The sequence below is a fragment of the Populus nigra genome, chromosome 18, assembly GCF_951802175.1.
Source record: "Populus nigra chromosome 18, ddPopNigr1.1, whole genome shotgun sequence".
Taxonomy (NCBI): Eukaryota; Viridiplantae; Streptophyta; class Magnoliopsida; order Malpighiales; family Salicaceae; genus Populus; species Populus nigra.
The window spans coordinates 9536436-9597383 of NC_084869.1; the positions used below are offsets into that span (position 1 = coordinate 9536436).

General features: G+C 31.6%; 5 protein-coding genes and 1 pseudogene across 12 annotated transcripts in view; 3 read left to right on the plus strand and 3 right to left on the minus strand.

Moving 5' to 3' along the window:
• The window catches only part of LOC133678759 (phosphoenolpyruvate/phosphate translocator 1, chloroplastic-like), a 4152-nt gene extending 3536 nt beyond the window's left edge, over positions 1–616 (minus strand). The window contains exon 1 of the mRNA XM_062101250.1: positions 98–616. Coding sequence (XP_061957234.1) covers positions 98–508 — 411 coding nt within the window. The 5' untranslated portion in view covers positions 509–616. The remainder of the gene's footprint in view (positions 1–97) is intronic.
• Positions 617–3059: 2443 nt separating this feature from the next.
• Positions 3060–6684, minus strand: LOC133678082 (probable BOI-related E3 ubiquitin-protein ligase 2). Of its 4 annotated transcripts, none has more exons than XM_062100271.1 (5): positions 6192–6684; positions 5628–5737; positions 4727–5088; positions 3563–4129; positions 3060–3406 (listed from the first exon to the last, which is right to left on the minus strand). In XM_062100271.1, the coding sequence occupies exons 2-4, from the start codon at positions 5731–5733 to the stop codon at positions 3596–3598; spliced, it is 1002 nt and encodes a 333-aa protein (XP_061956255.1). In that variant the 5' UTR covers positions 5734–5737; positions 6192–6684; the 3' UTR covers positions 3060–3406; positions 3563–3595. The 4 variants fall into 4 exon arrangements, with proteins under 4 accessions (XP_061956255.1, XP_061956256.1, XP_061956254.1 ...); XM_062100272.1 differs by having other exon boundaries at positions 3060–3441; XM_062100270.1 differs by lacking the exon at positions 3060–3406 and having other exon boundaries at positions 3457–4129.
• Positions 6685–21366: 14682 nt separating this feature from the next.
• Positions 21367–25934, plus strand: LOC133678380 (uncharacterized). 2 transcript variants are annotated; one of them, XR_009835954.1, is made up of 7 exons: positions 21367–21793; positions 22179–22292; positions 23321–23401; positions 24157–24329; positions 24525–24621; positions 25106–25267; positions 25652–25934. XR_009835954.1 is itself a non-coding variant. In XM_062100668.1 (6 exons), the coding sequence occupies exons 1-6, from the start codon at positions 21518–21520 to the stop codon at positions 25214–25216; spliced, it is 852 nt and encodes a 283-aa protein (XP_061956652.1). In that variant the 5' UTR covers positions 21367–21517; the 3' UTR covers positions 25217–25469. The 2 variants fall into 2 exon arrangements, 1 of the variants encoding a protein (XP_061956652.1); XM_062100668.1 differs by lacking the exon at positions 25652–25934 and having other exon boundaries at positions 25106–25469.
• Positions 25935–32487: 6553 nt separating this feature from the next.
• On the plus strand, positions 32488–36038 carry LOC133678157 (uncharacterized). 2 transcript variants are annotated; one of them, XM_062100383.1, is made up of 9 exons: positions 32488–32645; positions 33453–33804; positions 33936–33969; positions 34058–34285; positions 34842–34931; positions 35113–35178; positions 35264–35355; positions 35443–35490; positions 35634–36038. In XM_062100383.1, exons 2-9 carry the CDS (start codon positions 33482–33484, stop codon positions 35743–35745), a joined length of 993 nt encoding a protein of 330 aa, XP_061956367.1. In that variant the 5' UTR covers positions 32488–32645; positions 33453–33481; the 3' UTR covers positions 35746–36038. The 2 variants fall into 2 exon arrangements, with proteins under 2 accessions (XP_061956367.1, XP_061956366.1); XM_062100382.1 differs by lacking the exon at positions 32488–32645 and having other exon boundaries at positions 32652–33804.
• Positions 36039–44255: 8217 nt separating this feature from the next.
• LOC133678624 (uncharacterized) lies at positions 44256–50417 on the minus strand. Of its 3 annotated transcripts, none has more exons than XR_009836005.1 (6): positions 48695–50417; positions 46952–47947; positions 46206–46431; positions 45369–45511; positions 44715–45142; positions 44256–44549 (listed from the first exon to the last, which is right to left on the minus strand). XR_009836005.1 is itself a non-coding variant. In XM_062101004.1 (5 exons), the coding sequence occupies exons 1-5, from the start codon at positions 50225–50227 to the stop codon at positions 44858–44860; spliced, it is 3183 nt and encodes a 1060-aa protein (XP_061956988.1). In that variant the 5' UTR covers positions 50228–50417; the 3' UTR covers positions 44644–44857. The 3 variants fall into 3 exon arrangements, 1 of the variants encoding a protein (XP_061956988.1); XR_009836004.1 differs by having other exon boundaries at positions 44256–44566; XM_062101004.1 differs by lacking the exon at positions 44256–44549 and having other exon boundaries at positions 44644–45142.
• A 904-nt stretch (positions 50418–51321) lies between these two features.
• Positions 51322–56455, plus strand: LOC133678937 (M phase phosphoprotein 10-like; annotated as a pseudogene).
• Positions 56456–60948: the final 4493 nt, after the last annotated feature.

A 60948-nucleotide genomic window follows, 5' to 3' on the forward strand; every position in this document is an offset into this window, starting at 1 on the left:
CTCCATTTCATAAGTTCTTCCAATTTTATCACAGAATTAATAGACTAAAATAAAAAGTAAAATAATTAAAAAGAGAAAAGAAAACGAAAAGGCAAACCTGCTTGTTATAAATATTGAAGTAGATATTGAAAAGATACCAAAGGCCAAACAATAAACCAAGCTCTAAAGTCTTGGTCAAACTACTCTTCTCTTTTCCCTCACCAGCACTCTCTGGAACCGCCGTTGCTTTCACCTCAAAACGCTCCATTTTACGCTCAGAGACCAAGGGATTCCACGGCCGCGAAAGAGAGGAGTTGGAAGCTGAAGACAAGGACCATGATCGGCGAGGGAAAACGACATTGTTGGAGTCGGGGTCGTGTCGCTTCGAAGAAGAAGAAGAAGAAGAAGAGAAAGCGCGAATCGGATCGAATCTGGAAGGGAGTGAATAAATAGGGTTAGCAACTAGGCGTCGTGGTTTGAGGGGGGAGAGAGATGAAGAAGAAGAAGGAGTGAAGGCTGTGCTCTGCATTTTCAAGATCCGAAAGGAGCCAGCAGAGACACGGAAGGGGAGAGAGAGTGAGAGAGAGTTCTGTGTTTTCAGAGTTGTGTTTGATTTTTTATAGGGTTGGAAAGGTAAAAAATATTAGGTGGGCTGCCTGGCGAATAGGAGAAGAGCAGGAGTGTTGTGTTTTTAAAAAATTGAATAAAAATAAAGTGGGAATCAGGGATATTCTGGGAGTTCTATGCTTTAGACGGTAGAGATTCTGAATTTTATTTTCTCATTAAAAGCGTGTTTGAAATTTTTGCCTTTTTCTTAAGAATTTTTTTTATAGATATATTAAAAAAAAATTTAAAACAAATTGATATCAGCACATAAAATATCTTAAAAAATAAAAAAATTATTTTAAAAATAAATCAAAATTTTTAAAAAATATATTCTATCTGCAAAAACAAATATTGCCTAAAACATATCTAGAAGTGTGTTTGAAAAAAAATTTAAAAAGTGTATTTGACATGAAAAAATATCAAATTTATAATTTTTTAATAATTTTTGATAATTTTAATGTTTTTACATTAAAATTAAAAAGAAATCATTTAAAAAACATCAAAATATCTAACACATAGTAAAAGTTCTTGGAAAGATACATTTAGGGGTGAGCTAAAAAACTGATAAATCAAGTAAACTGGAAAAAAATAACCAAAAAAACCGATTAAACCGATTATAATTTAAAAAAAACCGACTGGTTCGATTCGGTTTCAGTTTTATAAGCCTAAAACTGAAAAAACCGAACCGAACCAATTTTGAAAAAAAAACCAAACCAAACTAGAAAAAACAAAATCAAACCGAAAAACCGAGCCAAACCGAAAAAAACTGAGCCAAACTGAAAAAACCAAATCAAACCGAAACCAGTCGGTTTGAACCGGTTTTTGTTCTAAACTAACTGAACCGAACCGAAACCGGTTAGTTTGAACCGGTTTCGGTTTGGTTTTTAAAAACAAATTGGTTTTGTTATTTTTTTAATAAAAATCAAACTGAACAAAAAATAATCACCCCTGGATACATATTAATTCTCTAGTGAATTAAAAAAAAATCAATAATATTCTTTTTTATTTTAAATCCTCAATTGATTTTTTTTCTAAAATAATATAAAAAAATGCATCTTAAACAATAGTTTTTTTTCCTATAATAAATATATTCAATTTCATTGTTCATCTCTTATTCCTCAGATTTGGTGTGGTAGATTCTGAAGTGAGTTGAATTTGGGAGGATAATATGGTTTTTTTTTTATTTGGTCAAAACATTCAACTCTTTTGTTTTCATATACATGAAAGCTACTTTTTATTTTCTCTGGTTATGATGGCTTTTATTTAATCCTAACATATCAACAAAACCTAATTCGATTTCATTACCGCACAAACAAATTAACTTGGAAAATTTGTAACCTGATGCTGACACAATCCAGGTTTTAAATTTAATCTAAAATAATATTTATCTAATAAATAATGTTTGGAAACATGGTGCAAACACATTTCATAAAAAAATTTAAAAAAAAATTTTAATTTTTTTTATATTTTCATATCGTTTTGATATACTAATATTAAAAATAATTTTAAAAAAATAAAAATATATTATTTTGATTCATTTATAAACAAAAGTACTTTAAAAAAACAACCATTAATACATTTTCAAATACACATTAAAGCTATGTTTGGGAATTCCCAAAAGTTTTCAAAACAAATTTTACTTAAAATAAAAAAATTATATTTTTATATTAGTTTAATGTGTTGATATTAAAAATAATTTTTTAAAAATAAAAAATATTATTTTAATATATTTTTAAATAAAAAATATCTTAAACCATCATCATGCTACCCAACCAAGCTTGTAATATTTCAATTGATTTAAAGGTGTTACCTTTGAAAAGTATTTTAAAAAAATTTAAATTTTTTTTGTTTTAAATTAATATATTTTTGATATTTTTAAATTATTTTAATATGTTAATTTTAAAAATAATTTTTTATAAATAAAAAAATATTAATAAAAAATATTTAAAAAACAATTATAACTACCTATCAAACCCTTTCAAACACGTTAGTTTATTAATTTGACAAGCGTAGTTTTAATTGATTTAATTTGATTGATTTGACAAGCCTAATTCAAACATGGTGCAGTTAATGCCAACAGATATTTTTTAAAAAAAAACAAAACAATGTTAATTAAGTAAAATTAACCTTTTTCGAGTAAATTTTCGAATTGGTCGACAACGTGGATAGGTTGTCAGAAGCAAGGAGCTTTTTCTTCTCCCACAATCTTCACCCTCCAAGTGGGGTGGAGAGTATGGACAAAATATAAAATAATAATTGGCTAAGTGGGGGACTTTTCTTTGCTGCCAAAATGGAAAGTAAATTCCACCAACCGGCATTTTGGTTGGGAGAAAAAGGGCTGCTATGATGTTGAGCTGACTCTCTGTGAAAGGATTAACCTTCCTGTGTCCATTATTCTGGGAAGTGATGCATGTTCCTCCTGTAAGCTTGAAGATTCATGCTAATTTTTTCTTACCATCTAAAAACGAGTAACAGGCAGCAGAAACCTCAGCAGGTGCTCTCATGGCTATCTTTTAAAATTTCGACCGAACAAGGCAACAGCCATTTACAGAAAAACCATATGGTATGTGGTGTCGATATCAAGGAAAAACCATATCTAAATTACTAGGTATTTATTCATCAAACAGCTGGCTGCTTTCCAGTTTTGTAGCAGATGCAGCCTCAAGATACAAAGCACCAGAGCTCCATGTCCTTATGTGTAGTTGTTTACAAGGCAACTTGCTTCTGTTGCAAATTCAATGAAGTGAAAGAAGATGAAAAGCAATCCTTGGACTTGTCATCTTCCGATTATGTACGTGGAAGTTGTAATGACAAATCCTACCTACAAAGAATAATCAATGGATAAAAAGTATCCATCTGGTTCCCCAAAACTTCCATGTTAAAATGCTTGGGAACTTCATCGTATTTAGCACATCAATATCTTTGTAGCAAAATACAAATCGACTAAACATCAAAACATAGTAATTTTAACCCATACCTTTCATGTAGGGTTATTAAAGATTGCAGTTGCTTAGGACAGAAAAACTTCAACACTTGAAGACTTCGCTATACGGCACACAGGGCAAACATCTATGAGCCCTTCACAAACTTTGCAGAGGCACAAGTGTCTACATGGAAATAACAAGACGGAAGCTTCATTGATCTTGCAAGCTCTGCAAGTCATCTGCTTTTTCAAGGAGATTGAATTCGCAGAACCGTCCACAAGGCGCATATGGTTTTGGTTAGCATAAGAGGTTGCAGTGTCGACCTCACTGTCCCCATAACCTTCCTTGCCATGCATCGCACCTTGTGCCATTACCTGCTCCAGATTGCTTTTCAGAACATTAATTACAGACTCATTATATTTTGTTCTGCAGTGCCAGGAATGGACTTCCATGCTAACTTGCTTTATTCTCTCTACTAGATCCTTGTTCTTGCGGTTTATGTTTTGTATTTGAAGCTCCTTCTCATGTAGCTTGCTGCTAATTCCTTGTTCTATGGAACTCAGCAATGAAACTGTATGTCTTTGCCCCAATTCTCTCACACCTTTTATGAAATTTTCTTCCTGTTAAAAACAAACGAGGTAAGCACAAAGGATGAAAGCCAGCAGCAGCATTAAAGCATGTCACAAGCTAATTATTACTACTCGTATTCTTGTAAATGTAGAATGCAAAAGGTCTCAAGGTCTCATATCGGATACATTATGACTATTCTTTGAATTTTTCCTATCCTAACTCATTAGTTAGGCTACTACTGATGCAAGATTGCAGACATTAACAAGACAGTTGGACGTGTGCAGAAAAAGTCCAAGAGGGAAGATGTTTTGCATAAAAGATGGGATTTAAAAAAAAAAGTGGGGGGTTATTATTATGTCATTTCCCTCGATAAGAATTAAGAAAGGGGAACAACTTTTACCTTCATGGAAAATGATGCATGAATTGGATGTATTACAAAGGGCATCAGAAGGAAGGCAGAAGTTTCTGGTAAATTTGGCTGACGAAAAACAAAATTTCAGTAGTACACAAACAGAGAGAGAGTATGGAGTTGAATAGCTAAGGAGTAACTGGCACACTACTATACATGAAGTGTATGGGCCAAGTGGAAGTATGCTAGACATACGTGTATGATAGGAGGCATTAATATTTTGACATGAAATTATTACCTGCAGTCTAATATACTGATCTAAATCCCCTTTCTGCAAATTAATCTCTGCTTTAAGATCATCACCGAGAGACAACGTCACAGGGAGGGTGGCTGTATTACTTTCACTTGTACAAGTAACAGAAGAGTTGTGTTCATCTTCCTCACAAGATAGTTTCAATCCAATTGATACATGATTAGGATTCAGAATGATTCCCGATTTACAGGCATCATATTGGCTGAAGTTATTACTTGATGATAATCGATGCTTTTTCTGTCCGGAAATGGATTCTGTCTCATTGACTCTTTTAGCAGGCTGGCCAAAGATTGCTGTCTGCTGATTGCTGGTGTGATTTGTGGAGACCCCAAAGCACCCAACTGGATCTGTGACAGATTGAAACTTCACTAAGTGATCAGACCAGCCATATAACTCTCAAAAGAGAGGAGTAAACACAGTAAATTTGTAATTAGTAATTAGCGAAGTGCACATTAAGAAGGCAAAACTCAAGGAGTTTAATTGCAGTTTATTGATAGAACAATAGAACAATATTGTCATGGGAAAAAAGAAAGAAATCAATGACCTCTCTCTATTCCAATTTCTTAGATAAGTACCCCCATTAAATAAGCAACGGAGACTTAGAACTTATTGACTAACTTCAACTGAGAAGCATGCATCAAATCAAAACACGCAGACTTATTTTAGGAAGATCAGGAACCAGGAATCCATTAAGCACAAAACAATCTTCCATGTCCGCACAGTGGGACAAAAGAATAAAGAGGGAAAATGTAAGTAAGCTCTTCTCGATTAAAAACGCCATGAAATGTAATGACAACCTAGCATAACAATGTCAAAGTTTTGTGACCTTTAATGCAAAGCAGCACTATAAAAAAATAAGACGCGATTAGTCTGCAGAAAAACTCACAATCCCCAAGTAGCTGCAGCTGAGGCAATGCATTAACATCATCCAAGATGTGGTTTTCGCCAAAGGAAATTGGGACCAAAGGATTGCTGTTATTACCTCCAAACATGTTCCTGAATTGATCCGAGCAAAAAAACTGAAATTATTACCATGTGCATTAACCATAATAAATATGCGATCACAAATGGAATCCAATCTCAAGCACTTTCAAGCTATCAATAATAGACAAAGCCCTTTAAAATGTAATGCTTCTGGAGAAAGAGAACAATCAAATAAATTACATTAAACATTTTAAAAAGAGGAATAAATTCCCTATAAAAAGAATTATAATTTTATCTAAACAGAATAAGATTGATACAATATGCAAATACAGAGTAGGAACAAAATAGAGATCAGACTGGGGGACAAAGAAAAAACCCATTTTGAGCCTCTTCTCAACACAAGAAGATCAATATCTATATAAATGGATCAGAAAAATAAACACAAAGTTGACTAAAAGAGCTTGAGCAAAACACAATCATCAACCCATTCACAAAACTAGTTAAAAGTTGGGAGCCGATTGTCTACCTGAGCTGAAAGCGGCTGAATACTGAGAGAGAGACCGATCAAGGAAGTGAAAATGTGAAAGAGAAAAGATGGGGAAGAGAAAAAGAAGCAATTTTGTTTCTTGTTATTGTTAGAAGTGATGATGATGAGAAGGAAGGAGGGTAGAGAGGCTGTAGTTGTTGTTGTTCAGAAAAAAACTGAGGATGCCATATGTACAAGTACTTGTTCATGTTGTTGGTGGTGGTGTTGACATTTTGTAGGTGATGTCCATTGCCTTTTACCGCGTCAGCTTTCATTCTTTTCTTCTTCTTTTTTTCTTTTGGTTTTTGGCAACGTCTGGCTGTTTGCCCTTTGGACATTATCAAATTTTAGATGCTGAAAGAAGGGATCAAATTCTGGCCTTAAAGCCATTGAAGCCCAAATTCTAGCCGAGATGAATTCAAAGAGGGCAGCCAGGAAACTAACGTATTACAAAACCTTTTCTTTTTTCTTTTTCTTTTTTCTTTTTTGACTTTGGACACACACGGCTTTGCAATGGGTGTGGATTGTGGAGAAAAGCTTACGCGTGATACTTGGCTTCTATTGAACGAAATCGTTTTAGGCATCAATCACACACGCATACTTGAGAACTCAAATTATTTTTAATATCAGTGAAAAAATATCTGGGAGACAAATAAAAAAAATTAACGAAGCAATCTTTGATTAAATAAATGTTAAAAAATAAAAATAAATAAAATATAAACTAATAAAATATTATAAAGTAAGTATGTCATATTTATATTTAATCAATTAATTAAACTAAATTAAAACATAGATATTTAAAAACAAAAGTTAAATTTAATAATAATAAAAAAGATCAAAGACAACCAAGATCATTTTTAAAATCATTGAAAAGTCCTACATGCAGTAAATAAAAAAAATTAATAGAGCCTGGTCTATAATTTAAAATGAACTTAAAAAAACCAAACAAATTCAGGTGACCTTTTTAAACCTGGGTTAATTTTTAAAACTCGCACTTATGAAATTCTAGATCAGAGCTCAATCAAGAAATTTAATTCCTAGGCAATTTAATGTTGAAGGCTCAAATTAGAGAGAAAAAATCAAATTAAAAACATTGCCAAAGTGAAACAAAAATAGCAATCAAAAGAATAAAGATCAAATTTAAAAGGAAAAATAAAATATAAGGATGAAATTGTAAAAAAAATCAACCTAAAAAATTATCTTAAACAAAACAAATAGCACTCAAAAGAATGGAGACCAAATTAGAAAAATGAAAAAAATGAAGGGGATGAAATTGAAAATGAATTCTAATTTTATAAATTATTTTAAATAAAACAAATAGTAATCAAAAGAACAGAGATCAAATCCAAAAGAATAAAAAATTTAAGGTGTAAACCTCGGCTAAGAGAACTAAAATAAAAGACATTAAAATTTTCTTTTAATAGATAAGGGGTGGTTTTGAACAAAAAAATTGAATTGAATTAAAAAGGTACTAGAGACTAAGTAAGGAACCAATTGATCGATTCATTTAATAACCACAAACGATCAACTAGTTGATCGTGAATAAATAAGGGAAAAACTGAGAATTTCAGTTATTTTTTAAAAACAATCTGTTAAAACTGAGAAGAGAGAAGAGAAGCAAAGAAAAATATGGGAAATTCCTTATGAAAAACTAAAGAAATAGACAACATAGTAAGGGGGTTGAGGATCTAAATACTTTAAACAAAAATTAAGAGAGGTGAGGGTTATGGCTTGGTGAGGAAGAAAAAAAGGCTTGGACAATTTTGTCTAGTTGACATTTAAAGCTTAAATTATTATCTGGTAAAGTGTTTTGGTGTTATTTAAACATTGTGGGATTAATTGATTTTGATTGAAAATCTTCAATTTGGAGAATTAAGGTTCTTGATAGCATTTGGGGATATTGTGTAATTGTTGTGCTATGATGTAATTAGATTGAAATAATGATAGAATAACTCAAAATAATGAATAAAAGAAAATAATGAATAAAAGAAAAGGAGATCTAAGTGTTTTGACTATTGATAGAACCAACCATTGTTGAAGGAATTAAGAAATGTTGAGTTTTTAATTAATTAATTATGAATAAGTATTTTGGACAAGTAAGAAATAAACTTATACGGTGAATTGGTAAAATAAGTAAGTTTCTCTTTGAAAGAGTTTTGGCTATCTCAAATAAAAGGTTTCTCTTTGAAAGAGTTTTGGCTATCTTAAATAAAAGGTGAATTGGATTAGTTTTTTTTTTTGAGATTTTTTTTAATAAGGAAATAAGAAGTTGTCTTGTTAATTAGCACGAAAATATGGATTTAATGAAAAGTTGAAATGAAATTTCAATAAAAGTTAAATTTAAAATGATGATTGAATTAAATGGAATCAACTTAGATTATGTTATGTGAAATGTGCATTGAATAAAAATGATATGATGTGCCTGTTGATATAGGAGAGATTGTGGGAGCTATTCAGCAACAAAGAGGTACATCTAGAACACTCATAGCAAGTATGTGTATATCACCTCAATACTTTAGTATTAATATAAGAAGTTCTCAATTTCATTGAATGTACATTATTTTTCCTTACTTTAGTATTGTTGTGATTAGAGCTAGCTTCCTGGTAGTGAGACTAGTGCTCGATAATGGGATAAGAAACTTGTAATGGAACTAGTACTTGATAAAGGGCTGAGAAATTAGTCATCTTATGATAGAACTAGTGCTCGATAATGGGCTGAGGAACTAGTTATCATATGATGGAGCTAATGTCTAGTAATGGGTTGAGAAACTAGTTATCCTGTGATAGAGCTCGTGCCTGATAATGGGTTGAGGAATTAGTTATCCTGTGATAGAGCTAGTGTCCGGTAATGAGTTGAGGAACTAGTCATCATGTGATAATATTAATGCCTGGTTATGAGCGATAGAACTAGCTATCTAATGGGTTGTGGATTTAGATTTGATTTTTGGGTTTAAAGATTAAGTTATTAAATGATGGAAATGAATGCTCAGTTTAAAAAGGTAGTGAAAATAAGTAATCAATCATTGTGGAATTATGATAGAAAGTGGTTTGATTGTAATGATTCAATAATGATTTGAAAAGTGTGGCTTGGAATGATTCGAGAAATAAATTAAACATATATCTCACTATAAGGATTTTTAATTTTTTATATGCTAATAACCTAGTTTAACACATACTTATTATTAATTTAAGTTTAGGTACTTCACGTTCTTGTATGGAATTATTAGAATGATTAAGGTGTTTCTTTTTTATAATCATTGAAGTTGTGATTTTGAGAAAACTAATCCTTTTGTTATGTAAAATTAGATAGTAAATCTATACCGAGACTATAATAATGTATCACTTCTGAAAAGTTTTCCTAGTAAATCTTACAATATTATGTTCCTTGTTTTGTAATTCTAGATCTTAAATTTACAAATTTAAATTTATAATGTTTTCTTAGGAAATTGTGTAATACCTTGCATTATTTATTAATTATGAATTTGAATCATGAAATATGATGGTATGAGATGTGTCTAGAAGGATTGGACTATGATTATGATGCAAAAATGTTGCATGATAAAAGTTATTGATAATATGGTAAAGTTCAAAGAATGAATGATAAAGACGTCTGATTCTGTTCAAATTGGTCGACCGACTGGATTTGCAAATTTAACTTGTCGACCATTTAATGAATTTGAATAGTAAATTTTTCTATTGTCTCAATCAGTTGAGGAAACGGATCGATCGAATTATCAAATGATAAAGGAAATAATAAAGTTATAGAATGGATCGATCAACCGAATTATGGATAGAATTAAATTGATCGACCATTACTATAACTAGTATAGGGAAATGTTAAACCAGTGGGTTAAATTGATAGACTTAAAAGTTGATCTGGTCGACCGTAATTACCAACAAGAAAACAATTTGCCATATTTTTAGCATTATGCAAGGAAGGAAATTACCTGTCAATCTGTATAGAAAATTGGGGTTGCTATAGTTGGTATCATCTGAATAGAAAGTTAGGGTTGTTATATAAGGGCTGCTTTGAGATTTTAAAGGGGCAGACGCAAAAAGTGAAGAGGATAGAGAGAAAGAAAAGAAAAGGTTGATGACACCAAACCGAATGTCAATTTGCTACATGCACCGCCTCATCACAGAGGGGACTCTGAGATGAATCAAACATCATCAAAGAATGTGTAATTTGATCACCACACAACTCCACACACATTATTTGAAAAGCGTAAGGGTTGTTTATGCGCTACATGCATCAACAACTTTTTTTTAATAATATTTATATTTTTAAATTTATAAGACTGCCTCTAAACAAACCTAATAATAACAAAAACAAATCCCGAATAAAAATACTAAAAATCCTCAAGACATAAGCTAAAGGAAATTCCACTTTTAAAGGCATTTAAGTTATTTTATTATGCTTAGAAAATTGCAAATACAAAAATGCCCTTTAGCATCATTTTTAGAAAATTTGACTCCAATGGTAATGAATTCATTTTATAGTGCATCAAAAATATGAAAGACCAATCCATCCTTCATTAATATGGTAATGCCAATGGACCCCTATGAAAAGACCATATTACCCCTAATAGCTAGTTATGTGGTTTGTATTAAGAATGAAAAAATGGTCTATTGATGTGGATTTCAATAGTATTTTTCCATATGTTTTAGAGTTTCTTACTAGATCATTGGCTCACATTGTGTTGCTGGTCAAATTATTTTTTCTAACTTAAAAAAAAATATCTAAGTGTTGCTAATATATTTTCTAACAAATTTTTTTCTAATCATAGACTTAAAATATGATGTATATTGGACAAAAATGTTTTTAATAATAATACAGTGACATATTGGGTGATATGTTTTCAAATATTGAGATGATAACATATTGAATCGATCTGGGTTAACCTGCCAAACCTTCAAATTAGATTATGAGCTCGATATAACCCCATAGAAAGAAATTTGAAAACATTATAAAGCCTAATTTCAAACCAACTCAATGTTGAAGGATGAAATTAGAAAAAAAAATCAATTAAAAAAGACAAAAAAAAAAACAATCCAAGTCAACTTGAGTTAACCTGTAAAACTTGTGACCCGAGTTATGAGACCGAGATCACTTCATAAAAAATAAATAAAAAAGTAATGAAGCTCCATTTCCAAAAGATTCAATGTTGAAGGTTAAAAGGAGAATAAAAGAAAAAAAATGAAATTCATAGGATTAGGGATAACTCCATATAAAACAAATGGAAAAAAAAATATGAAACTCAATTCCCAAACAAACAACCTCATATTAAAGGAAAAAATAAAAAAAAAACTTCAATAAAAAAATAAGATTGAGTTGTTGGAGGGTGAAATTGAATGAATATATATATATATATATATATATATATATATATATATATATAAAATTAAAAAAACTCAAAAAATGAATTGAGTCAATTTGGATTAATTTGCCAAAGTCACGACCCGATCATAAAATCGAGATAATGCTATAAAAAGAAATCAAAATTACAAAGCCCAATTAAAAGCAAACCCTAAAAATAAAGAAAGTAAAACCGCCAAACTCACTACTCGAGTCATAAGATTGAGATAACTCTATAAAAAATAAATGTAAAAAAAACCACAAAGCCCAATTTCCAATCAACCCAATGTTGAAAGATGAAATAAAAAAAATCAATTAGAAAAGACAGAAAAAATAACTCGAGTTAAACTATTAAACCTGCAACTTAAGTCATGAGATTGAGATAAATTTATAGAAAGAAAATCGAGAAGAATTATAAAGCTTCATTTTCAACAGATCTAATATTGAAGGTTGAAATAAAAAAAAAAAACTAAATCTATGAGATTAGTATATATAACCGAACAGAAAGAAACAAAAAAAAAATACGAAACACATTTCCTAAAACAATATAATATTGAAGAATTAAATTAAAAAAATAACACAAAACACTATTATAATCAATAATGTTTTGTGGGTATGGCTAAAGCACTTTAGCCATACATTTTAATGTTTTGTTAATAATAATAATAATAGAAAAAAAAGTAGGTAGCAAAGTGAGAAATTTTGGCCAAATGAGAGTAATGTACATAGATGAAATAACAATTAATATCATTATATTAAAAGATTGTCATTTATCAAATTTCTTTGCGTGAATAAAAAATAAATATTTTGATTGATCATATTTATAACTGTTCTCTATGTATTTTTATATTTTAAAACATTATATCACTTTCTCATTTTATATACTATCCAAAACATTTATTTTCAATAAATACAACTAAACAATTACTTAATAAATCATCAATTATATGGCTACAAAAAATAATAAAAAAAAGTAATAAGTTCAAGGTAAAAACATTGTGCACTTAGACTTGTGTATTATTTGTTGCAATAGTAAAATGATATTTTTGCTCTTCAAAAAAAAATTACCTTTGTGTAGGGGGTGTTTTAGTTTTTTCACACAACGCCTTAGTTATTAAAAAATCATCTGATGATATAAATGTATTTTTTTTATCTTTTTAAGCACAATAAAATGACCTAATTGCCCTAAAATCAAGAAATTATAAAATAATTAAAAAAGGGTATAAATATCTTTTTCATTTAATCATGTATAATAAATTGGCAGGTATGCCCTTAGGATAAAAGAAAAGGATTAAATCGTTGATCCAGGGACCTTTTGGTCTTGTCTTTCAGTTTATTTTGTAATTAGTGCGGCAATCATGGATATTTTTTTCTTTTAACATAGACTAAATTTTAATTAATTTGAAAAAGTTACTGACACGTGGGAAGCACTCGTGCACTTTGAGTGGCGCTTGTAGCGCCTCATAGTGGAAGAAAATGCCATTACTACATGTGTTGTTGCGTCCTATTTTTTCTAGTGCGGTGTGTATTGGTGGCGGTGGGGTAATATGTTATTGGTTAGCCTTTTTTTTCTGTTTTATGTCTTTCCTACCCCAAAAAATATAGCTTGGTCCTCTTTGTTCTTCATATTTCAACTTCAGTTGTTATTTTTTTGATTTCTAGTTTTTGTCATTGGCCTTTTTGTTAAAATTTTATTTGTTTTTAATTTAGTCCTTCAATTCTAATTTGTCATGTAGAATTTGTTTTCAATTTTCTCATTCTTTTTTTAATTTTTAATTTTTTTTATTGGTTCTTTTATAAAAATTTTGATGGTTTTTTATTTTATTTTTCAATCCAAGTTTATGGTGTATTGTTTTTTTCTAAATCATTCTTTTGTTTTTTGTTTTGTCCTTCTGCTATTTTTTTTCTTTTTAATTTAACCCTCCAATAAAAAAAAATTCCTCTAATTTAAATTTTATTTCAAATTTCACCCTTATTTTTTTAATTGCTATTTTTATTTTAGATCCTTTGGAGTAATTGATGTTTTCTTCATTTTACTCTTCGACATTTGATTTGTTAGGGATTGGACTGCGTAATTTTTCCATTTATGATGTATACAATCTAATGTCACAGGCTTAAAATGTTATTGCGGGTCAACATCCTCTTTTTTTACTTATTTTTATTTTTGATTTTATCATTCATTATTAGTTTTTTTTTAAATAGCTTTGTGGTTTTCTTCAATTTTTTTATTGGGTCATCTCGATCTCATAACCCGAGCCACAGTTTTTTTTTGCTAACCTGGATTGACTCGCCTCTTATTATTCAGGTTAAATGTCTATCACACTACCTCGAGTTAACTTGAGCTCGGTTTTTTTTAATCTAATTACATACTTCTATAGGTGTTTTTTTTTTCAAGTTATCTTGGTCTTCTTTTCAAAAGAAAAATGTTTGTTTAGTATTACTATCATTTTTTTTATCATTTGATTAAAATAAAATAAACTTATTAAACCCGATCGGAGCTATAACCTGAGTTGTTTATGTTTTTTTAATTTTTTTTAAATACAGCACCTAGATATGGTTTTTTACAAGAAGAAAAATGTAAATGATTCTTTATAATATTTGTTATAGAGAAAGTTTCTTTTTTTAGTTATAGTAGTGACACGTAGAATCAATGCCAATTCCATAAGCAAATACACTAAGTGGATAAACAATATGTTTCCTTGTTTCCTTCCTTCTAGTTCTGAAAGCCAGCATTTAAACGTAAATCAATAACATAATTATCAAGTTGGTCATTAAGTGCCACAAACTCTACTAAAAAAAATCCACTTAGATATAATTGATCCAAACAAATAATTTTCTACTTGCCAAAAGCATCAAATGGATGTTTTGGACTTGAAGCATTCAATAAAAAGAAGTAATTTTGTGTTCACTTTTTATAAACATATTGTTTAGTTTTTGGAGTTGTAGGTCAATCACTTGATAAATATTTCAACTTAAAAATGATATAAATTTGAAATTTGGATGGATTTCACCTCGATCTTCCTTAGGCTACAGACATCATCCATGTTAAGAACAATTATACCCTCTTTATCACATAATAAAGAAACTTCGTTGAGTAGGAAAAACAATCCATCTTCTTTCATTGACCATAACTAATGCCAAGACATTTGCAATGTCTTGATCTTTTTTACTATAGTGCTTGAGAGAATTCATTAATGATGCCTAATATGCTCTTCATCAAGTGCAAAGTAAAGACAAATGTAAAAGATTGTACTAAATTTATTGTAGTTTGTGGCTAATAGACAAATGCTGAAGTGGAGCAGAACGACAACATTTGCCTCTCTAGGATTTATTTCTTGTTTTATTTCTATGGATGATTAATAGGTTGGGGTGCATGGGTAATGTATCCATGGTACAGTAAAGGGGGATTATGAAAAAAATATTAATACTCTATGGACAACTAAGATTTTTTGAGCGGTTTAGGATCTGTTATAAATATATATCATGTAACTCTATTTCAATATAGTAAAAATAAAAAGCTCCTCACTCATATTGATATAGGCACATTGTAAAGTCACGTTCAATCTTGTGTTCTTTCTAGTTTATTTCCTGTTGTAATATTCATATATAATATGTAAAAAACACTTATAATCAAAATTATTAAAATAAAAAACATTATACATACCTTTACAAACCTAAAGAAAATAAAATTGAAGTGGAGACAAGATTACACTTTTATCTTTTATTTCTTCAAATAATTCTGCATTATAGAACACAATATTTCAAAATGATTTATATAAAAAAAATGCTTGATTTCATTAGTTAATTTTTTTAAACTATAATATAATTGGTTTCATTAGTTTTGATTAAAGCCCAATTTTATCATTTTTGTCGTACAACTGGTCAAACAATGATAACAAGCAATTCAGGGATAGAATTAGATGCATAATTCCCCAGTAACTCAATGGAATTAAATGCACAACTAATTCAGATTAACCGAATAAACTTATATCAAGATCATAAGACTATGATAACTTTATAAAATAATAAATCGTAATAAATAATGATGTGAAATCCTCAAACAAACCAATATTAAATGATAAAATTAGAAATAAAAACATTCAATTAAAAAAACATAAAACAAAACTCATGTAAACCCCTATTAACCTGCGATTCAGGTCATGCACCTAACTGAATTTAATAATTATTTATTTATGAATTTATTTTTCATTTAGTTAAATGACAACTAGGTGTGTGGGACTCTTCTTGTATCAAATAACAAATTTTTTTTTTAAAAAAACCTAACAAGATATGTGCGTGTGATTGAAAAATAATAATAAAAGCCTATTTTTTTAAAGTTAAACAACAACAAAAAGGAAGTTTTAAGTAAAAAGGCTTTTAAATAACAAGGGATGAAATTATTATTATTATTATTATTTAACTTTAAAGGGTTGATAATGCATTAAATAAAAAAGAAATTAACAAATAATTAGATCAGACGTGTTGGCCTACCCATGTGTCTAACCCATACAAAAGACCTGGCCTATATGCTAGGCCTCTTTATTTATTTTTTTCAAAATATCAAAGGGCATACAATGCTCTATTAAAAAAAGAAAAATTGTGTAGATGATGTGTCTTTACAACCTCTGATTCGGCGACCAGATGATGCAAGTTTTTTGTTTTCCATCGAATATATCATTTTTCAACTAGGGATGATAATTTTACCCGAATTCAATGGATACCAACCTGAATCGACCTAAATGGATAGAAATTTGTTTGCCTATTAGGGTTTGGGTAGGGATGCCAATTAATAAAGGTTTTCTTTATCTTTAATATTCATTTATATTTGATTAGTGAATCTAATGTTTAATTAATGAATCTAGAGTAAAGATAAAGTCCATGGTAGAAAAATAAAGGCATGACAATTAATAAAGATTTTTTTATCTTTAATATTCATTTATATTTAATTAATGAATCTAATATTTAATTAATGAATCTAGAGTAAAAATAAAGTCCATGGTAGAAAAATGTTTTGCAAAGAAAATTATAAAGTTGTTATAATTATAAGATTCCTATTGCATCAAAGCATGATTCTTAAATGTTCATGGTCATTATTCTATTAAAACTACATATTAATTAGAGCTATTGAGACCAGTACATATCATGTTTCTTTGTTTATAAAAAGAAACAACTGCTCTTATAAACTTAGGCATAAGAAAAACCAGGAATTAATATGTAGATGTTTGTCAAATGACATGTACACTAAACTGACCCGCAAGAGAATTTCACTTATGTCTATGGAAAGGCTCATGTAATAGTTGTGTAAGTGATCTTTAGACATGAGATCACTAAGTTATCTTATATAAAGAGAGTTATGCTTTGATCTTTACCACACGTTGTCTTAATCAAGGGTTATAGATGAACATATATTAAGTATAGCATAAACTATATGAAGATATTTAAGTAATTAAGAGAGGATTTTATCACCCTAAGTGAATTAGAGAAAATGTTTCATCTGTTCTCAAATAGTATTGTTGTAAAACTTTTAGTTAAAGTGGAACAAGTTTTGAAAAGAGTTTCAAAGTCTTATTCAAATAATCAATGGCTATAATGTTGAGAACTAATATGATTTAACAAAGTAAACATGCTCCATGCTATAATGTCTAAATCAGAACATTTATGATGAAGAAAAAATAATTACATTGAGAAACTAGTCATTGAAAGATTAAATCAAACTACTTTGACTTTTTTAATATTTGGAGGATCATGACAAGCTGTTAGAAATTGTACTTGATCCTCAAATATAAGTCAATCAATTGTTGGATTGATAATAAATTAAACTGTTTAATTTATTTTATTTAGGATTACGATTTATATTTGAGACAACTTATTATGGAACCTAATGGATCACACACATAAGAACTATTGGTCATAAATTAAAATGGGTTGATTAATCGAGTGTGACTTGATTGTAAATAAATTCTATAAATTGAGGATTAGAATATAATTAATTCAGGGGTTTACAATTCTAGACTTAGAAACAATTAAGTACGAAATTGATTGAATAAATTTATAAAATTACCCTAAAATGATAAATGCAATATTTTTTAAGGGTCAAATTGATATTTTGTCATTTATAGAGTTTTTAGGTTTTTCTATAAATAGAAAGTAATGCCTTTTATTTTTTGTAAGTAAAGTACAATACAAAAATACCCAAACATAAAAGAAAAAAAGCTAGCACTCAAAGATATAGCAATTCATGTCACCTAAAAGGGTTTAAGAGATTTCTCATTGGTGGTTCACGTGGATTACTATTAGAGATTTAAGATTTGGCTGACTTGTGATTTATGATAACCTATTCTTGAAGAAAATATTCAAAGTAAAAAAGAATATCTGATTTTCAAGTAATCTTTGTATAAACCCTAAACAACTTTAAATATGTCTAACAGAATCCATGATACTCTCGATTTTTAAATTTATCATTTCCGCTAGGTGTTTGTGTTTGGAAAACCCAACACACATAATATGGGCTATACATGGTTTGACTCATTCTGACCAGGTCAATTCCTTGTGCATTTCTTAATCTTTGCCTAGTTACTTTGATTTTGCCTATTACATGCTCCATTTCTTTCCAAATTTCAAGTCATGTGGTAATCTTCGGATTTTAACTTGATTTTATTTAATGAGCATTCAAAAAAGTACTGGAGTTTTCAAGAATACCTGAAACCTGATTGAGTTGGGTTTGCTTTATACTCGATCAATTTTAGGTGAAACATTTAGGTTCGAGTTTGGGTATAAATATTACAAAACCTAACCCATGGGTACCCATTTCCATCCTTATTTTCAACTCATTTTGACCTAAAAAAACATAGAAAACACCATAAAAATCTTAATTAACATATTTATGGCCTCAAATAAACCAAAAACCCGTAAAAAAACTTGAATTAAAAAAACTTCCTAAGATCAGATCTACCCTCTCAGGTGATTCGAAGGGAAAAGAACATTATAGTGAAACTCCTTTTATCAAATGAAACCCGATGAAATCAAGATTAACTATTTTTGTGGTTGAAAATGGTGTCAACCGATGGTTTTTTCTCCTTACAACTAAAATTCAGCGACTTTATCTTTCTCGTATCTCAAATAAAGGACTTAGAAAAAAAAAGAAGAAAAAGTTTTGGAAAAAATTGAATTTTCAAAAGCTAAAGGGATTGAAAATGTATAAATTAGAAAGGTGGAAGGCTAAAGTTATTTTTTCTCATCAATTTTGGAAAGGCCACCTATTTTCCCAGGTTTTGTCACTTTGGTTATATATCTTTCAATTTTTCCATATTTGAATAAATGAAAAATAATTGGCCATCAATTTAGCCCAAATGGATCAAGTCGTCTGAAAACAAAGTTTAATGATCAAAATAAATTTTTTTTTTAACTATGCAAGTCCATAGTGAATTGTAAGAGGGGTTACAGTATACGTGTGTCTAGTAAAACACCTAACGACTTAGTTTTTTGTTGTTAATATATAATTTTTATTTTATAATTATTTTATAACTATTACCTAATGAAGAAATTCATAAGAAAATGATAAAAAAAATTAAATATATTAAGTAGGAAATTATAGGGCGTGAGTTTTTTATTATAGTCATATACATAGTTTATTGTGAATTGCTACAGTGAAATTATAATTTCTCCCTTGGGTTGAAAAAATGAAACCCTTGATTGTGAGGGTATTTTGCTCCTTTTCATAGCTCATTGGTTATTAAAAAATTGATTAGGGGTATGTTAGTATATTTCAAGTTTTTTGCATAGTAAAAATATTCTTCTACCCCCTAGATCAATAAAATTTATATTTTTTTGACCATGGATTTTTTTTGTCTTTTTGCAAAATTTAAAATAATAAAAATACTTCTTTACCCCAAGGTCAAAAAATATTTGAGTGGTTGACCAAATGCTTTTTTGGTTTAGGCTATAGTTAAAACACATCTTTGCCCTTAAAAAAAAATAATTAATGTAGTTACGGGTGTTTTGATTCTTACATGATGGTTTATTTGTTATTTTAGTGGTAATGAGGAGTGTTTTGGTAATTTTACATTGACTTTTTAATTTTTAATTCATAAAAGTTGCTAGTGTGTGAGTGATGTTTGTACTTTTTGAATGGCGCGTGTGATGCCGCCCGGTGGTCAAACAGGACCTTCTGCCGTGTCCTTAAAAGCGTCATTGCATCCCTTTCCTCCTAGTGTGGTGTGTGATGACAAATGATGAGCGATTTGTTACCAGTGGTCTTTTTTTTTTCTTGTTCCTTCTTTTTTCTCTTTTTTAGAGAAAATGCATATCTGTCCTTGTTTCTTTTCATTTTTTAATTCCAGTCCATATCTTTTTTATTGCATATTTTCATTCTTGATCCGTTTAGAAAAGTTTTTTATATTTTCAATTTAGTCTTTAAATTATAATTTGTCATTTATTATTTTTTCCAATTCACTCTTTATTCTTTTAATTTTTCATTTTTACCCCAAGCTCTTTTATTAAAGTTTTATTAGTTTTCGATTTCATCATTCAATCAAAGTTTATGATGCTTTATTTTTTTAATTTAGCCCTCATTCTTTTGATTTTTTTTTGTTAAATTTTGTTTTTTCTTTTCAATTTAACCCTCCAATTTAATTTTTTTGATACCCTCAAATTTATTTTTTATTTTGATTTTAACCCTTATTCTTTTAATTACAATTTATTATGTGATTGATTTTTTTCCCGATTACATCCTTCGATGTATAATTTGTTCAGGATTGAGCTTCATGATTTTTCTATTTGCTATGCTTTCGATCTAATTACACAAGTCACAAGTTTTAAGAGTCAATATGGTAATGAATCATTTTTTTCATCATTTTCTTACATGATTTTATCATTTTACATTATTTTCTTAAAAAAATAGTTTTGTGGTTACCTTCAATTTTTTTTATATTGGTTTATTTCGGTCTCATTACCTAGACCATGGGTTTTGTAAGCCTTTATTGGATATAAGTTTTTTTTAGTTTCTTTGTTTTGTATTTGATTTATGTAGATTCTTTATTTTATTTTATACAGATAAGCTTTGTTTTGTAAAAAAATAGTTGTTTTGAAATAATATTTCTTATATGTTTGGCTATGCATAATTTTTTTTCTTTTTATTTTATTCACCCAGTGTCATATATGCTTTTATTTCTAGTGTCTTTTATTGATTTTAATAAATAATTTTAGTGGACATAAACGAGTAAATATTTTATTTTACAAGATCAAATATCTTAATCTTTATCTATCTCTTAATTTTTCCAGTCTTTCTTTTAGTTATTATGAACAATTTTTATTTATTTATGTATATAGATGATTATTAGATATTTAGATAAACTTTTTAATTTATATTTAGAATTTGTTTTTATGTAGAATAACATATTATATATATATATATATATATATATATATATATATATAGACACACACACACAATATAGCAAACGTTATGCCAGAGAAGTAGCAAAGCATAATCATACCAAGAATATTTATTATACCAATAAAATATGTTAGGTTTGTTTTCTTGTTTTAAAAGTATTTTAAAAAAATTTATTTTTTTTAAATTTTAAATTAATAATTTTTTAATATTTTTAAAACATAATATGCTATGTTGTTCTTGGAGAATTCAACTAGCAGTCTATTTGCCTGTGGTTCGTTTCGTTTGACCAATTAAACGAGGATTCCTTGATTTTTTTTTCTGCTCTCAATCCAACACGTGTAAATTTCTCTTCTATAATCAGCAAAAATCTGCTACCCCCTATGAATAGCCCGCCCTCCTCAATAACTACGACCTCCACAAATTACCCTTCTCCACCGTCTCTCTAATCTACCATAAACCGCACACATTCAGAGGGTCAATTTAGTCACTTCATAGTAAAAAAGTCTCACGGTCGCCAGACATATAAAAATAAAAAACACTGGCGCTGTTTACCTTCTTTTTTTTATTCTAAAAAAAATGCAGTCCCTCAATCTGAAACTGTCAACGGATTTTAGTACAGGTACGAGGAGGTTTGTTCAAAGTCGGAGCTTCGGAGAGGAGAGGAGACAGTGTTTGAGTTTCAGAGTTCCCTACAGAAATTGTCGGATTGTTGCATGTTCTGTTGAGAGAGATGGAAACGGTGAAGGAACAAGTTCCAGTTCGGGTTCGGATTATAGTCCGAGTTCATTTTTGTCTCGGAGTCAAACGTATGCTATGCTAAAACAACAAATGGAGGTTGCTGCGCAATCTGAGGTAACATTTTAGTATTATTATTGTTATGTTTTCGCACAGTTAATTCATTATGTTTGTTTCTTTGGAACAATTTCATTTTAAATAAAATTAATTTCTTTCTTTTTTTAAAAAAATTCTGATTTGTCATTACATTTTAATTGTGAAATTGTATGCTTAATCACTGTTTGGTTTCTCGGAAAATGTAGCAATTTGTGGGTTCAAAGTTACCCTTTTTTTTGGTTGAGGATGTGGCCAATATAAGCAAAATATGTGTGACATCAAAGGTCAAGAAGCTTGATTGGTTTTTATTTTTTTATTTTTTTTATGGCAATAAAATGGGTTATTGAGTATCAAAAGTTGGACAATGTCTATTGTAACTCTACAACTTTGATTGTTTTGACATTAGGATTATGAAGAAGCTGCGAGAATTCGTGATTCGTTGAAATCATTTGAGGAAGAGGAACCAGTTTTGCGGCTGCATAGGTTGCTGAAGGAGGCAATTGCTGATGAGCAGTTTGAGGTAACTGTTTGCGGCATCTCATTTTCCAATTCGAATGTGATGTTACTTTATATTATATAGTGGGTTTATTTGTGCTGCTATTCTTTTTAGACCACTGGAGAAGTAATTCATTTTAGATGGAAACATTTCATGTTTGGGTTTGGTCAAAATGGTTATCGTGTTGTTTTTTTGTTTATTTTTTCAGTCTCCCTGATTCTTCAATTCTGCGTCTTTTGTAATGTTTCAGCTTGTCAGTTGTTGCCCATTTTACTGTTAAGTTTCTCGTTATGCTGTAATAGAAAAAAAGGTTAACTTTTCTTATATTGTCATTGAGAATAATCATTTACCAGCAGTGTAAATGATTGGGATAAACTACTCTGTGCTTCCATTGTTCTTTAAGTTTTATAGGCTTTTAGATTTTGTTTGCCCATTCATGAAGAGTTCAAAAGAGAATAGTGTCCTAAAATTATGAGTGTTCCCAAATGTGGGTCCAACACACGATATAAATCTAAGGTTAAGATATAGTTGGCCTCAACCCACTTGGAGCACTTGAGTTCACCAACCACCCATCTGCAAGCTTTGACAGTGTAGGTTCTTAGGATGTTGTCAGTTTAGCATGAGATATCCCATCTTTTCTCTTTGGCATTTGCCTTATCCGGTGAGTGCATTAGCTTGTTTCTTAAATCATCTATCAGCACAAATATGACCATAAAAGTCCCACACAGCAATTCAATATTCTAGTAAAGGGCATGGAAGTGATATAACTTCATGGAAGCCTGTATATCCAATGGTAGTTTGCAATGAGATGCATCAATCTATATATTACAACAGTACAAGTAACAGTCTTTTCTTCATCCTAGTGTCTTGGAAATATATTTCTTGGACTTAAAAAATGAGGTTGCGCTTTACAGTTATGATTTCAGTTTTTTGATATAGCAACTATTTTGCCAGAATCATGCCATAAAAAATAATTTCACATTATTCCTAAGCTATTCTGTTTACCATGGACGTTTCTGATAAACATTTTATCTCTGGTAAATTTTTGGCAGGATGCAGCTAGGTATCGAGATGAGTTAAAGGAAATTGCGCCACACTCTCTCTTGAAATGTTCAAGTGATGCAACTACCTTGGTATGCTAACAATCTGATCAGCATGGTAGTTATTACTGTTTTAGAAATCCCTTGTTTGATATAAACTGATTTCATTTAGTTCATGTAGCTTCTTTGACCATCTGGCATATAAATTGATTTAAACTTAAAAATCCCGTATGTTTATCCTCTCCATTTTTCCTTGACTCTGTTATCTTACAATTTGATTTGTGTATTTAAATCTGGCCAGTGCAAAACTTATTTCAGCATATTTGAATTAGAGACCCACCTGATGTTCTGGAATAACCAGTTTTGACCTCCTGGTATATCATATCTAATAAAATACTATCAGCATGGGAAATATGTTCAAATTGGGTAATAAATGGGATAATTCTGGATGGGGCTTCATAATACGTGTGAGCTGGCGATACATAACACAAAGGTGCTTTACTATGCATGATCTTTTCGATGATAGTACAAACATGTTTGAAATTGAGAGAATAAATGGGTTGTGTATGGATGGGACAGTTGCAATATGTGTGAGTTGGCAATAAACAATACAAAATTGCTTTATTATGCATGATCTTTTCAACATGTCAAAGTAAATACCCACAATCTGGTCTAGATTTGAGTTTTGTGCTCTTGATCAGGTAATCATCTTGTTGCTTTACTTCGCATAAACTGAGTTAGCAATAGATAAAATAAAGTTGATTAAAAGGAAGAGGCCAAATAAAAGGCATATTAGAAATGGTTTAAATTGATTTGAGCAGTCATAACCTAAGTCTTGTGTATATCAGGGGATCAGGATTCAAGTTAGGAGCTTGTACATCGAGGGCCGCAGTCAGCCTTCAAAGGGGCAGTACTTCTTTGCATATAGAATAAGAATCACTAATAACTCAGATCGCCCCGTTCAACTTCTCAGAAGACACTGGATTATCACAGATGCCAAAGGAAAAACTGAAAATGTTTGGTGAGTTAAATTATCTTATTCTGGTCAAGATTCTTCAAAAGTACTCTGGTTTATATATCTTGGTTTTGGTGACAACTTCTTCGATGAGACAAATCCTATGGATTGTGTCATGTGCATCGTCCATCAATTTCTTTTACTTTTTGGTTCCATCAGCATTGGCTTCCTATGAATTTTGTATCATTTGTCATGCTGCAGGGGAGTTGGAGTTATAGGTGAACAGCCAGTTATACTTCCTAGGACAGCATTTGAATACTCATCTGCATGCCCGCTATGCACTCCCAATGGTAGAATGGTAAGTTGCAGTTATATTCTCTCAACCTGAAGAGTGATTGCTGGTTTTTCACCTTTTCTTTTCTTAATTTGGAGGGGATGGGGACAAGGTTTGTGCTTATATATCAAGATTGATAAATCCCATGAGTATTGAAGTTAGAGCATGATATATGGCCAGTGTTCATATAGCCTCGAAGCAAGGCTGTTTTTATCATGTATTGAAATATTGTCTTGATTATATCTGTATCAGAGATATGTAATCTAGTTTATATTTCACCACACAACAAATTCCAGCACAGCAATGGATGTTTGCCTTGCGGGCATCATGCTTTCTATTTTATGGTTATATGCCTTTCGTTCTTGGAAGTTGTGGTCCGTAGAAGTGTTCTTAAAGCTAAATGAATTATTATTTTTAGTTTATTTTAGGTGCGCATGATTTTGAAAATTTTGGATATTTCCCTTTCATAGGGATGCTAGTAAAATTTATTTCTTTCGTACAATTGCAGGAAGGTGACTTTGAGATGAAACACATCGACAAAGCAGGCTCGCCCACGTTCAATGTTGCTATTGCCCCGTTTTCTCTCTCAATACTTGGAGATGGAAGTGATGCCTTTTGATTTAGGCTTCATGGCTCACTCAAAGAGAGCGGAGCATCCGCATCGATTCAGGTTTGAAAAACTGTAAAATTCTTCTCCTTTTTGGTAGAATTTATGCTGTCATCCATTATTAGTCTAGATGGATGAAAATTGTCAAATTTACATGTAACAAACCAATGGAAGAAATAATAAGAGGAGAGTGGATTGAGTATTACCGACGCTATGCTATTACCACTTGTGGTGGAGATGAAATAATATAGGTAGCTTCAATCTATGATTGTCTTGTCACTACTGTCCAGGCTTAGTTGTGAGAGGCAGGGTTACCTTAGCATTCCTATTGAAGAATTCTGGTTGATTGAAATAATCTTTTGGAAATGATTCCGATGCATGTAAAAGGGCATAGAATCGTATCGTCAACTAATCCTCGACATCCTAACATCCAGTATACCTCTACAGGGACTGCACTGTTGAAGTCGAAAGAATCCCATAGTAAAAGTGCTTCTTATTAGGAAAATGAACCAGATGGTCCAGCTCCAATACCAGCTTGCAGGCCCAGCCCCTTGCTGTTTTTCCAAGTAATCAACAGTTGAGTGGATTATTCTTTGGTTCTTGGGTTTCTTGGAAGCAATTGTAACTTAGTTCTTCAGCAGATCTTTGCCCCGCTGTAAGCTGAGGGTTGAAAATGTTACTAAAACATTGTAAACATATTTTCTAGTAAAAACAAAATTTAAACTGTTCAGGTGTTGATTCAATACGATTTGGTTAATAGTTTTAAAGATATTCTAGATGATCACTAAAAAAATTTTAAAATGATATTTTTTTTTAAATATTAAGATAATAATATATTACATCAACTTGGATAAACTTGAATGAACCTGTCAAATTCATAATCCAGATCATGAGACTATGATAACTCTATAAAAAACAAATTGAAACAAATTATAAAGTTCAATTCCTAATCAACTTAATATTGATATATGAAATTTTTTAAAAATATCAATTAAGTATCTTCCTCTCATTGCATTTTCTGGTAAAGGTCATCCATGATAGAAAAATATCGATAAATTCCTATTCAAAGGCACTTCCTCACTGTCATTATATTTTGGAATGCAATTGATTCTTGTTTTCAAGTGAGGCTTAAAATAGTACAAGATAAATATTGAGATCTCTTCGTCGATATAAGTCTTGCATATCAAATCCTTAACATACACCTTATTTTTAGAATGCATGAAATTAAATGAATGTTTTAAATTTAAAAATAAAAAACATTAGAAATTTAATTAGAATGCATGTGTAATCCCTAACCTCTTGAATGAATACATCCATTTGTAATGTACAGGGCCTCCAACTTTTGCTTTAAACTATAAATGTATGGGTAAATGTTCTATTGAGTTGAATAAGGATGAATACAATATCATCTCAAGTTTGCAGATTATTTAGATGATATTCATTTCAAGCTTTCTCAATGTGTTGGGTATACAACTTGTTAGAGTATATATCTCTAAAAAAGTAACTGATCTCTATGAGTGCATCTCATATTCATTTTGACAATAAATTCTGATAAGTAAGTGGAATGAATGTTCGTCTAAACACGTGACAATTATGACTATTCATTCATACAAATTTTCATCCTCTAAATTAGCCAATTTAAATATGTTCGAAGCATATCTATAAGAAAAACACAGACTTATAAGTCATTGGTAGACAAGTAACTTTGCATTATTGTCTAAAACAAAGCTGACTTTAGGCTTTGTGACCTGTGACCCATCATTAACCATGGTAACAAAACAAAGATATATCTATTCTAGCATTCATGTTGTCTTTTGTCTTCCCTTTCATGTCCATCACCGTGTTAAAAACATTTTCAAACATGTTCCTTTTAATATGCATGACATCTAGATTATGACGAAAAAAAATAGTCTTTCAATAAGAAAACTCGAAAAAAATACTTCACTTCACCTAATTTTGGATCACACCAAAACCAAAAAACTTTTGCTTACCGGATTGAAAATAAAAAACAATGCCCTTGTACTATAAGACCACGTCATACAATTATTCACCCGACTGTACCGACAGAGTAACATCCTTTTCAACTCTACCTATAAAAAAGTTCTTTTTGTTATTTCTGTACTTGTTATCGGTTGACCAGAACCTCTAATGATAATAAAAAAAACACGTTACCATTATTTGTTAAGGTGAAAGTCTTATTATTTTCCATACAATGTACACATGCTAATTTTTCACGAGTTCTCAAACCAAAAACCATTTTATATCCAGGAAAATAATTAATAGTCTACATCAAAACTGCATTCATTTGAAAATTTTGTTTCCTTAAGACATCATATGTCAAAACCCTAGATGACCATATTTGTTTCAACTCATCAATTAATTGTCAAAGACAAATATTTATATTCCTATTTGGACTATTAAAAAAGGGTATAACTGTAGATAACATTATGAACTCCAGTCTTATACATATCCCGAGTAGCAAATTGTAAACCATGAGTATCATTGGCCAATAAAAAAATAACCTGAATGAATTGAAATTAAACTAAGGATGCACTATATTAAACTGTTTCTAACTTAACCATTAGAATGGTGCACTATGACTATATCAACTTTATCATGTGAATGATGCCATGTCATATGTTCAATGGTCTTTAAAGATATGAATAACCTTTGTAGTCTAGGAGTGATTGAAAAGTATCTTAGTTTTCTATATGCGATAAAAGTCCTACTCTTACTAGTTCTGGGTTTATACCGAGCCTGCCTATAAATTTTACACTCGGTTAAATCTATATTTTTTAGGTAGTACAATATGTAGAAGTTTAGATACATGTCAATTTTCTAGTATCCTAGACTAAATGGTTTCATCATGGATTTAGTATCATAGAAGTTTTCTTTCAACCTATTCCCTTTAAGTAAATTGCTTCTTGCCCATTCAATAATTTTATCGTAACTAGCCTCACTCAATGTATAATCTGACTTGATAGTGAACACATGTGCAATGACCAATAATTTAATATGATTTGTGCACCCATCCTCTTAATGGTTTGTCAAAATCTTTCAATAAATAAATAAAAAACATGGTTGCATCTGCATTTGGTTCTTCAATCTTTATGATTAAACATTCACATGTATCACCCCTAATTCATTCTTATTGCATCAATAACTATACTCATATAATGATTACTATTATCATCTATAACTTATGCACGTTGCTAGAACTAAAAGTTGACACAACCATCATTTATACTATGATCTTGTAAAGAATATATGGTTCTTTGTGTGCAAACCAACACAAATATTTTTCCATGAACCTTTTTCATAGAAGATGCATCATAACAATATTTGGATCGAGAAACTTTATTTTTACATCTTTTACATGAACATCTAATACCTTCTCTAACAATATTTTTCGGATTAGATAGTGCACAATTAATAAAACCATCAACTCAATTATAATAATCCATCATGTGTAACCCTTCAGGTGAAACTCGATACATCCACGAATAACCATCCACTACTTATATGAAATCTTATATAGAATATTGATAACAACATGTATTGATTAATAATGTGAACTAAATAAAGTATCGGTATCCAACTAATTAAATATCATTGGTTTAACTCAAACTTATTCAATCCATTTTAATAGTACTCTTAAATCATTATTAATTTCCCCTAAAAATTCAAATTCCTTCAAATTTACTGAAATTTTCAACTTAATAATTAAATTAACAAAATATGAAACGTACCCGTTAAATAAACCATTATTTATTTCATTATAAATCACATAAGTTACAAAATCAAACTCAATTTCATCAAATGACAAACAAATATAATTTTTCAAAATCTCAAACAAATCCTAACATATACAAATCATATATTTATACAATAAATTTTTATACGAAAAAACTATAAAACAAGTAATCACACAAACAAGCTACATATACTAAATATATAAAAATTCCAAAAAACTAACATTTAAAAAATGGGTTACAACAAAAAAAATGGGTAGTTTTGCTTACTTGATGTGGTGAATATTCAAAAAAGTTGAATCAAAACAAGATGCCGATATAATAAGTGTTGGGTGGCTGAATTTGTGATAATTTGAGCATGATTTGTGATAAAATAAAGAGGTGTTGTGCGCTATTTTCTACAGAATAAATAGGAAGAAGAAGAAGAAATGAGGGAGTGGGAGAGGGTGTTCGGCTATTAGGTTATAACTTGAATATTATCGACGGATTCACTGACGGATATTAGCGACGAACATATTTCATCGGTAATTTTATTTGTGATAATGACACGTCTTTTTTCTTCTTTTCTTCTTTATTTTTTTCATTTCCAATTGTAATTTTCTTGGTAGTTACCAACAAAAAATTTTTGTCGATGAATACCAAGAGAAATAACAAGATACTATTCCATTGGTAAATTACACTGTAATTTTTTTATGGTATTATTTCTGTCAGTATTTCTGTTTGTATTTGATAATTTTCTGGTAGTGTGTTGAATGATACATTTGGAATTGAGAAAAAACCAACATGAATTGTGTAATAAGTTATAGGTTCTCAAACATGAAGGAGTAAGTTATAATCATGCTGAAGACCCAGAGAGTAAACAAGAGTTTAATCTCTACAATTTCATGAACACAGATAACATTTTGTGTCCACAATCCTCGGGGCAAATACATGCATGCACGCATTTCTTTTCCACCGGACATCACTGGAAATGCATGAAGTATAAGTGTTTTCCTTACGCTCACTTCCTCAAGAGACGCTTCTTGATCACTGTCCATGCTTTTTATACATGCCTCGTTCGTTTCTGTTTCTTGCAATAATATTGTCTAAAAGTTAACAGCTCAAGAGCAAGATTAGGAATCCCCTCATCACCTGCAGAACATGGCAGGTGCATCTCTATCTTTCTCTGTGTCAACTAGCTAGTATAAATTTAGTAGTAATGTTTGAATACAATTCTTTAAAGATTTTGATGTCAATGTTTGAGCTGTTTTTAATCTTTATCCTGTCTTTTCTTGCATAAGAACACAAATACATGTATTGTTCCGTTCCCCCACAGGAATCTTCTCATTACCTATTGATATGATGAAAATCACCGACAAGCTATGCTCACTTCCTTATGATTGGCTGGCTGGCTGCAATAGAGACATGATATAAGTTAGGAGAAAAGGTTATGAAAATATATTAAGGACCAATATTTAAGTGTGTGTGTGTGTATTGTATACACAGGGGGCTCCATTGTATAATCTAGTCGAATGTTTTGTCAGATTTTTTACTTCAATAATTATCCCCTCTGATTTTCTTGGCAACCAAACGATGGCTTAATTCTGAAATATGCTATACATGCATGAATACGAGAATCAAGACTTCAGTTCCTCTGCTGTCTCTCTGATACCTGGCAAATTATTCAATCGCAAGTTATAACCCCGTCGCATTGTTAAACATCGAGCTGTGTAATTAATAGCAACTGCCAAATCCATTTTAATTATTAGTAAAAATTATTCTTCTTGCTGCAATCTCGGATCCTCCCCCTTCTAATTAATTTGGGATCATGGCTCATGAGCAATCTTAACCACCGCTAGCACAAAACTTATATTTATGGTATCCTTTCATATAAAGTTTCATTGTCAGTCTCGCGCGCACTCTTGCTGCCTGCTGGTTCGAATTCATGTGCTTGGAATTTGTAACCCACCCATGTCAATAAATTGTTTTTTGGACGATAGCATATTGACCTACCTACCAGTTGCTCTTGTCTGTGTGTGGTACTGCTATGAGATTTTTATTCATTTTTGCGCTGTTTTCTTTTTGCTATTTGATATAAATTCTCCATGTTATCCGCATGGCTTGCTTCTCTTACAATTTGTTAATTTTATACTATAAAGACAAATCACAGCAAGGAACAATCTATTGAAATGGCATGCAAGAAGCCGAGTTTATCTATTAAATTATAGGACTTAACCTTGTTAGGCAGTCATTGGATCTATTGATTGATTCCATGACCATAAACCTAGGATTTATTATTATTTTTTTCAAAAATACCTCAGTTCAATTTAAGGTTGCCCCATCACAAAGTAAATTGTAGCGTGTGGCTAATGTTAATGTAATGCGTTCTTGCTTGGTAACCAAGTTTGTCCCCATCTTAAACACGTCATAAACTCTGCTGCTGTTTGACAGTTGTTGTCAGGCTTAATTCCTTCCAAGAATCTGCCCCGCTTGCCACTCTCACCACCCCCTTTGATTGCCTGATTGTTACTTAAACTTTGTGCTTAAATTATGGATGAGTCCCAAAATAAACAAGAAAAATAAAAATTATATACAATTCCCTACCGACTCCTTGCTTTTCCCTTGCTTTTAATCCTATTCAATGGCTACTTAAACAGTGAAAGTTAAAAGAGGAAGGCATGGAAAAGCCGGTGATGTTGGGGCATATAAAAGCTAAAAGACGAACAGATAATGTAGGTCACCTCGCGGTAATGCAAATCAAATCACCCCTTTTATGGCCCGTGAACAATCCTGTGCTTCACGTTTTATTCTCGTCCCTTGCAGCTTCATTTACAAGCCGATCAAGATGCCCAACAGGGTCCCCTGTGCCTCGTTCATTTAAACAAGCCATGTAGTACTTTCTTGACCATCGATGAATTGCTAGCAAGTGTCCCATCAGAACATGCAAATACCAAAATAGATCTTCACAATTCAGCTTTGTACTGATCATGGCTAAAAAGCTAACATCATGATTTCTGTCCGCATACTATATGATTAATAAGACCAATCATTCCTACATTTACCCTCACAAAAGTTCCCAAAATGGAGAGGTTGTTTTGGTTTAGGTTGATAATCTTCATCTTTATTGATAAATAAATCATGCTCAATTATAACTCAATGAATGTTTACAAAATCACAGTCAAAACTCAATTCCTATCTCCAGATCTGGAGCTACAGTGACCACTGTCATTTCCATATTCTGAGCTGCTTTATTTCTTGGTAGGCGATTGGCTTTCCTTGTACTTGGAAAAGCTAGTAGTATTCCCAACACAGTATCCAAATAATTTGGTATCTTGTCCCTGTCTCTCTTTAAAAATTTGTAGTGGTAAGAAATATTAAGGAAAAACTTATCTGGGAAAAGGTGACAAAAACCCGAATATTTTTAACAAATTTATATTTGCATGCATGTAAAGAGGATGTAACTGTACAAAGTGTCAGGTCTATTTTCACGATTTGTTTTTCTTTTCTTGAAATAATAAGAAGTGAAAAAGTGAGAAGCGTATGCTCAAAGCAGACCATCCTTTTATCCTCTCTCTGTATCTTCCTCTCTCTTTTATTGTTTTTTTATTTTTTTTTATTTTTCTCCTTTATTTAGTTTCTCTCCAAAGTAAAGAAGCAAAGCATCTTCTTGTAGGCTCTTATACACCACAACATTGTTCTTGCTTTCCCTTGTAAGTATCAACCTTCCCTTCCCTTAGAATTTGGTTGCTTCTTTTGTGTGTTCAAATTTTTAATACAATAAGCTTGCATTTTATCTTTCTGTGCAAGAACCGACCAAAAGTTTGGAATCTCTGATTAGTTTAAGGCGTTGATGAGATCAAAATCAAAATGGGGTTTTGATATTTTGAACTTCCCCGTTGGGCCAAATCTTCTCTGGTTGTTGTGATGTTGAGATATATATATAAATATAACCACCTATAACTAATAGGAGCTCTTCTCTATCTTCTCTTAAATGTGGTCTGTTTATGGCATCTACAAACTCTGCTTGGCTTTCATGTTTTAGCGTGGATTCAAGAATATTTGTGTGTTTGGAATGTGGATTTGAGCTAACTCTGCCACCAATCTATTCTTCTCACTTGGTTCATAGAACTGTAGCTGTAATATGTGTGTCACACATCATTTCTCAAAGCTTTAGTTTCTCAGAACTGTTCTGTTATTCCCATTAATTCAATCATTCTCTTCGTTTGCCCTTTGAATTGATTCTCATAACAATTTCTTCATTTTTCGCCTCAGGAAAGGATACCAATACGCTTTATTTTAAGTCAAATTCCATTTTTTTCCAGCATTCTAACGAAATTTTTTGGTTATCACTTGATTGTCTATCTCATTTCATTCAACTTCCAAAGTTCCAAATTCAGCTTCATTCCTTCTTCCATAAGAAAGTGTGAAAACATTTCTTCTTCTACATCAAACCATTAATCACATATAGATAGTGAACAATCAGAAAAGTAGAAGTGACAGAATGAGTTTTATAACAGGATCTCCCAAAGATACCTGGCAACCAGTCATGACTGCCAACACAACCCTTTCCAGTTACTGGCTTAATTGGAGGTTCTTCCTCTGTGCCACTTGGGTCTTAATCTTGATGATTACTGCATCTATTCTCATATGGAAAAATGAACGTCGTTGCAAAGTGGAACGTGATAGTGGAGAGAACAAGCAAGAAGCAGAAGCATCTTTGTATGATGATGAAACTTGGAGGCCATGCCTGAAAGGAATCCACCCTGCCTGGTTGCTAGTTTTCAGACTTTTTGCTTTCATTGTGCTGTCGGTGTTGCTTGCAATTGCAGTCTTGATGGATGGAGGCAGCATATTTTACTACTATACCCAGTAAGATGTCCTTTTTCTCGAGTTTATCTCTTGCTTAGTATAAATTTCATACTTTTTATGATGTTTGAATTCTTGATTTCACCAATTATATTCAATGTTATTGATTGCTAATGTTTCTTGGTCCTGAACAGGTGGACTTTTACTTCAGTCACAATTTATTTTGGGGTGAGTTTTATGTCATCAAAGAGACTACTAGCCTGATTTTTTCTTACATGTGCTCTTTGCTTAATGGTAATCTCAAGTTTATTTGCAGCTTGGTTCCTTGCTCTCCATGCGTGGATGTTACCAATATCACAAAAGAGTTGGTGGTGATAAGGTTGATATTGTAGAGGCAGATGCAGAGCAAGGATGTTGTGTAACTTCAGCACTTGGAAAAGGATCTAATACTTCCATGGCTATGGAAAGCTCAAACTCCCATGAAATACTTGATGTCCGCCAACCTGCAGGGAAATGGGCTTTCATCTTTCAAATCATTTTTCAGGTAACTTGTCTATAAATCACTGGGTAAATTTGGCCAAATATATTGTACTTTTATATTTTATTCAAATGAGATTCTTAATGTAATGAGCTCGTTTTCAATCAGAACCTGTAAAGAACATTTTTATTCATCTAGCATTAGAACATAGTCTGTCTGCGAATGCTGACACAGGAACTTGAAAGTTCTAATATGCTTTTACTTCAGTTTAATGTGACATGAAAGCTCAATTCTCAATCCCATTATGAGTAGTTCCTTGTTAGGATTTGTGGCTCAACCTTTCGTCTGTTTATGAAAAATTAAGAGGTCCATACCAAGGCATAAGAGCTGAAAAGCAGGGTCATTTCACTAAGGGACTACTCTTTCTAAACATTCATATTTGAAATCGGAAAGTTCAGTCAGGAACCAGAAGAACAAGGGAAGGCAGTAAATCAGGTGGACACAAGTCCTGCTCGCCAATGCTTTTATGCCGTTTTCCTTTTACTTTGTATACATCATGGATTATATGGATTCAACAATTTGAATATGGTAAGTTGCTGACACTTCTCATTCATGGAAACAGATGAATGCAGGGGCTGTTATGCTCACGGACTCTGTCTTTTGGTTCGTCCTTGTCCCGTTTCTTGCAAGCAAAGATTACCAACTAAATGCTGTAAGTTATCATTACTTCTCCATCTAGCGTTAATTTTAGAATAAAACCATATCCTGCACTTATCCATGAAGGTCACACACACTCTTATCGGCATCTCAGTAGATGAAGATAAACAGCTTAATGGCTAATTTGCTTCTTTTCTTGGTTTTCTAAACAATGTATCGTTCTTTTTTTATTGCAGTTGATTATCAGTATGCACTCACTCAATGCCGTTTTCCTACTTGGTGATACTGCTTTAAATTGCTTGGTGAGCTTCCTTGGTTCTTTACACAAATCATTTTCCAGCTTCTTCAATGAAATTATTACAAATTTGAACTTGTTATCACTTTCAGAGGTTTCCGTTGTTTCGGATCGCGTATTTCTTCATCTGGACAATAGTATATGTCCTATTCCAGTGGATTGTCCATGCCTTTTTCAGACTTTGGTAAGACCATTTCCTCTTCTCCTTTTTTTATGAAATCAAGTTTTATTATTGTTTTCTCACTGTACTGTTCTGTTATTTTCTATACAGGTGGCCATATCCATTCCTTGACTTGTCATCTCCGTATGCTCCTTTATGGTATTGACTCTTAAACATCACTCCATCCCCTTAAGTTTTGTGATTTAACTTGCACAATCTTAGTGTTCTGTCAAGAATCATGCCAATGAAGCCTTTATACAAAGTGTCTTCACTCTAAAGAAATATATGGCAATTATTTGAAGGTACTTATCTGTAGCAGTGATGCACATCCCCTGCTATGGTGCTTTCGCTTTTATTTTAAAGCTCAAAACACAGTGTTTTCAAGATGGCACCCAGAGTCCTATCAATGATTGAGGTAGCTGGAGTTGATAACTTAGAGAGCCAACACAGTTTCAAAGAAAATGTGAATTTCTGTGCAGCAAGTTGTGGTAGCAGAATAGAAGTGAACAAAAGACCGGCGTTAGCATAAGAGACTGATGGCATCCTTGCCCTGACAAATCATTCCGTTAGTAATTTTTGGAAGATTATAAAATGGTCAAACAAGAAAGCAATTTTCTTAATCTGTATAGCCATTGTTAGAAGAGTGGCGTGGTTGTAACTACATGCTGATACTGGAAGGGATTAAAAGAGAAATTCTTATTCTCTCATCTCTGCTCTCCAATTCTATTCTTAACTTTTTTTCATAGTTCTTGTTGTCTTCTCGAATTTTGTTGTCGCCAATATTTTGGTGTGATACCACCAACCCAAGTTGCTATGCCCCATCATTTTAATTCTCAGGATATGATTCCAACACTGACCAAAACATGATTTTGGAGCATATCTAATCCTTTATTTGGCACGATGGCTTGCAAAATGGGGTGCACCCATTGTATCAACCAAAATCTTGCAGATGGGGTAGCCTGATCTCATGATCCTGCTTTGGATTTGTACATAGTGATTTATCAACAGTGGTTTGATGCAGGACAGCTTAGGGGATGTTCTGTATCTGACTTTAGAGGCCGTAAACAGATTTTAGAGTTTGAGTTTATTTTTAGATGGCTAAATAACTATAGGATTGATCGGGCTTGAATGCGTGCGTGGGTAGCAAGAAATTTAATGGAGGTAGCTTCAACCTCGAGTTTTGAAGTATCAAGAGACTAAAAACAACAACTTCCAGGATATATACTACATGGATTGCCTGTGTTATGTTGCGAGTTAGGAAAAAAAAAAATTTCAATGTGAAAAAGGATATTTATGGGATAATAATTTAAATTAACATGGAAGAGTTTGATTAACATATGATCTGGAATAAGAGATGAGGATAATCCTATGAAAAAAAAAGTGAAAAAAAATCACAAAACTCAAAGTTCAACAAAAAGAATCTAAACAAATAACAAAGTAAAATTTTCAATCATAAAAAGTTCAAAATTCAAACAAATAGCAATGAAAACAATAAGGAACAAATATGTTACAAAAACTAATTGAAAGAAAATAATTAGGGACTAAATTAAAAACAACAAAGAATCAAGAAGAGGATAAAAAATAGTAATCAAAAGAATGAGGATCAAATTAGATAAAAAAAATTAAATGAAATAAAATATTTAGGGATAAATGGAAAAAAAAATCAAGAAGAGGATAAAAAACAATAAAAAGAATAAGGACCTGATTGGAAACAACAATTAAATAAAATAAAATACTGAGGGATAAAGTTGAATTTAAAAAAAAACATAAAAATCAACATAAATAGCAATCAAAACAATGAGAGCCAAAATTAAAATAAATACAAACTAAATGAAACAATTGAATTTTGAAATGCCTGGCTTGCATTCCTAGCAGGAGAGAGAAAAGACAGGGGAGGAGAAAAAAACCTACCATCATGAATTAAAGCTCCATCTTATTGGTTGCGTTGCCACATGACCTTTTAGAAGACATGGTGGTTGACAATTTTTGGTCATCAGACATTAGTGTACGTGCCGCCATCAAAAGCATGGACGACGTCCATTCACTAGCACGTATATAGCACGCACTAAATTCTTTTTTATAATATTTATTATTTATTAAAAAATTAATTTGTCTCTCATTCAAATTGAGAATAACAAAAATAAATCATGGTAAATAGATTAAAAAAAACCCTAATTTTGTTTAGCATTTTTCTCTTTCTAAGAGTATTTTAGTCTTTTAATTGTTTTGAAAAAAACAAAAAGACCATGAAACCCTTGTCAGACAAGCAATTGTTTTTTTATTCTAAGGATAAATTAGTAATTTTATTATGCAATAAAAATATAAAGAGACTAATTTACTCCATTCAACCATTTTACCTCTATTTTTTTATTTGAAATGTTATTACACTGTAAAAATTCACAATGTAATGAATCTTGCTCTATAGCAAGTAAAATATTGATGCTATTTGGTTTTTTTGATAACCATTGGTGATCAATTAAAACAATCTTTAGATTTGTAGGTTCCCATCTTATATTTTCCCATTACTTACATTTTATTAATTAACAATCAAAAGTGAGAGCAACATATAACTTTAATTAGCTTATCATTGTTCTGCATCGGTCATTCATCTTGTAAGTGCCAACTTGTAAAAATAATAGTAATAAAGCATCGCACTAACATGTTTTCTAGCCGAAAAAACTACTTAATGAACTCAAGATTTTATGCATATTGAAATATATATTTTTTAAAACTGATAAGACACACTAAATATCATTTTCTTTATATATTGAGATGATGATGAACTAGATTAACCCGAGTAAATTATGGTTAATTTACAAAACTCGCATCTTAGGTTATGAGACCGTGATAACCTTCATATAAAGTAAATTGAGACAAATCATGAAATATAATTCTTAAACAACTAAAAATTGAAAGATGAAATTCAAGAAAATAAATAAAAAAATAAAAAAGGTGACTTGAGTCAAGTTGGGTAAACCCGTCAAACTCGAGACACGAGTCATGAGAACGGAATAACCTCTAAAAAAATAAATTGAAAAACAATCATGAAGCTCAATTTCAAACCAACTTAACATTAGAAGATGGATTTAAAAAACATTCAATTAGAAAAATGATAAAAAAGACTCGAGTCAACCATGTTAACCCATTGAATTCACTAAACGAGTCATGAGAATGAGATAATATTATAGAAAGCAAATTGAAAAAAAAAAACATGAAGATCAAGTCCCAACCAACCCAATCTTGGAGGATGGAACTATAAAAAAAATTTCTATTAAAACAAAACGAGTCAAATAGAGTTAACCCAAAAAATTTGCAACACGGATAATAAGATTGTGACAACCCCGTAGAAATAAAATTAAAAAAAAAACTATGAATCCAATTCCCGACCAACCTAATGTTGGAGGATTAAATTGTAAAATATTTGTTATTAAAAAAAAGCATGATTCAAACAGAGTTAACCTACGAAACTTGTGCAGGGTAATAAGATTGTGATAGCCCTATAGAAAGAAAATAAAACAAAAAACTTTGAATTCTAATTCCCGATCAACATAAGATCAGAGGATGGAATTGAAAAGAAATATAATCAATTCGGGTTATAAGATCACAATAACCCCATAGAAAACAAATTGCAAAAAATATTGGATCTCAATTCCCAACCAACCTGATATTGATGAATAAAATTAAGAAAAAAATGTATTTTAAAAAAGATTATAAGAAAAAGACCTAAGTCAACCCAAGTTAACCCATTGAATTCACGACGGGGGTTATGAGAATGAGATAATCTCATATAAAGCAAATTGAAAATAAATATGAAGCCTAAATCATTCTTGAATGATGAAACTAGAAAAGAAAATTGTATAAAAAAAACAACTGGGAAAAACATGTGTCAACCTAGGTCAATTTAATAAATTCATGACCTGAGTTATAAGATCACAATAACTTCGTAGAAAAAAACTAAAAAAAAAACCCAATTGTTGTTGAAAGATGAAACTCAATATATTGTTGAAGGATGAAATTGAAAAAAAATATTTTAAATAAAATACTAAAGAAAACAAGTCAACCCAAGAAAACCCTTCAAACACATAACCTGAGTCATGAGATTGAGATTACCTTTTAGAATATAAACTGAAAACAATTATGAAACTCAATTTCCAATATACATAATATTGAAAAAAATAATTGTGATTAAAAATAAAAATCAAAAGATTAAGGGTCAAATATGATATTTAAAGAAATTGAAAACCCTCTCTAGTATTTTTTAGAATGTGAGATTGGAAATCAAGTTGAGCAGAAATAAATGTGAGAGAGAGAGAGAGAGAGAGAATGGGTCGCTAAAGTCAAACCCAAAACCCATTGCTGACACGCGCCATATATGGCGGTAAAACGTGGTGAGAAGGTCTTGATAACACTAACGAAGGGTAGAATAGGATGTCAGAAGCTACTGCATGTACCACCTAAGTGTGGTGGCCTCCCCTACTCATTAGCGCGCCTGTCACACGCGCCAACCAGTTTTCTCAAATTTATCTCTTTTTATGCAAATTGGTCCTTGAATTGGTAAGTGTTGATTTTGTTCTTGAAGCTTTAATTGTTATCAACCAATGAAATCGAATTTGTTTTTCCCAAACTAAACTCTAGATTTTTTTCCAACAACATATGAATCATATACGAACCCAACCAAAGCAAACTATGTGGTCCAATATTGAATCAAACAAATATTAAAATAATGAAATTTAAAAAAATACCCGACCAAACAAAAAAAAACTTAATGGATTCATTACTATAATTGACAATGTACATGAATGTAGAATTATAGTAATTCTTGCTACTATATTTTCTTTACCTCTATCTCTTTTAGTTTTTTTTTATTAATTCTTCGTAATGGAACACTCTTGAAAATTGCAAATAAAACTAAAACTCATTAGTGTTTTACTATGGATTGTGCACAGTACAATCCATAATAAAAAGACAGATGAGCCTTATAATAACAAAAAAAAAAATGAACACACACTTAGGGGTAGAATTGTATTTTCATATATATATTGCACAACGTAATTACTCCTATGCCTTTAAAAAAATAACAAGACCGTTAATGTTTAAGGGGCGTTTTTGGATTTGCACATTTTTTGTACAATGTAATTACCTCATAGCCTTTGGGGTCAACTTTTGTTTGCCTAAGATCAAGAGGTACTTTCTGCTTTTTAACCTTTGCTTTCTTATAATTACCTCATAGGGCAAGGGTGTTATGATCTTTCTATAATTAAAAAAAATGGTTGGCGCGTGCTCTAGGAGGTGTCCGTGCCCTTTGAGTCGTGCTTGCGGCGCCTCACGGTTCTTCAGACGCTCCACCCTCTACATGGTGGGACAATGCATGTTAGCATCTTTGACATAAATGAGTTCCAAAATTTTTTTTTTCTCATCCCCCCCTCTTTTCTCTCTCCTCCACCTCAAAAAGTGTGATGGCCTTGCAAAATTGTAAAGTGGTTCTCAAATTTTAATTGTATTGAATTTGATTTATTTGTTTTTCAATTTCATCCCTTGACATTTGATTTTTTATGTTTTTTTTATCAAATTTGATTCTTATTCATTTGATTTCTATTTATTTTGCTTTTAATCTTTTTTTGATTGGATTTTATTTTTTGATTTAATCCCTAATCATTTGATTTTAGTTTTTTTTTCTTATTGAATTTGATCCTCATTCTTATAATTACAATTCCTTTTATTTTGAGTTCTCTTCTTGATTAATTATTTTGTTGCAATTTCATCTTTCATTGTTTAATTCCATTGAATTTTTAAATCATATTTGATGCTTATTTTTTTTATCATACTTTTAAAATTTGGCCCGGGAGTTGACCTTCGTCATGTCTCAATTCATGTGTTAGGTCGAATAACTAGGGTTACTGGGGTCAATCAAATTTTTTATTATGTAGGAAGTAAAAATGACATTATTTTGATAAAAAAAAAAGTAATGGAAAAAAAAAGTCAATGGATGTTGACATGATTTCCCCTAGCTAATCACTTGATTTTTTATTCAACTATAAAGTAAAAATGGTATTATTTTGATTAAAAAAATAATGGAGAAAAAAAAATTCAATTATGATAATATTTCTTTTGATTGGTTTGTTTTTTATTTTGATATTTTTTTAGATTTGTTTTTCATTTTCATCGTATTCCATTTGATTTTTTTGTTGATGCTCGATTTTGAAAGCATCTAATGTTATCATAAAATTAAATAAAAATAATTTATAAAAACAAAAAAGTTATTAAACTCATTGAAGTCCATAATCCAAGTCGAAGGGTAACTGAAGTTGATCCAATTTAGTATCTTCTCAATATATATAAAAAATGTAACTTCTTAAAGTTTTTTTTAAAAGCTATGTGATGTTTTTACTAGTCATCCAAGTTATCTTTGGACCCATTAAATTGAATAATTCACTTTGGATCAGCTCCCACACGGTTTAATTCAAAACTTGAGCTAAACAAAAAGTCGAGTTGGTAGGTTTTAAGCTCAAACTGCTTGATTGAATTTAATGATAATGTAAAAAAAATCTCCATACTCATTGATTTTTTTAAGTTTAGAAAAAGTATAAAAAGACGAATATACTAGTAACACATTAAAAGGTATGGGGATTCACTTTGTAAATTACACCATGAAACCCTTTACAAAACATCTTGAACTCATTATGAACTCAATGTTTATAGTGTTTACTTATTTTGTCCATTTTCTTTTTCTTTTCTTTTTTAATTTCACCTTTCTATGACCAAATTATAGGTCAATTTAGGATAATTTGTTAGGAAATTTTTGGATTGAAATAAATAAGATCAAAGTGAAAAAATGGATGAAATAGATGGCTTTTTGAACTTTGGGAAAATATTCATTTTGGTCTTTATACTTTTCAAATTATAAATATTGTGTCCCTCTAGTTTCTAAAATTTATAAATAAAATCAATTTTAGTCCAAAACTTTATTATTTTTTATTTTTAAATCCCTGATTTGAGAGATGAGAGAGAGAGAGTTGTTGAATTTTGGTAGTAGAGAAAAAATTAACATTGATACTGATTTAGGCCACCAAAATGGTTAATCTTAGTGTTAACGAGTTCTATTTGGTAACGAGAGTTCTGCTTTGATGTTTTTCCCCCCTTTAAAGTGCTTAAAAAATCAGATCTAAGTTTGAAAAGATTCTTTGTTTAAGTTTTTGTGTGGTTTTTTAGGTCGTTGATGTACTTATAAAGGTATCTAGAATGTGTTTTAGGTGTTTGGAGTAAAAAATAAGTTTATAGGTAGAAAAATCATCAGTCTTGATTTTTTGACTAACATGGTATTTAGAATTCTTGGAAAGTAGATGACGAGTTGTCTAATTTTGTCGTCCAACCCATAGAAAAAGGCCCACGCGCACGGGCCTACCCTTGCAGGCCTGCTCGCGTGACCTCTTCGAATGAGCCAAGCACGCTGACTTTCTTTTTTTAATTTTGCTTTTTTTTAATAAATTTATATTTATATTTAATTTTTTTTTATGTTTTATGTAAATGAAGTTTATTTTTAAAAATAAAAATTATTTATTTTTTTATAATATTTCTAATATGTGTAACCTTGCATAATATTTTTTCCATTTGATTTATTCAACCAATTTCATATGTTTGTCTATTTTTCTTATTATTTAATTAAATAAAAAAATATCATTGATACGGGTCAAATATCTTGATCTATATTTTGTTTCTTGATTTTTCTAGTTTTATCTTTAGTTATTATTGATATTTTTTTCATTTATTAATACAATTTGATTTACACTTATAATTTTTTATATAAAAAATGCATTGGGAAAATATACATATTGAATTTCTTTTGTTGGAAAAAAATATCTAACCCACCATACGAGTCAAATAGTTAGTTCATCATTTGGATGAAAACCCTTATTTTTTTATTTTGGGTTTAGATTGATAACCGTTTTACCATGTTAAGCTATAAAAAAAACCTTGATTGTTTTTTTTTTTTTTGGATTGACACTCCCTATATTCTCTTTTATTTTATTTTTAACATATTAAATATGATTGAGGACCCTTTATTATGTTTTAGTCATATTACAAACGATACCACCATCAAGTGAAAGGTTTTATGGATTAAAGTTTCATTTGTATCAATTTTAAACCTAAAGATCATTGAATTTGACTGTTGTAATACTTAGAAATTTCAAATTGGAAAAATTTAAAACTCATAATTTTGAGTTTCAGTTGAGCTTAAAAATAGTTTTTGATATCAAAATGTTGTTTGAAAGGTCATAAAGATTAAGTTTCAATGGTGACATTGACAAAAAGAATTTAATCCATATACGTTATAAAAAAAACGAAGAAAAACAAAAATTGGTAGCGTCAGTCCAAAAAAACCAAAAAAGGAAGAAGAATAAGGGTCTATTAATAATTTAACATGGTAAAAGGGGTGGAAATCCAAATATAGAAAAAAAATAAGAATTTTCCATTCAAGTTTTTTTTTTTGTTTAAAAAATCATTAATACAGGAACTCATGACTCCGTTTGGAAATACGATATAAACTAAATTTTATAAAAATTTAATTTTTTTATATGTTTTAAATCGTTTTAATATATTAATTTTAAAAATATTTTTTAAAAAATAAAACAGATATTATTTTAATATATTTCAATATAAAAAACAATTACACTCCCAAGGCATAAAGTTAACCAAGGCATAGAGTTAACCCATCAATAAGCAATTCTTTTACTAATTTTTAGTGGATGTACCACGCAGGTCAGTATTTTATTTTTGTATTTCTTGTTCAAATTCCAAATTTGCGAAATAACTTCACATATTATAAAGAAAACCAGCTAATTGAAGAAAGACAAAATGAAGCCGAAGTATAGATTTATTTTTATGTTAAATATATAAATATGAATACGAAAAAAATAGTAGAATAATGAAAAAAAACTGATTAACATAAAATACACGTAAATTTTCGTATTTCAAATAGATAAAGTTAAAGGTGAAGCACTCAAACGTAAATAAAATCAAAGATTGGGCACCTAATATACAGTTTTCTCCTCCTTTTGGTCCCAAGCAACTATGAATGCCATCGCCACCTTCTGAGTTCTGACTCAGATGATAGCTAACATCAAGCATCAGAACCTCCAGGCTCAACAGAAAAATAGCACCAATGATAAACCCCAACAAGCTTCATCTCCCTCTACTACTATCTAAACTCCTGAGCCCCTCTGGTGATTTGGTCAAACTCCAGATTCAGGTACGTTTACAAGTGGAAGCAAAATTTTGAGGTTCAAGAAAAAGGAAAAGTTTACAGAAGATCAGTTAATACTTGAAATTATTTTGTTATTAAAAAAGGAAGACAGTCATATGAATCATGTAATATATACACTCACCCAACGTCGAAACTCTTCATACAATGCAATGATATAGGCTACGTCCGCTTGTTCAGCCAAAAACTCAAGGTGCCAAGTGGTACAATGAACTCCCGCTTTACAATCAAGACAATATACAAAAGGCAAATTACAATCACAGGTGATTAAAGAGAAGTGGTTGGCAAAGAACCCATTAAGATAATAGTATCTTCGTCCTTCATTTTTTCTGGATGTGCCTTCGAAAATAGTCCAGAGAGCAATCCCAGATGCAAACTAGAGCCCGATCTCCTTCCCAGCACGAAACCACTGGCCTTACGGCTCAACATATTGGTAGACTCCATGACCTGATCTGCACTAAGGCGTGTCCCACAAGAGCAATTTGTAAGCTTTCTGAAGCAGGGCTTGTGGAATACTGATCCGCAAGAAGCACACCTTTCAATTTCACCTTCCTGTTTAAGTTGTTTTCAACTGTCAGAACGTATCTATGCCAACTTTTCAGTTATCAACTAGAAGGATGATATAGGAGTCATCTTATGTTGCTTGCTAGTTGAAGGGCTATTCACTAGAGCATGAGATACACCACTACAGAGAAATCTTCAATTGTTTTCAATAAAAAACATTCATCGTGCTACTGTTAAACAAAGCTCTACTATATGCAATTGAATGAATGCCCACCTGAAAAGGGAATATGAGGGAAGATGGATCATTACAAGCTTGTCGGGCACTGCAGGGGACTCCCACATCGCAGCATATGAGACATTGCTCTGTTATATGCTCCAGAATTTTCCTTGAAACAGTTTCCACCATCACCGGTAGTGCTGCAAAAGAAGTAGAGATGTGTTAAAGAAAAAAAACAGGGTCACACAATTACACGGAACTCAGATACCTATATAAAAGTCCCAGGACATCACATGCACTGACAAAAGGAAAATTTAGGGTTCAATAAAGAAGCAGATAATTGCTATGCAGATTAAGTCTTTTAAGAAAAAGTTCTACTATGCAGATTACAGTTGCTAGCTTAGCAAAAGACTCAAAGCCATATGAGCATGATCAATGGCACGTAATTACTATTTTATTTGACATGAAAAACAATTGTTGAGGCCCATTTGAGAGACAAGAGTGAGAGATTCCTGTATGGTTAATAGTCAGTTAATGCATCAGAGCGAGGCAAAGACTGCCACATAACGTCAAAGAAACTGAGGATGCCAAACTGTGGAAAAAAGTAGTAACTTCACACACACAAACAGAAAGGAACATGCAATGGAAGAGCATGTCAAAAGCTAGGAAACAAAAATACAAAGTTAGATCAGCCAATTACAAAGAAATGTTTAGATCCAGCCTAACTGCTTGCAAATAAATCAACAGACTTACATTAGATATTGGAATTGAGACTTCTGCACATGTAAACAGGGGCATAGACACAGATGGACTTGACAACAAGGCACAAGTTTCGATGAGATATCTTCCAAACAAAATACTAAAATAGCAATTAACTTGTGATTAGATGTTAACCTGCAAATGCCCCTTTTGAGAGATCTATGAGGTCTCTAAGGGGAAAAAAATCATTGCTTTCAAGAAGATATCTTCGAGAACCGAGTACTTTGTTGATGGTCCTGCGGAATGGACATCGAACATATTGAAGCATAGTTCCAATTTTTTTCCTGACACCCATAATATGGTGCAAGGCTGGGACCTTGGAGAATAAGAGAGGATTGACTGCGCTTACACAAAGCATGGGCTGCAAAAGAAAATTCATTAAGGGTAACTGGCAAAAACTTAGATACGAACTCTGTGCATTGAATTGGAAGCTCAATATGGATCTATAATACTTGAAGTGGTGAAACATCAATGACACATGCATGTGTTACTATCTAAATGAAGAATTTAGGGAACTAAAAATTAGATTGATACCCCAAGCATACAAAAACTAACAATTAAATCAAAATTTCCAAGCATATAGACATGTGACAACCTGGAATGGGGTAGGCATCTACAATCATCATTCTTACTAGCATGTCAAATCTTACCAAATATAGTCAAGGAAATGCTAGACAGTTGGATCATCAGTTAAAAATTGACTTCTGGCCCATTATAGTATGTAAGCAAGCACAAAAATGTGCTTGACAAACTTATACATTTCATGATTTTGTGTCAGTTATTTATCTATCCCTTGATTTTGACAATATCATCCAACCAAGAAGCATCCAATTATGCAGAGATTCTACAAATGACAACAGAAGAACCACTTCTCAAAATACCTGCTCATGGATGGAATCCAAGTATGACTTGGCCAGATGAGAAACTGGGTATTGATTAAAATCCCAATAATGTAGAACTCTTGCTGGCAAAACTGCAGTCTCGTTTGTGTGGCATGAAGAACAAAATAACTGACCAGTATACTCGCAAAGCCGAGGCTTTCCCCACCCAAGTGTCTGTACAAAGTCCTGCATTAATGTCATACCATCATCAAAATGCTTGTGGCATCCAGCACAAGTATAATGTTGCACTTCTAGCATCTGTTTAGTAGATTTGTGTGGCTGGATTTCAACAATAAGTGATATTGTCTTCCCTAAAGTGGAAATATTTCCTGCATCTGCCCCTTTGTTAGAAAATATAGACCGAGCAACTGGCATTCTTGCTGCAGGGGAACTAGGAAATGAACCTTGAGGACACAAGAACCAAACCAGTGCACTTGGGGGACTGGAAAAGAACCCAGAATGGATAGTTGAATGTAAACACTCCTTAATAAGAACACTTCTCTCAGAAACAACATCTGGAGATGCATTCCCGAATATTTTTCTAGATTCCTTTTCCACAGAGGACCAAGGAGAAGGAAGAGTCCAGCCCTGGTCAGCAAATAATGATTTCAGCCTGCGATAGAGCGTATGGAAATCACGATACCTGCGTTCAACCTCCCACTGGTCTTTGCCACTCCATACCCTTATTATATACATGGTGTATTCCTTCACTCCAACCAATCTTTCACTAAGGGAGACATCTCCTTTCTTCTGCTTTGCTCCTACCACTTCAACCCTATCAATTCTCTTTGGATGTGTAATTAGCGGGTAAGCCTCGTTGGTACCAGAAGTAGAAGCAGTTGGCCCACCATCTCTTAGCGGCAGTAATAGCTGTGGCTGAAACAAATGATTACCCTGAGGAAATCTAGCCCCTGGAGACTCACCGGAGTCAAGTAAAATTTCTTCCATTTCATTGACAATCTCATCGTAAAATTCAATAAGCTCAAAATTCTCTGCCTGCAAGAGAATTTAGGAAACGGATTAGAATAGATGCAGGTTAAAAAGCAACTTGAGAGCAACGCTGGAAATAGATTCCCTGCAGTCAAATAAAAAGGCAGCTAGCCACTAGAAAAACACACTTTGCGAAAAAACACTTTTGCAACAGATTGGTCACTGTATTGCTTCAAACTCCTCCAAACAATTACACCATGACAAAAACTATAATAATTCCAAATCGCCAACACAAAGCAATTTACTTCAAATTTAAAAGAAACACAAATTATAAGCATAAGATGATGCTATATCAGAATATGGGTCATCCAAAAGACTTCACAGGTTTGGCAGTAAGTTGTGTTTCCATTGGAGCTCAGCACATATACTTACATGCAAGCAATCTCGTTAAAAAGTTTGATAGTATCAGATTTCAAACATGTAGATACTTAAAATACATATCCATGCTCCAAAATACGTACAAGCCTGATTCTAGAACTGAGTTTTTATACAAGAACACACATGTAACGCATGTTCCTTAAAACATTGCCAAGCAGATAATGCAAGTGAAAGTGTCAAATCCCATTTCCATCCCTGAAAGATTCTTTTCTGTGTGCTATACATGATAACCAAGCATAAAAAGTAACAAGACATCTAAAGGACATCTACAAATTGGTTCTATAATTTATAAACTTAGGAGGGTTGTAGAACTAATGTTACTAATCTGGTGCTTACGGAGAAGAAACTTATCATTAAGTTACCATGGAGACTAACCTTAACCACTGCAGAATGGTCTTCATAAAGAATCACAGAACCAGGAGCATTCTCTGATGCTTTTTTCATGTTATTTTCAAGCATTGGCAGAGTTGAATTTAATTTTTGGGTCACAAGGGATTCTGCACTTGCATTTTCTGAGTATTCAACTGCGCAGAAATGAAGTTGATTAGTTGTATCAGAAAGGGGATCTGCCTCTACTTCAAAATTCCCAGCCTCTTCATTTTCCAAAGCTTTTTTATCATCGGTACAAACAATTTCCTCGGATTTCACACATGGATTCAGACCTTCCATGTAAGGATCTGTAAAATTCAATCCTAACCTTACGGGGGTTATTTCTACGAGAGGTTCCTGCTCCACCTCAAAGAAGTCGCTGACAGGACAACTGTTGTAAAGCTCTGTTGTGTCGTTACTACCTTGGGCTTGATTGCAGTTAAGAGAAATGTCTCTAGCATCTTCTTGCTGTGGTTCGCAATAGCCTGGAAAACCAAATGGCATGATCGAAGAACTTTTATCATCTTTGGCCAATTCACGAGCACCTTGTACCTGACAACTGAGTACAGAAATGTCTCTCATGTCTTCCACTAGATCCCCAATAGAATTCCGTACACCATAAGGGATCTCAGTACCGGAATTGAGCTTCTCTCCCAAATCATCACCTTCACTGTCTTCAATGCCAGCATGTTCCTCAGTCACATCTTCCCCTATTTCTGCGTCACCAATAACAGGTGCTACAGTTGAAACCACAGGAATAGAACTGAAAAAGTTTCCATCAGTCGCCAGACCATGCTCCTGCTGCTGAAATTTATCCAAGGTCAAAGAAGCTCCAATGCCCCCCCCAGTTTCTAGCTCAAAATCATCCCAATCTTCCGACCCAAAAGCCACAGACGAACCCATAAGCAACGGATTCTCACCACCTACTTTCCCTTCCTCACCAAGCAACACATTCCTCCTAAAATACAAATTCTTCCTTTTCTCATCATCCGAACCACACCCACAAATGGAATCATCATCTTCCGAATATCCATATCTAGACGAACCCCCATCTTTACCTCCATCAAATCCCAAATCTACCTCTACATCCAACCCACTTTGACAATCTTCATTCTCTCCACAACCAACTCGACCCAAATCCCCTTTCCCAATCTCCCAAATCCTACTGTTCAATTCATTACTACTTGCTCCACAAATTCCCAACCTACCAGTCTCATTCTCTTCAAAACTGCCATCTAAACGATCAATAACCGAATTCAAAAGCTTTCTATCCTCCAAGTTCCTATTACCATCAAACCCAAAATCATCTAAACTTTTCAAAGACCCAAGATCAGACTCTATACAATCATTAAAAGAGGCTCCAAATGAGCTACTACAGCTAGGTGTGCCCATAACTGAATTGGCGCTGCAGTATCGCTCGAACTCCGATTCTCCGCATGAGGAATACTGTGACGGAGAGGCGTCACCACCGTCCGAATTGATAGAGTGGAACGGATCAGGCCCCCTGGAGATGGTGTCGTGGGTCCCCTCTCCATCCATAATAAAAAAAACTGATTGTTACTGTTGTGGTGGATTGATTGATGTTGAAAACTTGATGAAAGGAAATGGAAGGAAGATGAGAGAGGAGAGCGAATTTGGAGTTTTGACAGAGAGACCGGAGAAGATGATTTTTCCAAACTGTTTTGTGAGAACGATTCAATTTTTAGACTATATTTATTTTGAGTAAGACAAATTAAATTCAGAAACTGTTGATTACTACTATATTTTTTTCATGATTTGTCATTTACTTTTTTTTTTTTTTTTTACACTCATTCGCTTCTTGAATAGAACAGTGAAAAATACAGGTATATTAAAATGAAAAAAATATATATATTAAAGTTCATTTACTTAATGATTTTTTTAAAAAAATCTATTTAAATAAAAAAAATTCAGAAATTATATAAAAATAATATATTAATAATGCAATTATCCTCACAAATAGTTATAAGATGGAACTCAAAATAAAAAGTTTATTTTCTTAGTTGTTTTTTTTAGAAGGTATTAAATATTGTGTTAATAGTTATTTTTAAAAATTTATTTTTGATAATATATCTAGTTAGAAACAATATTTATTTTCAAATATATTAAAAAGAAAAACCTAGTTTATATATATAACATTTTATGATGAAAAACAGTTATAGGAATTTCACATTTAATTTATTTTATTTTATTTTATTTATATCTAATTTTCAGTTTGATGTAAATATATTATTGAAAAGTATGTTTAAAATTGTTTAAAGTATTTTTTATTAAGAAATATATTAAAATAATATTTTTTTTTATTTTTAATAAATTATTTTTAATATCAGTATATCAAAATGATTTAAAACTATCAAAAAAAAATATTAATTTAAAAAAATAAAAGTATTTTAAATTTTTTAAAAATATTTTTAAAATATAAAAATAAACTAAACTTATTTTATCTCAAATATAGCCGGTCTAATTTGGAAAAAATACTTAATATCTCAGTTAGGTTTGGGTCAGTTTTCAAGATGAACATTCTAGTATTTACTATTTATACTCAACTTAAAACCCGAATTTAAACCCGATCAGCTCTAAAAGTTTCTTATTCATTCAGGTCTAAACCATTCGAATCGGTTCAGATCATTATCCTTCGGTTCAGTTGAAATTCCCATTCCTAATTTTTTTTTTTCTTTAAGCAAATAGAAAACATAACCCCAAATTTCCCCATATTGGTGCTCACAGCCCTACCTCCAAAACCCCAAAACCCTAACTAACTTCAACAAAACACTCCCAGAGCCCAGAGGCACAGGAACCGTTCACATTCTGCCGGCCATGGCAATACCTAGCGAAGCAGCAGCAGCCTTAGAAGCCTTAAATCGCCTAAAATCGACTAACCCACCACTATGGCTAGCACCATCGCCTTCTCTGTCTCAAACAGCACGCACGGCCTGTAAACATGTCTTCTCTTCAATAAATCCCCATGTCCCTAAATCGCTCTTTGATCAACTTCTAATTGACGGGTTTGATGTTGAGCAGATTTGGCAGCAAATTGACTTACAATCACAGCCATTGTTGTCCACTTTACGCCGTCAAGTTTTGCACTTTGAGAAGAATCCAGAGGAAATTAGAGTAACTGGTGAGAAGGTCTTACAAGGGAAAAACAACGGTGTAGAAGAGAAGGAGGTGAAAAAAATTGATGGGGCTGGTAATGGTGACGACGACGACGACGACATGGATATGTATGGAATTGATGATGAAGAGGAGGAGGAGGAGGGTGGTGAAGAGGACGTAAGTGAAGAGGAAGAGAGTGGAGAGGAGGAGGGAGAAAAGGGAGTGGTAGAGGATAAGTTTTTGAAGATAAAGGATTTGGAGGATTTTTTGGAGGATGAGGATGCCAAGGAATATGGACTAGATACAAAGAAGAATAACAAGAAAGACAATTTAAGTGAGGAGGATGACGAAGACGAGGATGATGATGAAGGTGAGGGAGGAGAGGATGATGAAGATGATGAGGTGATGCGTACTTATATAGTTAATCAAATTAGATTTGTGGATGCAAGAACATTTTTTATGTGATTATGATAATTTGTTTGGTTTGGGAATTCTTAGATATGATTTTGATCTAGGATAGCGCGGATTATTGTTGGTTATTGAGTTTGCTCTAGTGGAGGTAGTGTTGGCAAAGTCATAATCAAATATAGCTTTTAATTAGTCTATATTGAAGCTTAATCTGGGATTATGCATATTGTAGATGTGTTATTTAATTGGATTAGCATAGATTTTTCCTTTATACATTTTCAACTCTTTCCCTTTTTTTTATGGTTCATGCTTTTATACTCACTGGACATCTAATCATTCAGTTTGGGGTTTTTGGCGATGGTGATGAGGAAGATGAAGATGCAAGCAAGTATGCCAGGTCCTAATTTTGTTGTATTTATTTTTTGGGGTTTTTTTTTCCTGGATGAGTTATTAGTTATAGAATCATAACTGAAGTTACATGGTGATAGTTAAAGCACTTCTTTCATTTATTTATTTGTTCCAGAGAAATCTCACGGAAACTTAGCAAGGCCTCCATTTGCCCTGTTGCTGGCAGCACTTCTTATGAAACTGTTGCTTCAATGGTCATACTGATTTGTATTTCATTTTCTTTTGCTCTTCTTAGTTCACCTCTATCACTAATTCTTCATGTTCATACTGCTTCTAATGGTGCCACCAGCACCAGACCTTACTACCTTCCTTAAAAGGTTTTTTTTTTTTACCTTGAATTACTGATTCTTGGTTTCTCTTGTGCGTCGCTGAGATTCAGATATGAAGACTTCTTTGGCAGTAAAAGGAGAAAAATCTTAAAAAGAAAGTCAAAAGAAGACTCAAGCTCAGACGATGAACTTGATGATGAAGCAGTTGATGAGGTATTATGATGTGTTTTTTATGTCTAAATGCATTCAACAAAGTTTCTGCTGTCTTTCCTGCAGTAGTATAATTTAAATTTTAAGAAGTGAACGAATGTGTAAATGTAATGGTGTTGTTATTTCCATTGTACAGAGAAAAGGTAGATTTTCTACCCATGAAAAACAACTTCAGAAGCTTCAATCTGAGATAGAGCAGATGGAGAAAGCAAATTTGGAGCCAAAAACTTGGACCATGCAAGGAGAGGTAACTCTGGCCTTCCTTTAATGTCTAATTAAGAAATTGCTTTTATGCTTTGTGATTTATTATTTTTATTCTTTTTTGGATATAATCCTACCCAATCCAATCGATGTTAGGTTTTGGTTTTGATGTCACATACAATGGACTTTGCAACAGGTAACTGCTGCAAGCAGACCCAAGATAATAGTGCACTAGAAGTTGATTTAGACTTTGAACACAATATGAGGCCTGCCCCTGTAATCACTGAGGACGTTACTGCAACACTGGAAGATATGATTAAGAATAGGATCATTGAGGTAAACTTCAATTTTTAATGACTTTTCTTATGTATCTTGCTGTCTTGTTAACACATCACTGTTTGACTTTATTTCAAATGTTTAATCTTCTTGCTATGTGTTGATTGCTTGTAACAAATTGATTATGATTTATGATTTCTGTGTCATGCAATTTTTCTTTTATTTTGCACTTAGAAACCAAGTAGAATTTTTCGCAGTTGCTTCAAGGTAAACTGCAACTATATCTATGTGATGGCCATGTGATGAGCTGATGTACCTCAGATGCGCACACACTTGCTCACATGCATATGTACACTATCCCAATGTTATGTTGCAGTGGCAACAGGGTTGTCTTTGTTGAGGTTCATACACAAGTCTTCTTTTACTATGAGAGCACTGGTTTATATTTGGCTGTTTTTGTTATGAGAAGTTGGTGAATAAACATTGCAATTGTTACTGGACATATGCATGATTATTTATTCAAAGCCATGGCACAGTTCTTCAGATAATTTGAACAATGTCTGTTCAGAATTTTCTGGTTTTTAGATAACGGTGAACATTTGTCCAAATACTCGTGTTCTTAAAGTTGGCAGATGAATGGGTGGTATTAATGGCAGAGCACCTTCCACCTATGATTTTGGCTTTTCCAAATTTCTATACACGCAGAAAAAATTCCTAAATCCTAGGTCAAGCTTTCAGAAAGAAATTTTCTACCACTGTACCTGACAATATGAGTAGCTTCATGGAATTTTATGCTTTGTTATGGGAAAAATTTTGGGTATATTTTATCTTGATCTTTCTTGTTTTGAATCTATATAACTGGTTCCTTTGTTCAGATCTTGCTGCTTCTCATTTTGAATTGGACACTGCTTTGATACTTTGCTATGTTAGACATTGTTGTCTGTGTGCGTGCATGCACATGCTGACTTTTTAACCAGAAATAGTCTTGCCATGATGGTCTTAGGGACAGTTTAATGACATTCAGAAGGCTCCCAGTTTACCCTCTAAAGCACCGAGAGAACTGAAAGAGTTGGTAAACAATATGACTGGTAACATAGTTTAGTTTATTTTCCATTGTTCCCTGTTATGATATAATATTAATTCTGCTCGCTGTATTTTTCATAAAATGTGCAGGATGATAATAAGAGCAAGAAGGGTCTTGCCGATGTTTATGAGGTTTGTCTATCTTAACCAGCATGCTTTGTCGGGTTTCCAATTCTGGATACTGGATCCTATACTGTTCTTAATAGTTTCTGAGCTTGATTGTTTTCTTCTGTTGTTGAGCTCGTGTATTGAATCCAAATTTCTCTCTAATTATTTACAGGAAGAATATGTTCAAAAGACAAATCCAGCTGCTGCACCGTTATCTTTCTCAGATGAACAGAAGAAGGAGGTAGATATTCATGATGTTGTATTTGTTGTTGTTGGTACTATTATTATTTCTCCTTAGTTGTTTCTTCATTACAAATTTTCATATCTTCAATGACTCCAGCACATTGCATTTTAGTATTATGTTCTCTATGTCCTTCTGATTTTATTACATTGACATCTTTGATTTGTGTAATCTTGTTTTCTTTTTTTACTTAGGCAAGTGTCCTGTTCAAAAAACTGTGCTTGAAGTTGGATGCACTTTCTCACTACCACTTTGCTCCCAAACCTGTATGCTTCTCAATCCATAAAATGACGGGCATCCACCTTTTTATTTATTTTTTAAATCGATCCCTTTTGTGTGACTTTAATAGGTCATAGAAGACATGTCTATCCAAGCAAATGTCCCTGCTCTTGCTATGGAGGAGGTAAAAGATATCTCCCTATCCTCTTCGGTCTGAACTTTGTTTCTGACTTGACTTGCTAATACACAGTCTTCGATGTATAGATTGCACCCATGGCAGTTTCAGATGCAGCTATGCTGGCTCCAGAGGAAGTTTTTTCAGGCAAAGGTGATATTAAGGAAGAAGCAGAACTTACGCAGGCTGAGAGGAAGAGGAGGAGGGCTAACAAGAAAAGAAAATTTAAGGGTGAGATTTGATAAGAAAGTTTAGTATTCTCTCAAAAGCCTTGCATATCTAGTTGATTGCTTCTTTCAGCTTATAACACCATGAAAAGAAAGATCAATTAGTAGTTTAAAGCATCCAGAAGAAAGCTGCTCAATTCTCACCATTCTCTCTGTCTCATCTAGTTTTTGCTTGCATGTTCGATCTTTCCTCTCATATTAACCATTAATTGATGGTTACAGCTGAATCGGTTAAAGGGACAGCAAAGAAGGCACGAGAGAACACAACACTATACCACGATGATGGTGAGTGTTCATCTTAACCGTCAGGTGTCATTATTTTTGGAAGCTTAAATTAACCCAATTTGACACTCACTAAACCTCAATTTTTTATTAAAATGCAGGCAAGGAAGAATAGTGACTTGTTTCATCGTTATATCCATGCACAAAGAGCCATGGAACCTTTTGGAAGTTATGGTTTCAAGTTTAGGACCGCCAGATGGAGAGGAGAAACAGGAGAAGAGCGGTACCTTGCAGCACTGTAAGATGCCCATTTGTTTCATGCTTTTAACAAGCACTGACGAGAAGAAAACTATGCCAGAAGAAGAACTAGAAAGATTTGGGATATACCTTGAAAGAAGCTCGGTGGGATGTTGGCAACCATAGGCTATTATACCTTTTATACTTTAGAATTAGAATTTAGAGTTGAAAATATTATTCAACCTCTGATCAATGTTTGACACATTATTATTGCATTTTATTGCCATGAGGCTGGTTCTGTCATGCAATGTGAAATATGAATCAGAAGTTAAAGCAAGGATGAATGATGAGAAGCATTACCTGGAAGAATATTGGGGAAGCGGTTCTTTTGTTGAACTATTTACTTAGGGGACCTAACTGGGGCAAATAGCTCTACGGAAACAAAGTACGTAAACAGGACTTTAACTTTCTCTTCTTATTTTGGCAAGTTATCATAAATAAGCTCTGTTCTGGCTCCCGTAGTGTGTTTGGTGTTGTGGTAGCTATTGTGGTTGTGGTTTGACAAAAGTTGTTTTATAAAAAGTATTTTTAGTTGAGATTGGTTTGAAAAAATAGATGTTTGGTTAAAACTGTGGTTGAAATTGAGATTGAACAAAAAATAGTTTAATGTGTTTGGTTAAGAATGCTTTTGAAATTGAGGTTATAAAATAATTTTAAAAAATATATTTTAATATTGATGGTTTTTAATTTAAATATTGTAGATTTAACTATTGTTATTATATCATGAAATAAATAATACTTTATATAAAATATTTTTTATTATTTTATTAAACCATCTACAATTCTATTATGTATAAAATTCATCCGATAGGAACTACAGTTTCCATAATTTTTTATGCGTGTAATAAATTTAGATAAAATATTATAAGGAATAAAATTAATTTGATATTACAGTGTGTAAATTTAATTTGCTTTACACTAGTTTTTTAAAGAAAAAATATTGTTCACAATATGAGTAAATTTAATTCACTATAAACTAGTTTTTTAAAAAAAAAATACAAAAAATAAACACATTGAAAAAAAAAATACAAGTGAATTGCACTGTTCATTTGTTTTGAGTGAACAATGCAATTCACTTTTATATATATATATATATATATATATATATATATATATATATTCCAAGGATGGAAAAATCATCAAATGAGAACAGTCTTTGTATGACAAGGTACACTGTTCGCTACTTCGCTGAGACACAATTTGAAGAAAACTTCACTGGTTACCACGCAGACGCAAGTAAAGCAACTTGGAGCTGCTTTCAACGGAACGTAGACGCATACGTAAATTTTGGTAGGTTCCATTAACAGTAAATCATGGTTTATCATTTACCAAACAACTGATATCTGCGGTGGTATTAAAACGTGGAAGCTACCACGCAGCCAAACGCTTTCCAATGCATTTTACACGCTTTTTTTCCCCACAGTTATGGAAGCTCCTCTTGAAGCTAATCAGAATTTCTCCAGGAAGATAGATATTTGAATGAAAAATTATACTTTTTATACCAAAAAACTTGGGGTGCACGCTGCAACAAAAAATACTCAGGTTGATTGTAGATAATTATTTAATATTTATATTAAATTTAATTTAGCGGGTCAATTTTGAAATTTCTTGATTTGATTTTTTATTTAAAGTTAAATTATGTGAAAGTTATTTTGGTGTGATTTGATCAACTTGGTTGGTCTAAAATCATTTTGACTATTAAAAAAAGTTTGAGGATGAAATTAAGAGGAAAAAAAAATTGACATAAAAAACCTCTCAACTCAATTTGTTGCATAATCTGAGTTTAAATGAAATCTTGTTAGAGTTATCTTAACATGATCCGGTTGATTTAGTCAATCAAAAAACAATCTAATTGACCAGTAAAAAGGATACGAGGATAAAATTAAAAAAAATTAACAAAATTTTTTTTCCTATTGACTTTGACTCCTTGCTTAGTCTAAGATTAAAATTAAATCGTGTAGGAGTTATTCTAATATGATTCAGTCGACTTAGTTGGTTCAAAGACAACCCAAACCATTGTTAAAAAAAGTCTAGAGATGAAATTGAGAATAAAAAAACCAAATTAAAATAAAAAAATGGGGAAAATGGTAAATAAATGGAGGGTGAATTGGAAAAAAAAATTTGGCTATTGTTTTCCTTTTTGCATTCTCCTTCTTTTCGTGGCGTTTCCCCATCTTTTTTTTTTAATTTTATTCTTTAACAATTACTTAATTTTGAATTAGTTTCATAAATTATTTTAATTTTTTTCTATGAAGTTATCACAGTCTTAAATAAACATCGTGATATTTTATTTATGCTTAATTTTATAAGCATCTATTTTTGTTATGATACAATTAAGTAAAAAATTGTTTTAAAAAAATAAAGTTCTTGAACCTGGTATCCCCACGCCTTTTGGTGTTTTATACTTAATTTTAATTAATATGAGCATTAGCATAATATTATTTGTGAATATTTTTGTTTTAAAATATTTTATTTTAATTATATGAATTAGAATCAATTCCTATAAATGGATAAAAATCTTATGAATCTTATTCTTAGAGAATTTGTTTTTTTTTTTTAATGCTAGAAGAGCTTGCCAAAACAAGTAACATTAGTTTATAATGATTTAGGAAGTTTATTATGTGTTATTTAGGGTTTAGCATAGTATTTAAATAGACATATAATTAAAAAGAAATTAATTTTTTTTAGGAATTAATATTGGAGTATATTATAAGAATTTTATTATATTGATAGCTTTTTTACTTAGAAGGTTGATGTAGAACAAGAATACAAAACTTAAAGGGTTGTAGAAATTTCTGTTTAAGAAGGATAAATTGATTAAGAGGGGGAAAACCTTATAGAGGAGAGTTGAAGAAGGCGAGATACAGATAGAAACCCTGTGGAAGAGGGTTGGAAGAATATTGAAAGAAAACACTAAGTTTCAATCTCAATTAATCATAAATGTATAAAAATCCATCATCAATTAGCTCATGGTATGTGTTGAATGAAAAAAAAATTGCAAAAAATTGTGTAAGATGATACCTACTTTACATAAAGGTTTTCACTTTCTTAAATCAAGCTCATAAAGTTCTAATCATTTCACTTATTTGCAATGATACTTATAGATCAGATAAGATTGTAAACCAAATTAACCATAGATTTCTCCAAGGAAAATGACAAGACAAAATGAAAACAAAAGAATTGCAAAAAAAAGTAAAAGAGATCTCTCATTTGGTTGTGAAATAAATTGCAATAGTAGGCTAAAGAATGAGATTTATCCCATAATAAAAACACTATTAGAAAATTATAAAAAAAATAATGGAAACACCAACAAAAAAATATTTCATCGTGGTTGTACTAATATAAAATATGATGAATAAATTTTGTCAGTAATTTTCGACGAAAACAACGATGAAATTAAAAAAAATCATCGGTAATTTCATTGGCGATTTTAAAGTGATTTAAAACACGCCAATCTTCTCTTCTCTCCCATTTCTTCTTCTTATTTGATTTCAATTCAAACTCTATACTTGATCTCTCTCCTACCCACTTCAAATCTTTGACAGCCAACCTAAAAAATCCAGCCTCCCAACCCAGTGCATCTTCCCTCCCTTGGTTCATTTTCATTTTCTACATTGCAATAATCTCAAGATTTCATTTTTATTTTCTTTTAAATGATTTTTTATATATAATTTGTGTAGGCTTTGCCGAATTAGTAAGTTGTTGATTATCCAAACCTTAAGCTTGTGATGGTGGTATAAGTATAGATGTATATCTTCTTTTGAGATTCTATTTTAGTTAATTCTTTTTTGAGTTTTGAATTTTTTTGAAGTTTTGTTTACCTAGGTTTGTTGATTTGTTTTCATTTTTTGGATTTGGGTTAGGTTTTTGGCTTCTAGATTTCCTTTTTGTAAAGGGAATTTTGGTTTTTAGTTAAGGAATATGGGTATTTGAAAAAGAAAAACAATGTTTTATTTTGTGGGAATGTATTTAAGGTTTGGGTTTAAGGTGTTAGATTTTCTTATTTTATGACAAGGGTTTTGATTTTTAGTTAACTAAGATGAGTAGTATTCAAATTCCCACAAGCAATGGTCATTGTTGGATCTTATACTTTTTGATTCTTTGATTGTGGCTTGCAATTGATTATTTCATAATAAGGTTGTTGATGGAAATTAAGGTAACATGTTGTTGTTTTATTTATGCCTATTAGATTTTTGCTTAAATTGGAAACTTCCTTTTCCTTTTTTTTTCCCCATTCCATCTCGTTGATCTTATACCATCTATATAATATTAGTGTTTACCTTGAGCAATACATCAACAATTCCAAGTTCCATGTGCCATGTTAGGAGAAGGAATGGGGTCATGAACCATTCCAAGTTCTAACCCAGCTCCTAAAGGCTAAAGGTACTAGCTACTAGCTAGGCAAGGGACTTAAAAACCCACTGACTATCTTGATTAATTTATTGATTATATTTATTGTTATTGTTGTATAAATGGTTGTAATGGAGTAATTGCTAAATAGGTTTTATTGTGATGTTTATAAAGCATTTTCCAAAGAAATGTATATTATTTTTATGGATGATGTATTACTTGTATTGATGATGAAATGCTTAGACCATAAAGCATAAAAACCATAATCTCTTTATTTTTTGTTTTTTGTAAAAAGAAGGGTTTGTGTCATGTTCATATTGTGTTCTTGGACAACCAGGTGATATAACATGCCAAATCAAAAGTTGTTGAAAACCTTTTATTAATGTAAGATGCTTTTAGTTCTTATTAATGTACACTTACCTTCTGTTTTCCATAAACGCCTGCTTGGGAGT

Bases quoted from the DNA above. Each gene is read 5' to 3' on its own strand.
- LOC133678082 (XM_062100271.1), bottom strand. From the start codon at position 5,733: ATGTTTGGAGGTAATAACAGCAATCCTTTGGTCCCAATTTCCTTTGGC. The intron at 5,089-5,627 runs GTGAGTTTTTCT...AATCTGTCACAG, and splicing joins GCTGCAGCTACTTGGGGATT to ATCCAGTTGGGTGCTTTGGG. The intron at 4,130-4,726 runs GTAATAATTTCA...TGTTTTTAACAG, and splicing joins ATCAGTATATTAGACTGCAG to GAAGAAAATTTCATAAAAGG.
- LOC133678380 (XM_062100668.1), top strand. From the start codon at position 21,518: ATGCAGTCCCTCAATCTGAAACTGTCAACGGATTTTAGTACAGGTACG. The intron at 23,402-24,156 runs GTATGCTAACAA...TGTGTATATCAG, and splicing joins CAAGTGATGCAACTACCTTG to GGGATCAGGATTCAAGTTAG. The intron at 24,330-24,524 runs GTGAGTTAAATT...GTCATGCTGCAG, and splicing joins GGAAAAACTGAAAATGTTTG to GGGAGTTGGAGTTATAGGTG.
- LOC133678624 (XM_062101004.1), bottom strand. From the start codon at position 50,227: ATGGATGGAGAGGGGACCCACGACACCATCTCCAGGGGGCCTGATCCG. The intron at 46,432-46,951 runs GTATTTTGAGAA...TTTCTTTTGCAG, and splicing joins TGGATTCCATCCATGAGCAG to CCCATGCTTTGTGTAAGCGC. The intron at 45,512-46,205 runs GTTAACATCTAA...CTTCTTTTGCAG, and splicing joins CTCAAAAGGGGCATTTGCAG to CACTACCGGTGATGGTGGAA.
- LOC133678157 (XM_062100382.1), top strand. From the start codon at position 33,437: ATGAGTTTTATAACAGGATCTCCCAAAGATACCTGGCAACCAGTCATG. The intron at 34,932-35,112 runs GTAAGTTATCAT...TTTTTATTGCAG, and splicing joins AAGATTACCAACTAAATGCT to TTGATTATCAGTATGCACTC. The intron at 35,491-35,633 runs GTATTGACTCTT...AATTATTTGAAG, and splicing joins TCTCCGTATGCTCCTTTATG to GTACTTATCTGTAGCAGTGA.